At 46.8% G+C, this 72089-nt stretch overlaps 1 protein-coding gene across 1 annotated transcript; it reads left to right on the forward strand.

Annotated features, from left to right (window-relative positions):
• Window positions 1-10582: 10582 nt before the first annotated feature.
• On the forward strand, window positions 10583-15289 carry LOC146859574 (uncharacterized). The gene has a single exon (XM_085646503.1). It carries the CDS (start codon window positions 10691-10693, stop codon window positions 11960-11962), a length of 1272 nt encoding a protein of 423 aa, XP_085502629.1. The 5' UTR covers window positions 10583-10690; the 3' UTR covers window positions 11963-15289.
• The last annotated feature ends 56800 nt before the right edge of the window (window positions 15290-72089 follow it).

The following is a 72089-nucleotide window of genomic DNA, read 5'->3' on the forward strand; positions in this document are numbered from 1 at the left end:
TCCAATAATACAGATTTAACCTGCGCAGATCCTTCTGCGCCGGGAGATTGTCATTTAATGCTGAACTGGATTGCGATCACACATTCGTAGTCTTTGTTCTGCCTACCAGGAATATAGATTGACGAACTGACATGCTGCTCAGCCGACCGGATGATGAACTCTGAACAACTGACTGCGATCAGTGAACGAGGAACTGAAGACCTTCTCCGTATTCTTCAGAAGAATCTTCTGCCCTTCAGGAGGCAGCGCACGATGTGAAGTGAAAATGGAGCACTATTCCACTTACCAGGAAATACCGCTATCCCTGAGAAGACTGCCCACAGCGGAGGCGCAAACCCTGAATACCCCTAGTATGGAGATGCCTGTAAACAACAGACTGCGCCAATCAGGAACACTGCTCCGACCTCCTGACACAGAGAGAAGCAGAAATCAGATTATGCGCATGCAGGAGGTGACTTATGGGTTTAAGAGTAGTAACTTCACATATAAGAAAACTTATATATTGGTTGTAAGTGGTGCTAGCACCAGCTTACACAGGCTGCAATGACAGGCCTGTACTCACAATCTGAGTGGGCTCCCATGGGTGGCATAATACATACCTCAGCCCGTGGGAGACCCCTGGTGTACCTATGCCCTAGGTATCTTAGTACCATATACTAGGGACTTATAAGGGTACACCAGTAGCCAATTTGGGGGGGTACCTAAGTACTCACCATGGTCCACTTTAGGGAGGAAACATAGAGGCTGGGGTCCTGATTAGCAGGATCCCAGTCAGACTAGTCAGAAAACCGAATGACACCAGCAAAAAGTGGGGGTATCCATGAAAGCAGATCCTACTTACCTACACAACCACCCCCCCCCCCCCTCCAAAAGCAAGGAGATGAGACTAACCTTGCCCAGTTGAGTCTTGATTTTCTAAGTGGAAATATCTAGAGAGTACATTTGCGTTGGCATGGTTACGCCAAAGCCTATGTTCCTCTGAAAAGTCCATTCCCTGTAGGAAAATGGACCATCTCACAAGTTTGGGGTTTCACCCGTCATCTGTTTTAGCCATAAGAGGGGCTTATGGTCTGTCAGAGCAAGGAAGTGAGTAGCAAACAGGTATGACCTCAACTTCTTCAAGGCCCAAACCACCGCAAAAGCCTCCCTCTCAATAGCAGACCAACGTTTCTCTCTGGGGGTCAGCCTTCTGCTGATAAAAGCTACTGGTTGATCCTGACCCTCTTCATTCAGTTGTGATAACACAGCCCCTACCCCCAACTCAGGTGCATCAGTTTGAACAATGAATTGTTTGGAATAGTCAGGACTTTGCAGAATGGGAGCAGTGCACATAGCCTGCTTCAGGTAATCAAATGCCTTTTGACATGATCAAGGGGAGACACAGTGGACCCATACCCCTTAACAAACCTCGTGTAGTACCCAGTCAGGCCCAAGAAGGCTCCGACCTGGGGTAGTGGGAGCAACCCAGTCCATGATGGTCTCAATTTTGCTCTCTAATGGTTGAACTTGGCCTCCACCTACCAGGTGACCCAGGTACACACCCTTACTCTGCCCTAGCTGGCACTTGGTGGCCTTGATAGTGAGGCCTGCCTTTTGCAGGGCCTCCATACCATTTTGGAGGTGGACCAAGGGACCCTCCCAGTGGAGCTAAAGACAGCAATAGCACTGCAGGGTTCCATTCCTGTTGGCTTGAGCCCTGGGGACAGCAAATACACTGGCAGAGATGCCCATCATCTCTGCATGTGTCCTGAACTCCACTTCAGACCAGGCTGAAGTGTCTAAATCATTGCCCAACAGACAATCTACTGGTAGATATGGGGAAGAAAACACAACTGCCAAGGAGTGATCAGTCCTGACATTGCTAGCGTTGGTTACTTGGTACAACTGACCAAGTATGATCTGCTCAGGGGACACAAGTTTCTCTGTCCCCATTGTGACACTGGCCCCTGTGTCCCTGTAAGCCATAGCTTCCTTTCCATTAATTAAAGGCTGTTGCCTGTACTTGCCCAAGTTAGTGGGACTTACTATTAAGGGGCAAGATCTATGACACCATCACAGCCAAGGACAGCCGCAGTGGGAGTTCTGACTAGTCCATAACCCACTACAGAGCCCAAGGTTAACCATACTAACCCCCTGGTTGCTGTACTACCACTGGTGCTAGGGGGAGCAGTTGCCTTAGGGCAGCGGTAGTAGGTTCCTTGGCCTTGGGACAATCCGCATCTCTTGTCCATTGGGTTTTTCATTACATAAATAACACCAAGTTTTCTTTTCACCCTTCTTGAAAATTTGGGGACCTTGAAAAGACTCCTTTTTGTCTTTGCCTTTCTCCCCACCCTTCTCCTGGGGTTTAGACTAATCTTGCATCTTCTGGTCACCTCCACCACCATGGTTTTCCTGCTTAACCCTGATGCTGACACATTGGTCTGCCTTATTTCCCAATTCTTGGGGAGAGGTTAGCTCAGAGACCACCAGGTACTGGTGCAGTAGTTGATTCTGAAAATTATTAGGAATTCGCTCCCTCTTCTACAATCCCTCATAGTTCTGTGAAGCCAGCCTTCCAGAGCCTTAATAGCACTGTCAATTAAATCTACCCAGTCCTGGGTGTGTGCCTACTGGGTGTCTCTGAACTTAATCCTATATTGTTTAATGGTTAAGCCAAACCAATCTATGAGAGCTCTCTTCAAGACTGAGTAATTACCAGCATCCTCCTCTCTAACAGTGAGCAGCTTAGTTAGAAAAGGCTAGCCACAGGATAGCTGCCCACTACTCTTGAGGTACCTTCTTAAATATGCAGGCCCTCTCTAAGGCAGACATCCATTTCTGGATATCACCTCTTCCTGGTAGGGAGGTACTAACCTGCTCAGGTTCCTATTGTCAAAGGATGGTTCCCTGATTCTAGGTACACTGTTGCTGCCACCATGGGACTCTAGTGTGAGAAAATTCAAGTTACGGGTAAAGTATGTCCTCGTTACTTTTGTAATCCAGGGCTGGGCTCCTAGGCTCAGGGCTGGAACATCCATCTAACACAGGTAAGCAATTACGTTTTCACAGTTGGTATGATTTTTAAAGAATATTTGTAGTTTGCAAAAATCGACACTTAGAAGCCAATGTTACCCTATGGAAGAAAAGTGAGTAATCAGCTTTTGGGTAAGTACTCGGCTGGCAGAGTTAAGGTCCTGGGCATAGACTTAGGAGTCTCCCAGGGTCAGGTAGGTACAGTTGGTACACCCTCAGCGGCACTGAGGCAGCCAGGTGCAGAGGTAGTTAGGCCCAATGTTATCCAATGAGAGGCAGGGGGCCTTTGGTTGTGGGTGCTGGGCTCCTGGTCAGTTGCTCAGGGCAAATGGGGAAGTAGATTAGGACAAAGGTTGCACTGCCAGGGGCACTCGGGTGGCTGGGTACAGGGTGCTTTTGAGCCGTCGGGCGCTCAATGTTATTCAATGGAGAACTTGGAAAGTGAACAAAGGCTGCAGGCTCAGGGACAGAGGATCTTCAGGAGTGATCAACACTTCGAGGGGTAAGTTGGGATCTTGGAGGATAGGTAGGCACCCCGGAGTTGGGCACAGGGGGCCGGAGGGCGCTGGGTGCAGGGGTATCTTTTGACGTCGGGAAATCTTACCCTCTGCTGGTCGCGGTTGGACGGGTCCCTGGATCCGAGGCAGCAGGCGTCGTCCGGGTCGTCGAGGAGGGTCCTTGGGCACTGGATTCCAGGTCAGAATCACCGGGGGGACGTCCTCAGGGTCTTTGTTCACTCAGGCACAGGCCGGTCTCGGCGGGTGCAGAGGGTGCAGGGTTCGCAGTTCCTGGCTGGCACCAGAGGTATTGTTGTTCGAGCAAAGCCTCTGCTCATGGTAGTCTCAGTCTCTAAGAGGTCAAGGCAGGCAGGTCCTCCGGGGTTCTTGAGGTTGCTGTCCGCAGGAGATGCTGGGATTTAGCAGGAGCAGGTTCAAGGATCAACGGGCCTTTAGGGCTGGGGCCAAGTCAGTTGGTATCGTCCTTTTGTTAGCAGCTGCATGGCAGATCTTCTTCTTTCTTGTTTTGAAATCAGGATCTAAGAAAGGAAGGTTCAGGGGGTGCCTAAATACTAGATTTAGGGGTGTTACAGGTAGGTAAAGGGCAGGGATCAATGGGTCCCTGCCCTGAGGTGGGTACACCCCCTATTCTGCGACTCTCCTGTGGGAGGGGGCAGTAGCCTTGTCCTGATTGGGCAGGGTTTCCCATCTTCAAGATGGCGAGAGCCCGGAGATGTGCTTCACCTCGCCTCCCCCACCTGTGGGGTGGGGTTGGCAGAGGCTGGCACACCCCCTTTCCTTTCTTGGGGTTTCCGGTCAGTCTTCCCACCAGAGTGGGGGTCAGAACTGGTAGGGGCCAGTTGCTGAGTACAGCAAGTGGCCTGGAGAAGCTCACAAAGGCGAAATGCCTTTGAAACTTCCCCTGCCCATCCTGGGGGAGGAGGCCTAGCACCTCACCCAGGATGTGCATTGTTGCAGACCCAGGAGAGCGGATAACTCTCTACCCATGGGTCCAGCAACATATCTGCAGTGTGGCAGCCTAGGCGGCCCCTCAGACCAGACGTGAATTGTAGGTTAGGTTCAGGGGGCATCTCCAAGATACCCTCTGTTGTGCATTGTACATTAAATCTCACACTGGCATCAGTGCGGGTGTAATGTGCTGAGAAGTTTGATACCAAACTTTCCAGTCTTCAGTGCAGCCATCATGGTGCTGTGGAGTTCGTGATGACGATCTCCCAGCACCATATACTCTTAAATGGCAGCACTGCACTTACAGTGCCCATGAATGGACCTGGGTACTGTAGAGGCACAGGGCTCATGCACTTGTGCCCACACCACTGGCATAGGGCACCCAGCTAGAGGGGTGGCTGATGTATGCCAGGGCAGTGTGTGTTGTGAGCAGGGCACACAGGGATGTGTTCCCTGTCGACTCTCTGTTTAGTTCTGCACCCAGACACACAGCCTGCAAAGGCAGTGTATGTGTGTGTGTAAGGGTACAGGGCCTCTAAGGGTGGCACAATAAGTGCTTCAGCCCTTAGGGGCCTTCTCTGGTCACAGTGCCCTGGGTACCTATAGTACCATTTACCAGGGGCTGACCTGTGGCCAGAGATGCCAATTGGGTTTGGGCTGGCATGCAGTTTTAGGGAAGGAACATAGGCCCTGGGCACCTGATTGGCAGGAGTCCAGGGCACACTCAGTCAAAGTACATCAGCAATTCAGCAAAACGTGGGGGCAACCATGCAAGAAAGATGGCACTTTCTCACATCTAGTCCCAGTTTCTTCCTACCTTTCAGTACTTCAGGGTCTCGTTATCAAGGGCCAACTGATTTTGCCTGAGTCTAACTCTCCCAAGTTTGATCATGTGGTATTCCCTCTCCAAGGAGTCCACGCGCTTGCTAGAGATGGCGTTCCCTATGGAATGATTGGACCATTGGACTTGGCAGAGGAAGGCCTGGACCTCCTCTGCCCACTCTGAACCCTCTCTGGAAGAATGAAGGGGCACCCTCTGTGCCATCTGCACCATTTCGTGGGAGAACAGAATGTGCCAGTGTTTAGTCCCCAGACTCCTCCTGGCCATACTCCGAATTAAGGTGACTAGGTGGACACCCCCTGACATCTCTTCTGGAGCCCCCCCCCCACCCACATGCACCTGTTCCTCTGACCTGTCAGGATTCTGGAGGTCATCCTGGATTAGTAGTTCTAAGAGGTACTTTGTGGTGGGGTTGTTACCTGCCTTTATTTTTCTAGAAGTACACAGGGCCCTTAGTTCCTGGAACGTTAGACCACTGTATCTAGAGGCTTGTGACCCACTGGGATCCAAAATTAAAGGCATGGTGACTAGGTGTAGTGTGCTGTTTCACCCACCTAACACCTACCCTAGTGGAAACTAAAATTCCTTAGGTTGGAGCAAGGGTTGTGTTAAACCCTTAGCAGCCAGTCTACTAGTTCCGTAGAAGTTACTTGTCTATAAAAATATTATATGTGCCTAATGCTAGTGATGGTTTTCCAATTACTCCACACCTAGATTAGCTGGTAAAACAAAGCAGGCTTGAATCCCAACCTCTGCACACCAATGTAGGAGGCTGGCTTTATATGGTGCTCACTTATGTTAGTGTTAACCCTGCATTGATCCAGACAACCTTTATGGTGATTTTAGTGGTCATAGACACCCATAAAACGCTCTCTAAGTGGTAGCTATGGAGAGCAGCCTTCAGGCTTAGTCCAGAAGGAGTGTAAAGCAGCTTGTTTTACCAGAACTAATCATGTAGTGAAACAGAGCCACACAGTGTAGTTATAAAAATATGTATTTATTATAAACACTCACTAACCCATTGCAATATCTCCTCCCTGGAGATATAATCACAATACACTCAATACTTCAGCAATAGAACATGTAAGTAGGATGTAGCCTTACGGCTAGAGCGGTAGACCTTGAAGCTTGGGAACCGGGTTCGAGTCTCGGTAATGACGCTCAACATCCTGTCATTCTGGGCAAATATCTTAATCTCCCTCTGCCTAACAAAAAATTAATGTGTTCTTCTGTAACGAAACTCATGCTCGTGTAAAGCGTTCTGATACCCGATGTCTCGGGTCTAGTTGCGCTATATAAAACTAACAAAAAGTAGCACAAATGCACAGTAGTCTCCAGGGGGAGACCAAAGCATATACTAATAAAGTGGAATGCGACCCATGACCTAAGTTGCGACTGGACCCAAAGACTTAGAAGTAAGTACCAAAGAACCCCGCTGAGGCCGTGTGTAGAGTAGAAACACGACCGTGTGCTCAATACAAGTCAATGGGGAAGTTGCGTTTGCAGTTTTCAAAATGGACCCTTCCCAGAGGACCCTGAAGAAACCCAGTGGAAGATGGAAGGTTGGAGTGGATATGTACACCAGGGAAGCCGGATACATAGGTGCGAAGTGACTTTGGAAACCGCCGTAGACCACATTGGAGGACTTCAGTAAAGATGCCGCTGGCGAAGAAGGTGAAAGAGTCTGGTGGAATCCAAGGGTGGATTCAGGATAAGAGGTACATGCAAGCAGAGGGGACAGTGTCTATGCCATTCAGGAGTGACCAGGAAGCACGGAGGACAAATGCCCACTGATGTCGGAAGATACTTGAGAGTTGGTGACCTTCGCGTTGGAGGTGTGTGGACCAGACAATGATGTGAAAGACCAGAAGCCATTCACGAGCTGTACCACGTCAGAGGTGATGAGTCAGGGGGTCGGTGTCCGGCGGGCACATCCCAAGCCATGACAGCGGCAACTAACGTGGCAGACGAAAAAGGTGCTGTGTCTGGACCAGCCAGGTGCAAAGGACTCACCAAGTGCAGGAAAGTCAAAGTAGGCCCGGAGCAAATAAGGGAGTCCACTGAAGACAAAGAAGACCCTCAAGAGGACCCACTGACAGAAGGCACAGGAGATGCAAGAGTACCTCGAGCAGCTCACCAATGATGCAGGCCCACGGTGCAGAGGATGCGGTGAGGACAAAGATCCTGGTAGCCAGAGATGCTGGAGGCTGGAGCTTCTTGAGCCAGAAGATCTCTGGAGAAGAAAGTCAACCAGCCTTGGCAACTGCAAATCGACGCAGTGCACAGGGGTACAGCTCCAGTGGTTCCGACGAGGGATATTGACTTCAAACTTGCTGAGAAGACAGTGGAGGCCTCGAGGGAGTTGCAGAACCTGTGTTGCTGAACCTTTTGGAGTCCATGGGAGCTCAGGAACAACAGACCTGTCAGCTTCATTGCGATGCCTGCAAATGCAGGTGAGTGACTCCTTCACTTCAAGGGAGATTCTTTGGGGTGTCTTGGATGCCCACAGGCCTGGAGAAGAACCTGTAAGGAGCACAGGCACAGAAGATGCAGAAACAGGCAGGACCAGGAGAAGCAGGAGTCTTCCCGGTGCAGTCTCGGTTTCCAAAGCGAAGTCCAACTAAGTGCAAAGAATCCAGATGTTTGAAGATGAAATGGTTTCGGATCTGAATCTTGTCCCACAGCGAATCTAAAGAACAACCCACAAGTACCCTAAGGAAAGGGTTGGGACGTTTCAGGGATCCCTCCTAGAGGAGGGGCTGGACATAGGGGAGGATACTCCCATGTCCTTTGTCCAGTTTCATGCCAGAGCCAGCTCCCAGAAATGGTTTAACTGGAGTATGCTAGGAGGGCAACAAATGTGCCCTTCAAGGCAGTCTAGTGGCGCTGGCAAGCACCCCCACCCTGGCCCAGTACACTAAGTCCTGTATGGGAGGTGGTCACACCTCCCTGTGACAGGAAACCTATTGTCCTACCTTCCCCTGCTTGAGCTTGGATCTGCAGCAGGAGGGCATAATCTTGTCTGTGGTCAGCAGCAGCCATAGTTTGCTCTCAGACTCTGGAAGACTGGTACCAGGAGCACGTAGGGCTTCTCAGAGGACGTAATCATACCTCCAACACTGTTTACGGTGTTGGGGGTATGATTTTAACATGTTTGATACCAAACATGCCAAGGTTCGCTATAGCCGGTTTAGAGTTAGCCATCACATAATGACACATGGGCACTCTATGTATCGTAATGGCTGATGCAATTACAACACATGGAGAAGGACTTCAGCATTTGTAGGGGTTTCCTGCTCATGCAGGGGCACCCTCACACTTATAACCAAGCAACCTGCCTTCAAGATTAAATGGCCTGTCTTAGGGTGACTTATAGTTTTTAAGTGCAGCGACCTCAGGTATAAGAAAACGTATATCTGTCGTAAGTGGTGCTAGCACCAGCTCACACTGACTGCAATGGCAGGCCTGGGGTCACAATCTGAGTGGTTTCCCATGGGTGGCATAAACATGCTCCAGCCCTCGAAGGACCCCTGGTGTACCTATGCCCTGGGGACCTTAGTGCCATATACTAGGGACTTACAAGGGTACACCAGTAGCCAATCTGTGGGGTATCTAAATACTCACCATGGTCTAATTTAGGGAGGAAGTACAGAGACTAGGGGACTTATTAGCAGAATCCCAGTCAGGCTAGTCCGAAAACAGAATGGCACCAGCAAAAAGTAGGGAAAACCATGATCCTACTTTCCTACAGCATAGTATGGGAACACTGCACATCAAATCGGAAACTGTTCTGCCCCAAATGAGGAGTAGGAGAAGTCTGTTCTTTTCTGACTCCAAACTCGATCTAGCGAGATAATGGTTGAGACATTAGTCTCCTCCAATGATTCAATTGAAGTGCGCGGAGTAGCTCACGTACCAGTAATGACGAGATTCTGAGAACGTTCCAAAACAAAATGTCTTGAACGCTGAATGCCAAAACGGCAGCCATCTTGAACTATTTATTCAACTACTGAACTAGATACTGTTTACCAATGATTGATTACTGTACATGTGAAACATACTTTCCTTTTCTGCTCAAAACCACCCCTTCTCATACCTAGACACAAAGAGGCAACCTGAGTCCTGATAATGTGCCTTTGGTTTTAATAATAATGGCAGTTTTGCTTGGTTTTGTAATTTATGCACCCAATACCTCACAGAGTGTAAATGTTTTACATCTTTTTTTTTAATCTCTTTATATTCAACAGAGAGTGGACCCATGAGAACATATAAAGGAGCCAAAGAAGAATGAAAACAAACAATTCTGAAATAATATCTACAAAAAAACTCCTGCAACACTCCTTCAGTGTTCAAAGACCAAAGTATCCAGTTAAGACACGGGATGGTGCATGCAAGCAGATCTGACTTCCAAGAATGATAACTCCAGTGGATGCGAGTGTCTAAGCTGAGTGTTCAGTGATTGCAGTGCACCGGATTGCCGCATCTAGTGTCAACGGTGGTGGAAATCCTGGTTACTTGCAGGAGCGAGGTGAAGTTATGATACATTTTCTGAAATACGCCGCTGCTTTGATGATGCAATGCCCTAACTCCTTTTTATGCTCAGTCCACAGCAATGAAAGAGAGTGCAAATGTATGGCCAACATTAATGGTGAACCAGACAACTGAACGCGTACAAACAATTAATCATAGCTGAATGTTCAAATACTGCCCAAGAACTAATCCACATATGTAATAAGTGTATCAATAATTTTTAATGGCATTAAGCACTACTGTTAAATTGACAAACACATGGGACAAATCTGGAAATATCTTTATAATTAAATTAAATAAAAATACACCTAACTTCAGACCACTCCCTGGAACACTCCCAACCTGGTCAACTAAAGACCACAAGAGCTCTGAAAACCTATCATCTGCTCTGCCTCAGGATGCTGATGGCTTCTGAATGTACTTTATGCTTGCTCATTCTTTAATCTGTTCCTAAATATTCAGGTGCTAAAAAATTCCAGAAAGAAACATATCAATTGGATATTCTAACACCGTAGTACTATCTGCTACATGCAGAGATCTCTTCAATTATTCATCACATCTAGGGGTGTATCAGACAAAACACATGAGCATATACATGTGCAAAGACTGCAGGATGAGTTTCAGTTCCAAGATCCCATCAAGGAATACATACAGGTGAGAATTCAGATTCAAGCAATGAATATGGAGCAATATTTAAATATTTATTAAACTCCAAAAACCATTGGTTAAAGCAGAGAAGAATAAAGCCACACACATGCTGTGTTTGTGGTAAGAGTTTCAGTCACTCATCCAACATTAGGACATATCAGCACATTCATTCTGGAGAAAAACCATACAAATGTGTGAATGTGGCATATCTTTTAATCAGTCTGTTCACCCACAGCATCATCAGCAAAAACACACTGGAGAAAAAACATACGCAATCAGTGATTGTAGAATGAGCTCTAATTTGCTATCGAGGCTTGGGACCCATCAGTGCACACACAATCAAGAAAAAACAATAAACTATAATGACTGTGGTAAGAGCTTTAATCAGTTAGCAAACCTAAAGGTCCATCAGAGAATGCATAAAGGAAAAAATAATTATACATGCAGTGAATATATTAAGGGTTTTAATCAGTTAGAACAGCTACAGTGTCATCAGCAAACACATAATGGAGAAAAGTCATACATGTGTGCTGAATGTGGGAAGGGTAACAGTCGCTCATCAAGTCTCGGGGCCCATCAACGGTCGCACACTGGAGAAAAAACACACACATGCAGTGAATGTGAGATGAGCTTTAATAACTCATCAGACCTTAAGCGCCATCAGCGAACACACACAGGAGAAAAACCATACACATGTAGTGAATGTGGGATGAGCTTTAATCAGACATCAGGCCTTCAGCGCCATCAGCGAACACACTCAGGAGAAAGCCCATATAAATGCAATGAGTGTGGATTGAGCTTTAAGCATTCATCTGTCTTAAAAGGGCATCAGCGAACACACACAGGTGAAAAACCATACACATGCAGTGAATGTGGGAAGAGCTTTTCTCTGTCATCACATCTAATACTTCATCAAAGAACACACACAGGTGAAAAACCATACCTGTGCAGTGAATGTGGGATGAGCTTTAATCACTCATCAGACCTTAAGCGCCATCAGCGAACACACACAGGAGAAAGTCCATACAAATGCCGTGAGTGTGGGATGAGCTTTAAGCAATCATCAGTCTTAAAAGAGCATCAGCGTGCACACACAGGTGAAAAACCATACACATGCAGTGAATGTGGTAAGAGCTTTTCCCGGTCATCACAACTAACCCGTCATCAGAGAACACATACAGGTGAAAAACTATACCTGTGCAGTGAATGTGGGAAGAGTTTTAGTCGCTCATCAAATCTTAAATTGCATCAGCACATACATACAGGAGATAAACCATACAAGTGCAGTGAATGCTGCAAGGCTTTTAATCGATCACTGTCCCTGCAGCACCATCTTCGAACGCACACTGGAGAAAAGCCATACACATGCAGTGAATGTGGCAAGAGCTTTAATTGGTTGCCAAACCTAAAGAGCCATCAACGAATACACATAAGAGAAAAGCTGTACAAGTGCAGTGTATGATGCGAGGACTTTAATCGGACATACAGGTCCATCAGAGAACACACTGGCGAAAACCCACACACATGCAGTGAAAGTGGGTCACTATTTTCTGCAATTACTGCTAATGTCCTGAATGTGGAATTACTTTCAGCGACTTAGCAAGCCAAAGTCAAGTGAGAACACACGTCTATATACCACACATGCAGTGAATATGGGATGAGAAAAACATCCATGTTGAGTGAATGTGAGAAGAATGTCATTCACTCACGGACCATAAAGATCCCTCTCAGAGAAGACACATCATAACATCACGTATTACATGTAAGAAGCATATGCAAAATTGAAGTTTTAACCCTGAAACAATATACATGTGCAGTAAATGTGGGACCAGCCCGAGGCAGTGATTGTAAAATCTGTCATTGCACTACAGAGAACCTACAAGGCAGCACACTGCATACTGAACCTGGTTCAAAGGAGCTGATGCTGTGACTGTTGCAGTGTACCACATTGTTCTTACAAACCCCTGAAACAGGAATGTGGTTCTGTCTCGTGATCACATTTATGTAAGTTTAAAGCCAACCTGACGGCACTACTTCGGGGAGCACCCTGATAAATTATATATGAGCTGGTGCTATGGCTTGCTGATAACTGCACAGCTTGAAAGCCTACATGGAGCCTGTATTCTTCCATTAGGTACTGATTACAAGTTAGGCAGTTAATTCCGTCCCGAGTATAACCCTTGTTTACACAGGGGCGGATTTACAAGTTTGGTTTTATTTAACGGATGTGTCAAATAACCCTACATTCTTTAAATTTTGGCTAGTCAAACCTGCTCAAATTTAATGGGAAAATATACAGTATTTACAGGCTATCCTGTTTAGGTTTAAAACTCTATTAACTGATAAAACCCACAAAAAGGGAAATAGCCCTCATCAGTGTAAACATATAAACACAGATAAGCACCTGCTCAACCACAAACAATGCCATTCAAAGAAAGTAAAAGGAGAGTGAAAGAGTTATTTTTATTTCTTCCTGAAGGGGCCAGTACAATGTAACTTTGTTATATAAGTAAGCAGCAAGAAAGACTAGGCTAACATTACTCTGCTTGAGTTTTGTTGTTTAGGGATGTCACAAAAATATTGTGTCTTCCTTTTGCTTTTTTTCAGTTTTGTGATCTTTGGTCTAAAGATGCAGGGTTTAGATGCATGTTTGAGGTCTTATTTATTTATTTTATAAACTGTAGAGAATCAGTAAATATCAAAATCATATTTGATATTTTTGCTATGTTTGATTCTTTCACTGATAGGTAAAATGTCTGGCTTCATACCGATTTTTTCCAAAATGGACCATCACATTTACTCACAAACTGAGAATGGGTGAACCCCTTTGATACATCAGCCCACTTTTCTAGAGAGTCAGTATGGATAGTAGGTGAATTGCCAAATACCCCAGGCTTTAAACATTCAATGCAAGGTATAGTGACAGGTATACGTGAAAAGAGTGCCGTCACCAAGAATCTGGGATACTGATGAAAACATGACAGCAGGTTCTTACCAAGTTCAACGAAGATTGGAGTGATATTGTTTGTATTTGTAGTGATTCAGCTACGTATATGAACAAGTTGTGCGATGACCTGTCAAAATGGATACCTGAGCTGAAGTGCTCCCTGTAAGAGGTCCTCGCCGCTTGCCAGCTGGTTTGCTGAAAGCATCTTCACAATCTCAGAGTTAAGGAAGAATGTTATTGACTTTGTAGTCCATTCTCGTGCACCGTTTTGTTATGAGCGGGAACTAAAATGCAATTTTTTCTCATTTTGTGCTTTGTGTGGCATCAAAGAGCCATCCAACTGTGTAATTGAGCCGGTAATTCTCTGTCCTAGAGGCCATGAATGCTATATTATCCATGTGGCGACCGTTTACAGAATTTGTGCTTAGTGATGATGCCAAAGGCAAGAAATGTGAGGATCTTCGGTCGCATATTGATTGTTAATGATGTGAAAAGAGTATACTCTACTGCATTCTTAGATTTTTACAGGAGAACATGACTGCTGTAGTGGACATAATCAAAAAACTAGAGTTGGAAATTATCCTTGTATACCCGGTGTTCAGCGTAATTGGTGTAGATGTGAAACATCTCTTTGAGGGTAGGCTGGGCAACACTTTTATTGAATTTAGCACTGCAACATGTTCCATGTTAGAATGCTTGGCACTTGGTGAGCAAAGAAATGTTGAGGAGCAATTCAGGAAATTGTATTTTACTCTCCATGAGTAATGGCTTGCAATGATGTATAGTAATGTCTCTTCGCTAACCATTGCATTAGAAGTCAATGAAGCCTCTCTGTGGTACTCTGCACAAGTTCTAGATCCCCTCCATAAAGGGGAATTTGTCTCCAAAATGTAAAAGGTACTGCTCCATTTTTGACCACTTCAATAACTCTGTGGGTATATTGCCTAGTTCAACGCATATGTTGCAGAACCTGTCCCAGAGAATCGCAATCTTCAGGTGTACCAGTTTTGGCATGGGAAGCTATGTCAGTGGCCAGAGTTAGCAAATTGTGTACTGGCTGTTTTGCTGTTGTCCGCCTCAAGTGCCAGTGTTGAGAGGGCCTTTTCACAGATAAAAGTTTACATGGGAAGGAAAGAGCAAACACGCATGACCAGAGACTCACTGAAGAAGTATTGTATGGTGTAGTGCAATAAGTTTGATTTGCAAAAATGTATTTGGACCTCATAGTACGTAATCTGTCTATATACCATGCACTATCAGTGTGAAAAACAAGCAATAATAAAAGCAAAACATTCCATAAACACCGGAAAAACACTAAAAAAGGAGGTTAGACATTTGGTTGTGATAGGTCTTCTACTTGCCAAACACAGAATAGCAATATGTTGGGCTAGAGGCTGAGTTCCGACTACTGAGGACTGGTCCAATGACATGTTATGCTGTAACACACAGTCAGAAATTGACAATGAGCTATTCCCCCTCAGAACTGACCTTAAGGGTTTTGGGGGCTATATCAGCAGTATCTGGTTGGGAAGGAAACTGGAGAACCGGAAGGTAACGCAGATAACCAAAGTGGCTGATCCGTAATTTGTATTGCAATCTACATTTTTCTGAGGTATCTGGGGGAAAGGTTCAAGGTGATCTTGGGTATTCAATAAGAAGTATTCTGAACGTATACATTCCTGTTTTATGTCATTGAGTGCCTATAATGTATCACTTCTCTAGTTGAGATACCAACAACTCGTCAGGTGCCCTATATGGGTCCGTTCAGCATCCAGCCATTATTATTGTATATTGCTATGTGTGCATGTAAGACTGTAAAATGTTTACATAAAATAATAAAAACAGCGGAAAAAAACTGTTTCAGTTGTTTTTAATGGCATGAAAATTTGTAACCACTGCTAAGCACTATTTAAAAAGGTTGTGAAATCACTGGAAGACACTGGAAAAAAAACGCCAGAATTTACCAAAAATCGAAACTGAAAACAGGAAAGCCTAAGTATTTACCATATCATTTGGATTTTGATGTGTTAAACACCAAAATCCACAAGTTAATCCCAATTAACTCCTAATAGATGCTGTTTATCACTCCTGATAAATAATATGCCCAGTGGTATCGTGATTAGGGGCGATAAGCAATGTCTCAACTTGTAATCCGGACATTTGGAGTGGTCATTTTTCTACATTCATGCTAAATCTGTTCACTTTGAAAATCTACCGAAGAAAGGAAGGCTGTATAGATGGTGACCATGTAAAGGAAGATAATTCCATAGAAAAGAGCCTTATATATGGATTGCTCCCCGTGGCCGCCCACAGCTCTCTCAGGCCCCTTTCAACCTCCCAGCCAGCTGCCCACAGAGACTTCTTACTCCACTTTAGAACTTGTGGTAATGGGCGCAGGTTTGTCCCTGGAAAGCTGTCTTCACAAGTACATTTGTATCATTCCGATCCACGTACTGTCCTCCATTACAGGGACAAAACTTGTACCCTTCTGACTTGGGTGCAGAGATGCTACGGGGAACAAGAATGCCGCAGCTCGGTCACCCCACACCTAAATCCGCCTAACTTGTAATTGTAGCTTTATTGGTATCAAAAGAAGGGTGGGAAGCTGCCACGAGGATACATGATGTGGTAACTTTGGTACTTGATTATTCATGATTATTTTTATTGATTTTAAGTGAATGTGTATTAAAACAGTTTGTGTGTTAGTGGGGAAGTGCACAGAGACCACTGAAAGTAGTAGAACTGGGGTCGCCCAAACAGCATAATAAGTACTGCAAATATAATAAAATGAACAGGAAGCAATCAATGTAACTGCGCCTGAAGAATGCCGATTGATTCTTTGAAGAAGAGTATTGAATAAATGAATTCAGTCTTATGATAAGTAGAGGTTAAAGAGAGACAGTTTATTTAAACACGGAAGGGCACATATGTGTGTTTGGGTCCTACAAGCCACAATTACCTCTTGTTCATTTATTGAATATTGTTCTTTGTCCGGGAACTTCGGATTGTGCACCACAAGTGATTACTGCTATTAAAGTGGGCATTCTTGCACTCACTACAGAAGGTGTCTGGAGGGATTTCCTGTATTCACACTTTTTGGGAGGATTCTATTTATAGACAGTGGTATGTACATATGTATCTCGTTAGACCTCAGTCTTTGAGTCAGTCCTGTCTATGTGGACACTTTTATTGTGTGCGGGAATTCTGCACCTACACAGAACTATGCACAGGAAAACAGGACCTCGGTGTATAGGGGTGTACCAACCTATCACCTTAGTACCCAAAATCCCAAAACCGACTAGCTATAGTGTCATTCGTTCTCTTCCAAAATCACGAAGCTACAAATGATTAGACAACCCAGAACACAACACTCCAGACTTTCTCAGGAATCACGGTAGCAAGACACTCGCTCACTCGTACTTGTCCACAATAAGAATGTGCAGAGTCACTGAAATAGTTCAAAATGTTTATTTTAACTATCGTGCTCTATAATGCAGTATACGAGCCACTACCAGCAGCAAAATGCATAAACTCAAAACAATTAGCATTGTTACAATTCCATAGAATACAAAAGAGGAAGTCATTTTATAAAGACAGTGGAAAAAGGACCATAAGGCCTCACCACCCTCCCCTTGACTGGAAGAAGTTTATTTATATAAAAGAAGATATCTGGGCTTTGACAGCAGACCCCATACCTTAAAGCCTAAATGTAAGGTTTACATCATAGGAACAGCATAGCTCTTCTCCATGGAAAGGCTCCCTCCAAGTGTGTGTTAAAACAACATGCATCCCCGTAATATCCAAGCACGAGCGGCCAGCATCAGCTGTGTTAGCGTGTTTTGTCTAGGTGCTCGGGACTGACCAGAACAGAATAACAAGGAGCATTGTTTATTGACTTTGTACAACGTGCTCAGACTAAACTCCGAGAACGCAGCAGAGAAGGTGAAAATCAGACGGTTCTCATATGAAAGGCATAAACGGAGTCTTTGCAAAAATAAAGTCATTTAGTAACATGCGCAAAAGCAACATCATGGCTGCAGAGCTCATGCTAACTTAGCAATGTCGGCAATGTCCCTAAGGGCCATATAACAATTGTATTGTAAATTGTCAGTAAATTCATAAATGTGTGTGATTTGAAAGATGTACTGTCCAAATGTGATGTGTTACGAGGCAGTTCCGAAGTTTCATCATAATGTAATTTTCATTAATATTTAGATGTTATGATGGCCTGAAAGCCGTGAGGTAGTTCTGGAATGATCGGTCTGCATAGTGGACGTCTGCTTGGGCATTTGTGTTGTTTCACAATATCCATATCTAAAGATTTGTTCCTATTAAGGGACACTGCCGAGATGCCCCGTTATATCTGCAGCATGGTCGGAGTCCTATAGTTGCACTGTATCGATATTCTTCCGACATATTGTTGTTCAAAAAATATTCGAGTAAACACCTGTTAATTCAGCGTCGTTACTCATCAGGGTAAACTTGCACTTACCATCGCATGTGATGGTATGGAGTGGACTCCCCTGCCCAGTATATTATAAGATACAGAAAGGTGCTTGGGGTCAGCCCTCCTAAGTTCTGGGCTTGTTAGGGTGAGCGCCCTTCAGGCATCGGCTACATGGGGTGTCCCCCACATTCTGTGTCAGTCCACCACATTTCTGGGGTGCTCACAAGGACTCACAGAGTTATGCATGTGAGCTGCTTTAGCACCTCCTTGATGGGGCTGCAAGTGGGTACCTGCAGCCGTGGGGTACCCCATCTTCTTCTCAAGCTTGTGCTTACGCCACACTGTGTCCACCTCAAGTCTTCGCCTGTTGTTGCAACAAAAAGAACGAAGCACAATGAGCGAGTTTCATTTCAGTGCCATCTCCAAACCCCAGGCGTCAGCAATACACAGTGGGACAAAGAGTCAGACAGTAATAGGCTTAATCAAAAATAAAGAGTGTGAGGGATTGTTTAATCTGTCTGGGCTAACTCTTATATTTAATAACAACAAAAATCACTGCCCAGTACAGGCCACCAGGGAACGGATTCTATTCTGCGGACAACGGACATCACACATGACATAGTATCGTCATTGGCATCCTTTTCCACCCCTCCAACATAATATACATTTCCCATGAATAAACATACAACACAAATTTTTTGTTTGGGTAAAATTGCTGCAGGTTTATAACATACACCGTTATGTAATAGGTGGGTTATCTTACGGGCGATCCAAGGGCAGGCAACCAACTGGGCCGCCTGCCCGCCTGATGAGCCAGGCAGCACTGGGGCGAACCCCGCCTGTGCTGCCCTTACTAGTGATCCTCTTCCCGGATCACGTGACCGTTGGTACCTTCTTACTCACGCCTCTTTTCAGGGAGGAGCGTCGCATAGCAAACCCCCCGGCTGTGCAGGGCCACGACCGCCCAAAGGACTAGCGGGGCGCCGACACGGTTTCAAGGACCCTCCCATGAGGCTCCTTGGATTTGGCACTGGCACCCCCTATGGTGCCGCGCAGAGGTACCCTTGGTACCGGCCTGCTTACAGATCACCCAGTAACACCGCCACAGCTCTGGAGGTGGCCCCCGTCACCGTCAGAGCCCTGATCTGTTTTGGACTTCCGAAGGCGGATGGACAGGGTGTCTGTGAGGGCTACATCTTGAATGCTTAAGGCATCCCCCGAACTGTCGGTCTTGGATCTTGCCACCAGTTCACTAATCCGAAAGGCGCAGAAGAACACCAAGCAGAAGGCTGCAGCAAAGAGAGTCGCCTCAAACTTCGAATAGGGGACCCCATCTAAGACGCCCAGCATGCCCTTGAGGATGTCAAAATCAATAGGGGCCCTGCTGTCGGGGGCCCTTGGCTCGTCCCTGGCCCACCCCTTGAGGGCCGTCCAAATGACAAAAGATTTAGTTGGGTCAAGCCCCCCCATCAGCTTGGCGTCGTGGCTCACGGCCGGCAGGTGGCCACACACCCAGGAGTGGCTCCTCCCCTGCTCCTTAGCCCAAACCACAAATGCCCGCACTCTGCCCTCCATTGGTAGAGAAGAAAGTCCCAGGGATTGTGACACTGTCATGAAGGTGGCCAGGTGTGCCCCATAAAGCTTCCTAGTACCTAGAGCCAGCGTGCGTTCCCCCTTTGCTCTCAATCGTTGGTCCACTGCAAGATCCACCAGTGGTGTGCCGGGAAGGGGATCATCTCTGCTCTTGCCCTCGGCCAGGCCTCCCTGAAGCGGAGCCACTGAAAACGAGAAAGAGCATCAGCTGCCACGTTCTTGACCCCCTCAATATGCCTTGCCCTGCATTCAACATCACAGCGCAGGCAAGCCCTGACAAACTCCCTGAGCAGGCAGCGGACCAACGGGCATTTGGCTGTCTGCCGATTGATGGCCTGTACTACCACCATGTTATCTGACCAGAATATGACCTTTCTGTCTGACAGTGTCTCAGGCCATAGATGTAGCGCAATGACGATAGGGAACAATTCAAGGACAGTGATGTTTGCAGTCATGTTTCACCTGCGCCAGGCATTGGGCAACTCCTGATTACACCAGTCAGCGCCCAAAATTTCCCCAAAGCCCTCTCTACCCAAAGCATCAGTGAAGAAGCAGAGCTCCTGACTGTCCACCCAGGGTGCCCGCCAGATCACCGTCCCATTGAACTGCGTGAGGAAATCGCACCACATGATGAGGTCTTTCTTCAAGCCTGTCCCCAACTGGACCCAGTGGTGCTTCTTCTTAACCCTGGTGGTGGCCCTCACTAGTCTCCTGGCAAACACCCTCCCCACGGGGATCACCTTCGCTGCAAAGTTAAGCTTGCCGAAGAGGCATTGGATGTCACCCAGTGTGGCTTTGTCTTTCCCCAGCAATGCCTGAATGTCCTGTCCTGACACAGCGCCTGTACCTTGTCTGTAGGGAGTCTGGACTCGCCCTTGATCGTGTCCAGCTCGATGCCTAAAACCGTCAGGACTTGCGCCGGACCCTCAATCTTGCCAGGTGCTAACGGAACCCCCAGGTGCCCAGCCATGTCCTGAAAGCACTGCAAGCCTCTACTGCACTCCTGCGTGTCTGCCCCCCCCCGATAAACAGGAAATCATCCAAGTAGTGGGTCACACCCTCAACCTTGAACCGACTCAACAGCACCCATTGCAGGAAAGAGCTGAACGCCTCGAAGTCGGCACAAGACACGGAGCAACCCATGGGCATACACTTATCAAAGAAGACTTTGCCCTGCCACTTGAAACCCAGGAGGCGTTGGCTGTCAGGGTGGACCGGCAGCAGGCGGAAAGCCGACTCAATGTCTGACTTAGCCAACCATGCTCCCTTCCCAGCCCTCCTGACCATGTCCACCGCCAGGTCCAGGGAGCAGTAGGACACAGAGCACATCCCCTCATCTAACCATGAGTTCACAGAATCCCCCTCCAGATAAGACAGGTGCTGGATCAACCTAAAGGCCCCCGGCTCTTTCTTGGATACCACCCCCAGCGGGGAGATAACAAAGTGCTTAAGTGGTGGCTGGTTGAAGGGGCCCGCCACCCTTCCCAGGGCAGCTTCCTTATTGATCTTTGCCAGCACGACCTCAGGTTGATCCCTCGCTGATTTGAGGTTTTCAGCGTCCCTGCTCACTAGTGGGCCCTGGTACGGAATTCTGAATACTTCCACAAACCCCTCAATGAGGAGCAATCTATCCTTGGTGTTAGGATACTCATGGATAAGGGGGAGGAGGTTGGCGATGATGATGGGGGACGGACCCTTAGCCAAGGGTAGAGCAGCAGACCCACCGCCAGAGAGCACGGGGGCCATAGCTGCTGTGTGGGAGCAGGAGGGAGGGAGGTGGTGTGGGGGGGCAGGAGGGAGAGACTGGTCTACTTATCCTGGCTTCCCAGAAGTGGCGCTGAACTGTCTCGCTTGGTGCAGGAAGAGGTTGGATGGGTGGCCCCACACTTGCTACAGTTGTGGGAGAACCTGCATGCTTTCCCCCAGGAGCACAACCCTGCGTTGTATAACCTGCAGGTCCCGTTGTACACTGTTCTTGCTCGCTGCTTCTTGCCCCGTCCGCGACCCCCCCGAAAGGACTTCTTGGAATGGCCCTTCGCTTCCTGCTTCTGATCCTTGGGCTTATCACCCCCACTGTTGGAAGTGCTTGGCTTGACTGTCCCTTGAACTGTGCGCTTTCCCATGTACTTGACCAAAAGCCTCACCTCCAATTGGTCCCACTCCATTTCTGGACACATGGCCATCTTTTTTTTTAGTTTGCAGTCATAGCGGTGCCATCCCACCTCCCCCCGCTAGTCTCAGCCACATTGGTAATCATGCTAGCGTATTGAAATAACCCCGGCCCTGGCTCCGGGTATTTTTCCATTATCACTGCCACCAGAATGGCGAAAGCTTGCCCCACGTGGCAATATTCTTCTCAGGCCAAAATTGAAAACACACTTTCTTGTCCTCCTCTTTACCCCCCATTTTTCTAGTATCGACCTCTTCGGCCCCGTGCATGACGAGAGTGAAAATGTCTATGAACTCTCTCCTCCAAAACCCCGCTTTGGCTGCCAAAGGAACCTCCCATTCCAGACAGCATCGTCCGGAAAGCAATGGCGCCATAGTGACCAGAGGCTTGGGCACCACTGCAGTGGGCAACTCTGCAGGACGCGTGATCGTAGAGACAACCTGTGGTGTGGTGGGCACGAACGCCACAGGGGGCGGTACCATGGGGTGGTGACAATGGCCAGCGACGGAGTGGCCACCACCGCTAGTTGCTGCCCACCCGCATCTGGGGGGCTGCCCACGACCTCCATGAAGCTCCGCAAAGTGTCTGTGAGCTTACCCAAGTCTTCAGTTGTTGCTTAGCCCACTGGGAGCGAGCTGCTGGCCGAGGGGGGTACTGGTCAAGGTCCCGGGGCTGGGGGTGCAGGAAGAAGGGGGGTAGTGCTACGAGGGGGGCCCTTGGTTTGCAGTGGTTCTGCTGGGAAGTCTTTGACCATGGGTCTGCGTATCCTCTTAGACCTAGTGGGGCCTGCCTCATCACTGGGCTCGTGTTCAGTAGACGGGACCTCACTGGCGTATCCTAAGTCCTCCGGATTATTGGCCTTCAACAGTTCTGTGGCCCAAGCCAATCCCTTGGTCTTGGCCAAGTCGAGGAAGGCAGCGATCTGCGCATCTTGGGAGGTGCCTGGCTGGGTCTCATCGACTTGGGACCTCTGCGAGAAAAGCGGTGGGGATCCCTGACTATCCATCCTGTCTCCTGCGATTGCCTCACAATCTGGAAGTGTGAGATGGACTAAGCCACGCCCTATTTACAACACTAAGTTATCTGGAAGAAAAGTGAAATGTTTAGCCAACAAAGCCTTGGCAGCAGTGCCCGGCTTGCCCTGCTCCTGTCCTGGGGAACCCCCGCTTTGGCTCGGTACTTACTTACGCCCAGAGCGATAAGAACGGATCGCTGGTGCCGGACGGAACGAGCTTTGGGGTCACTGTGTGTGGAGATGAAGGTGGATGTTAAGGAAATTCCCCCGTACCTCCCATGCACCCGCCCTCCAGGCCCAACACCCCAAAACGCCGGCCCATCCTGTGACTCTGTTCTGCCACCATGCGGGGCAGAACAGGGCATGCATATCTCCCTGCCATCAGAAACTTACGTACGCTGCTGCCTGTTCAACCAGATAGCCCCCCCGCGCCCACACCTGCTGCGTGCGTGTGTCCCCTGTGAAATCCGGCGTTATCTGCGCAGTAGAGACCTGCTTGTGGAAACAAAACCAAGAGTAAGGAGCAAAATGGCACAGTACTGTCCTCCAATACTGACCGCTGGACAGTGTCCACTCCCTTAACACAAAGGGTCGGTGGATGACAAAACCTATGCCCCACGCGGCTGTGCCTTCACATCCAGGAGGCCACCTAAAATTCTGGGCCCCCCGGTCTGGTTACCTTAACCTTGTCTCCAAGCGTTCGAGCCCGCACTTCTCCCCTAGAACCTTGCTAAGTGCCACAGCAGCTGCAAAACAAAGAACGTGCGGGGTGAGGTATGACAAGCAGGCAGTCCACAGCATAACTGCCAGGCATAGCATCTGCATGCTAACGCAGAAGCGGCGGAAACGGCCAAACTGCAAGCCCAGATGAATCACCCTGTGGTATAAGGAGTGGGCACATTGATAGGCGACCGGTTCGCCCAATGGCAGGTAAGTTTAATGCTGGAATTCTACCATCGTGACTTGGATTAAAAAGACTAACCGCATGCAGTGGCGAAAGATATTTCAGGGAAAGACTTGTTCTGGTAGAAACTTGCTAGAAAGGACCCTCCCTCAATTGGAGTACCAAAATATGGCACGCCCGGTGTCCGGCCCCCGCATGGCGTAATGAGACCCCACCCCCCATGCGCAGCAAAATCGAGGGACTCGAGACCGGACAACCGGTACCCAAATCCCACAGCACCCGGTGCTGGGCTTGGTGCAGATCAGGGCATACAAATTCTCCCTACTTCCACGGATAGAGTAATTTCACAGATACACGCACATGCACTCATCATACGCTTGGGCCCATCTCACTAACATACACTCGGATTACTCTATCAGTGCCAACCATGGAGAGAGAAACCTCTTAAACACCCTGCATCTACACTTAGGCCAATGCGACCAAATTGATTTTGTCCTGAGTCATGATATAAACAACAGTAATTACATTAGAGTATTCAATAAACGACAAGAAATAACCACCAACACTGTATTTAAAATAATGGTACTTTATCTAAAATTAGTTCAAATGAAAGTCAATCAAAGCAAAATCATTATTCTCATAATTACCTATTCTAGCTAAATGTCATAAACGAGTCAGGACAGGTCTCTCAGTAGAAGTCTCCCGAGTCGCCGTCCTCACAGCATCGATCCTCACCAATGCAGGTTAGGGAAGAAGTGGCCTCAAAAATCCCGAATGCAATGACACGGACCCTCTCTAGTCTAGTATATTTATAATAAAACTTACAAAATGATAGCAACAAATAAGTTCAAAATTTCCGTTGAGCCGCTGAGCAGAGCGAGCAGGAAAGGATGTAGCATCGCTACATTTGGAAAATCTCCGCTCAGAAAAATCACAAAAATAAAAAGACGGAAGAAGGAAACTCGAGTTTGCAAATGTTACTTTTGTAAATGCTCTTCCTTGGAACCATAGCGAAACCACCACTGTAATCACAAAGTTCATTGTGGCTCTCTTTCCCTTCAAGGTTATTTGGATGTTTGCCTGGAGTCGCTGTCATCACGGAAACTTTCTAAACTCCAGCAGAAGCCATGGTCAGGTGACTGTCAACCATGCTCAGCAAGGCCCTCTCATCAAAATTCGATCACTCGAGTGCAGGCTGTAAAAGGCAGCCATCTTTCTTAGGCCAAAACGAACCATCTTAATTGAAAGAAACACAAACAACGTTACTACAACATCGCAATGATCAAACAGTGTTAATTCCCACTAATACCCTTATGTGTATGTAATTAACTAGCCATCTGCAACATATTTAAGCATTAATACACGTTATTATTTAAAAACAAATAGCACACTTATTAAATAACCGCACATTATTATTAAGCAACATATATGCATTCCCATGTGTAGTTTCTCTTGTTAATCATGTTGGTTAGTCAAAGTTTTCACACAAAACCAATAATTATCGATTATAGATTAATAATTTTAGTCACGACTTATAGACAAAACTGGAGCTTAAAACCCAATTAATTTTCAACAGAAAACTCTGCTCCAGCAATCCCCCCTTTGGTGATATTATCACCAAATAAACAACCCAAAAAAAAAATGTAGTCCCATTTTAGGAGAAATTGAAAATGTATTTTTTCTCTTTTCACAACACTACACACCAGACTCCCTTTCATCATCCCTCTTCGTCTCCAAGTAAACACTCTCCCTCAATTCTTCTAATTCTATTTCTTGTGGATCTCTTTTTGACCTCTTTTGTTTGTTTTCAATATTTCTTTTAATTAATTTATTTTTCCCTCCCCTGTTTTTACAACATAAACACACCAATCTTAATATCAATAAAGCAACAATCACACAAGTCAAAGGAAACAATATCTTACCTATAATAGTACTACCTATCTTAGCAATAAAACTCTTAACAGCAACTATTTTATTAGCTATTTTGGACCAGATACTTTCAGCTTCCAGTGGTACTAATTCTTCATGCAAATCAGTAATATTTTTTATATAGACCTTCAGGTCTTTGCTTTCATCAGGAATGTAAGTGCAACAATGTTGAACTTTCAGCATTCCACAGACTCCACCCTCCTTGGCCAATAGAATATCAAGGGCAAGTCGATTCTGCATAGACATGGCACGTACGGCAATCATCTCCGTATTCACCAAAAGAAACCCTCCAGCGGTACTTGTCGATAAGCGATCCACCACTGTTGACAGTTTCTGAATTCCATATGCATTTAAAGAAATTCCCACTGCTGGAATTAAAGCCCCAAAAATATCACCTACAATTTCTGACCAAGTCTCTCTTTTAAAACGTGTTAGTAAATTAATATGTTCTACATCCTCTATTCTATCTATATGAAAGATCTTTGGAAAGACCAGTCCCACATAACATGTGCCATACCAATGGTCAGGCAACCTGTAATAAGCCTTGTTCCCACAAACATAATACACTCCTGGGAAAACTGGATTTCTCCTCCCTTGAAACCCCATCCTGTTGCAATGAAGTATGTATCATGACACTCACTAGTCCCAACAAAATATGTATCATATTGGGATCTCTTTCTTATAATGCATAGCTTACCCTTCTGTGGTGCATCTAGAGCTAAAGTTGGACTAGCCCCATTTCTCAACTCTTTCCCCATCTCAATGTCCCAAATTGTCTCACTCACTTTATATTTCCCTGCCTTTTCATGCATGCTCAATCTCCTTTCCTCCACCATGTTTAGGAAAGCTTCCTCCTCTTCTGTCAAACTGCAAGTTAAATTGTTCTTAAAAATGTAATCTAATGTTAATTCTTCTTTCTCTTATAAAAATCTCACCAAAAATATTAGCTTCTTTAGCTGGATTCAGCCTTTTGTTCATAGGCAATTGCCCAAAAATGTTATCTTTGTTAGACATCTCATAATCTATTTTCCCTAATAAATAAAAAATACTACTCAGCACACTACATGAAATTCCATACGTAGCTGGTAAATGGTGATAAGTAACACCCTCTGAAACGGATGCAGGTAACTGCATACATACGTAGCAATCCCTTACTTCCATTGTCTTCACGTATTCATACAACAATTTTGAAAAAACATTACTAGAAAAACCATTAATTGACCTATCTTTATGTATGTAAGTATTACTAATTCTAGTTGGAACTACTTTTTTCAAATTCTTCTCCACATTAGTCACATTCTCAGTGTGCATTTCAAATGTACCTATTGTAACTCTAAAAGTAACTAATAAAGCTAAAACTCCCCATAGTAGCATTAATAATCCAGTACAGCAGCAGCACATTCTACACCATCTTTTCAAAAATTCACATCTACTTTGATTATTTTCTATGTTAGCCATTTTACTACTTTGACCGTGTCTTTTGACTTAGCCTCTACTACTCCACTACTGTAATTTCTACAATTCCAGATTACTTCAGACAGCTACATTTCAGACTTTCTTCTTTTCACTTTTCTCCAAGTGATTGCTTCAGTTCACTCAATTTGGATATTCATCACTCTTTACTTCAACTTCTTCAACATCAAATTGTATCAGATCTTCAACAACATCCTGTGCATCTGACTCTTCTCCAATGTCAGTCAGGATAACTTTTAAGATTCCAACAGACTTTTCCTCTCCCTCAACCACTTTTCTCAAGATCCCCTCCGGATTGTCTTGATTCACTGCTTCTTCTTCTTCTCCTTCCGACAGTGCTACATAAGACCATTCCGGTGATCTGTACTTTTGGTTGGGTTGTCTATTTCTTTTGATTCTTCCTTGTTCCTTCGATTCTTCTTGTTTTCCACCTTTTGTTTTATTTTGACTCGACACTTCGTTCACCTGTTCAGCTTTTGACGAATCCACTCGTGTCAATCTGTGTCAAGAATTCCTGTCATGCGAGGGGAGGAAAACGGTAACCAGCGAAAATGGACTACATCTCCCAGGATGCTTACCGGTTGAGAGGTTATGTAAACAGGAGAGCTGTTACATAACTCAAGGAAAACACGCCCTTATGTAAACAGGAGAGCTGTTACATAACTCAAGGAAAACACGCCCTTATGTAAACAGGAGAGCTGTTACATAACTCAAGGAACACACGCCCTATAAAGGGAGGAACCGGGAGGTACAACGCTGTCGGATATTGTGTTTACACCGACGTACCTGCTTAGTGAAGAGCAGTGTTCCGGAGTGGTGCTCCAGTAAGGCAAGAACGGAGGTAGGTCGAGTCGTTACTCCCTGGGCCGTGTCTTGCCCCATCGTCACCTGTGAAGGACCCGGAAGCTCTACCGGATAACCATTGAGCTTCGCTTTTTGACTTGGCTGAGTCAAAGCGCAGTGGCGCTTTTGCTGGTTGGAGTCGTAACTCCCAGCCCGACCAGAGATACAGGGACTGCCAGCTGTAACGCACACCAGGAGGTGTTTGCCGCGTTACAGACTCGGAAGTCCACGGGATCGATCGAGCGGCTGCTCTCGGTTCAGTCTTCTTTGCTCGTGATTGGGGTATCGGTGACGCATCACCAGGAGGTGACTCCGCGTCCCGGTGCAGTCTGAGGAAGAGGTTGAGCGGCTGCTCCCTTCAGGTAGAGACCCCGGCTGGGTGTTTCCCTGACTCCTCGATTCTCCCCAACACTCTTCGTGCCCCTCACAGCCTACCGATTGGCATTGTCGGCCATTTCATTTCTGCCCTCTGTTGGCATACGCCGGGATCGGCGTATATGCAGAGGACGGTTAGGACCATCCGTGCTGTGGGCTGGTAACGTACTTAGCCTGGAGGATTCCAGTGACTATAACCTTTGTTTATTCCTTGTATTATTTTTGCCTTCATTAAAATAACTAAACCTTCACAAGTGGTTGCGTTCTCATTATCGTGTCTGTTAAACGATCCTGAGACGTTCAGGGCGTTACAATCTGTACCTCAGCCTCTTTATCTTGTTAGGCCAAATATCTCCTCGTACAATCTTTTTCGGTCTCACTTCTTTATTGTTTCTTTCTCCAATCCAAGTCCTTTTCCTCAGAACTCGGCCCTCATGTTTCTCATTCTCACTTTCATCCAATTCTGTTTCATCTGCCTTTTGTCTCTCAGCAATTCTTTTATTCTCCACAGACTTCTTTTCCACCACTCGAGATTTCCCTATTCCTGTCGCTCCTCGGGTCTCCAACACGCAATCTTCTTGCTGCCTACTTGTCCCTTCACCTAGCTTATCAGGAATGTTCCCTACACCTCCTCGGGGGTCTTCCGCAATCTGTCCCTCTCTATCTTCTTCTGACCCTACTTCTTCAGGTGTAATCTCAAGTTGATTTTCAACCTCCTCATCTGATTCAGGAGTAGTCTCTGTGGAACTGCTCTTTTCTCTTCTTTCTTCTCCACTGCTTGTTGGACCTTCAGGCTCTCTCACAGAATCTGTTACTCTCAATGTTTCTCTTGAAGCTTCTCCTGGAAAGAAAGAATCACCTGACTCTCTTTCTACTTCAGCTCTTTCAAAATTCCGATTCCTTCTCACTGGTTCTGTTACTTCATCATCACTAGAATCTGACTCTTCAAAGTACTCCTTACCAGTCCCGTCTTTTGGATTTGGAACTCTCAGAGTATGACTTGCATGTACCCAGTTTTTCACACCGGCACACTTCACTGCAGTTGTCGTAGTCAGAATAACTTGTCTTGGCCTTCCCCACCTTGGGACCAAGCAATTTCTTCTTCTGTGCACTTTAATCCTCACCCAGTCCCCTGGACTCAGATCATGAGCTTGCTTCTTCTCAAGTGTAGTAGCGTCTTCTCCAATCTGGTGAAACACAGAATGAACTGCGTCAGCCAGGCCTTTACAGTAATCCAAAATCATGTCATCTGTTATTGTTATCAACTTATTGACAGGCACAAATGCATGTCGCATTGCACGTCCCATCAAAATTTCGTGTGGACTCAAACCAGTAGTTCTATCTGGAGTAGATCTAATAGTCATTAGCACTAGAGGCAAGACATCAGGCCATTTCATTCCAGTGGCTAAACACATCTTACCAATCCTGTTCTTGATTGTGCCATTCATCTGCTCCACCACGCCAGAAGCCTCTGGTCTGTATGCACAATGTAGCTTCTGCTGTATGCTCAATGCTTCACAAATTAAACTCATGAGCTCATTATAGAAGTGTCCACCTCTATCAGACTCAATCGTTACTGGAAACCCATACCTAGGAATCAACTCTCTTAACAGTAACTTTGCCACTGTTATTCCATCATTTCTCCTGGTCGGATAGGCCTCCACCCACCTCGAGAACAAACACACTACCACTAGAACATACCTCAATCTGTTCACTTGGGGCATTTCAATGAAATCAATCTGCATTCTTGTGAAAGGACCACCTTCTCTACCTATCGTTCCCAGACTCACCACTGTCTTTTTCCCACTGCTGGCAAATCAAACATCTTTGACAGATGCTTTCTGCAATCATCCTGAACTTTGCATTGTACCAAGTCTGTTTAAAAGACCTGATCATCGCATCCCTTCCCAAATGTCCTTGGCCATGATACATCCTTGCCATTGTCGACAACATAGAGTTAGGCATGACTGGTCAACCATCTCTATAGACCCAAACATGGTCTGTCTCTCTTGGGGCACAACCTGCCTTGATCCAGTCTTTCTTTTCTTCCTTTCCTGCCTCATCCTGCAACTGTTTCACTTCATCCCATGTTTCTAGGACATTAGTAAACATCACAGAACAAAAAGACATTTCCCCTTCTCGTTCCCTATTAATCGAGTGATTATTTTTAGCACAATATTGTGCTATATCGTTTGCAAAACGATTTCCAAGAGTTACAAAATCATCTCCTTGTCCATGAGCAGCACATTTTACAACTGCTAATTCTTTAGGCAGCTGTATCGCCTCAAGTAATTTTCCAATCACTTCAGCATTCTTTATTGGAGTCCCACTCGACGTCAAGAAACCTCTCTGTAGCCAAAGCTGGCCAAAATCATGCCCAACTCCAAATCCATACTGACTATCAGTCATCACAGTCACTCTCAGATTCTTCCCAATTTTGCAAGCTTTTGTCAATGCCACCAATTCTGCAACTTGTGCAGATTTCACTCCTTTCAATGGTGATGCTTCCATAACCTCTGAAACCTTACACACTGCATATGCTGCACTCAGCACACCCTCATCATTCCTCAGACATGATCCATCCACAAACAGCACATGATCACTCTCAGGCAATGGAAGATCTCTTATGTCTGGTCTCAGTTTTGTACAGTAATCAAGCACATCCAAACAATTGTGATCATCTTCTGTCTTCACACCCACATTTTCAATATCCGGCAACAATGTCGCTGGATTCACATTCACACATCTCTCAAGAGTCACATTTGATGCTCCCAAAATGTCTTTCTCATATTTAGTCAGCCGACTATGTGACATGTACTGAGTCCTGCTTCTTATCAAAAGAATTGCCACATTATGAGGTACAAATACCCTTACAGGATATCCCATTATTATTCCCTCACTCTGTTCCAGACTTCTACATGTTGCGGCTACAGATTTCAGACAACCTGGTAAACCTACAGCTACAGGATCAAGTGTCGATGAGAAGTACGCAATAGGCCTTCTCAGTTGTCCATGCTTCTGAATTAATACTGAAAGTGCACATCCATTTCTCTCACTGCAGTACAACTCAAACTCTTTTTCATAGTCTGGCATACCCAAGGCAGGGGCTTCACACATTCTGCTCTTCAATTCCTCAAATGCTGCCATTTGTTCTCCATCTAGTTCCAATGGGTCTTTCATCTCACTTTTTGTCAGCTTAATCAGTGGCTTTGCTATCAGGGAGAAATTACTAATCCACTGACGACAATAACCCACCATCCCCAGAAACATCCTCACTTCTCTCTGGGTCCTTGGAGCTCTCATTCCTCTGATAATCTTGATTCTGTCATCAGTCACCTTTCTCAGACCCTTTTCAATGTTGTGTCCAAGATAATGCACCTCTTTCTTGCAAAATTGCAATTTGGCTGGAGATACCTTTAACCCTCCATCTGCCAGATGATTCAGTAAAGCTATGGTATCTACTTCACAAGCTTCACGTGTCTTTGATGCCACGAGTAGGTCATCAATATACTGCACTAGTACTGAGCTTTCAGGCATGATCAAACTCTCCAGTGACCTTTTCAATAACTGATTAAATATCGAAGGACTCTCCGTATACCCCTGTGGGATTCGACACCATGCTAAAATACGCTGGCCAAACCTAAATGCAAAAATCGGCTGGCTGTCATGATGCAATGGAATTGAAAAGAAAGCATGACACAAATCAATCACTGTGTACCACTCAGCATCATGTGGAATCTGATACAAAATCACTGACGGATTTGGCACAATGGGACAACATGCCACCACAATTTTATTAACTTTTCTCAAATCTTGTACAATCCTGAACTTCCCATTAGGTTTCTTTATCCCCATTATTGGTGAATTACACGGGCTACTCAGTAGTTCTCTCAAAACTCCCTGCTGAATCATTTTCTCAATTATAGGAGTTATTCCTTCAATTATCTCTGGTGTCATTTTGTACTGAGGAATGTTAGGATAAGTAATTCCCTCTTTCACTGAAATTTTCACAGGATCTACATTATTCATCAATCCCACATCCTCTCCAGTAAAATCCCAAACTGTCTTTTTCACTGTGTCTCTCAATTCTTGAGGCAAATCCTCTGGATTAAACACAGCATATGTACCAAGCTTCTCACTTTCTCTATTATCTAGAGTCATTCGGTACAAAACATCCTCATCTTGTGTTTCAAAAGCTATTCCATCCGGAGTACAAAAAATTGTACAATTCATCTTGCATAGCAGGTCCCTGCCTAACAAGTTCACTGGACTAGTGTCACAGACCACAAATCTGTGCATGTCTGAAAATTTCCCTATTCTTACCCTTACTGGTTCAGTAAGACGTGTCTTGATTTGTGTATTGGCTACACCAACTACTTGGATTGTTTCATCCGAGAGAGAAAGATTTCTAATATCTGCTGACCTGACAGTTGATCTTGTCGCACCTGTGTCTACTAAAAAAGTAACACTTTCTTCATTTATTTTCCCATCTACAAATGGTCCTGCCTGGTCTATTTCTAGAGTTGCACCAAGTATGCACTCTTCCTCCTCTCTTCGGCACCGTCAATAATCACCTTCAGACTCACTCCCTTCATTCTTTAACAAATACTGTTGTACCTGGTTAGAACGCCTTGGTTTGTTTACCTGCTCATCATTGTAGAATCCTGAATCCTGATTGTACTTTTGTGACCCTCTATTCTGCGGCAAGGGCGGTTTTGGCTCTTGGCTCTGCTGTCTCACAACCTTCTGTTGTTGCTGCTGTTGATTATTTCCCTCGTTCTGCACCTGTTGATTTCAGGGTTTACTCTCGTTATTCGCTAATGGTGGATTGGTACATTCAGATCTCCAATGTCCCAGTTGGCCACAGTTGTGACAAGGGAACTTTTTCTTAGCTTCCTCCAAATTCCCCTTTCCTTTCCCTGCATATCTGGGCCTATTCCCTGAATTATTTGCCTGTTCCACCAACTGTGCTTCTTGTCTCTCCGCAACCTTCACTTGTGCCCACATTGCCTTTTCCTTCAGCTTTCTCTGTTTTGCTTCAATTTCATCACTAAAAAAGTACTTTGCATGTGTCAGAATCTCATCTATTTTCTTACTCTGCCAGTCCACTGTATGCTCACGAATTCTCTCACTAATCTCAGGTCTCAGGCCATATACAAATCTGTATACAAAATGACTCAAATCCTTGTCACCCAGGTGCTCATCCCCACTGAATTGTTTAAAAGCCAGTATCAGCCTCTAATAAAAAGCATGAACTGATTCTTTTGCTTCCTGATGTGTTCGATCTATCTTAACCCAGTCTGTCTCTTTTGGAGGAACTTTACTTTTCAGGTATACAATCACCTGATCATACTTCCTCATTACCTCTGGATCTGGTGCTCCTGTTCTCTGATCCCTTGGATATTCTTCAGTAGGCCAACTTACAACTATTTTACATTCAGCCCACAAGTCTGCTGGAATAATTATATCAAACAGACTATTCAGGTCAATCCACAGCACTTTTGACAATTTCACAAACCTGTCTACCTGCCTCTACCACTCGACAGGCTTTTCTCTCAGTCGAGGGAAATCATTCGTAAATGATAAAATATCCTGTCTGGTCCATGGAACATGTACATATCCTCCTCCAGGTATTTCTCTCATAGGATAAGCATCCACTGTTTTCTCTTTTTCTCTCATTGGAAATGCTGAATAAGTCCTGTCCACTGAATCTTCCCTTTTCTTGTACCACCTATCCTTCCATTTTTCCACATCACCCCATTTTCGCAACAATGCAATCATTTCCTTAATCTGTCCTGTTCTACCAGCACCATTCAGATTTTCAATATCTTTGTCCGTGAAATCCATCCTGTAAGACTTCTGCAATGCTTTCACCTTATCAATGTCAATTCCTTGTTCATTCGCTATTACTCTTGACCTGTCATGTGTATTCTTAGCTCTCCAGGTAATGTTTTTGCACATGAACAATAATTCTCCATCATGATGATTTTTTAGAATGTCTGTAGGAATTGTCCCTGCAACAAGCTCCTCTAATTCTATGCGTAACCTGGCCACATCAATTGCCTGTGAATCTTTATCCCTCTTTTGAAGGACTCTCATCCAATCATTCAAATCTTCAGCTGTTATTTCAGTAGTTTTTTTCACTGGAACCACTTTTTCTGGCATCCTCTGTGGTTCTAAAATTGGCATCCCTGAACAACTAGTATCACTAGTATCCAATCTCGAATTAGACTGTACCTCTAATCCTCCACTGCATGTGTCACGTCTGGATTGTCTCAAATCACTACTTTCTGTCCTTTTTCCTGACTCTCCTGAGGGACCAGCCAAACTTGTTATCTTATTCCCCACATATGGAACCACCAAACCATTTTCACCCGTCCTCTGCTTCTCAAAAACAGGCATAACCGGACCTATGGTTACAGACACCGTAACAGCTTCTAGATTCTTTGTCAGTTCTCTAATCTTTTCAGTCAGTTCAGATGTAGTTCTGGCTAATTCTCTCGTATTCTCATCACCACATCTTTTCTCTCTCTCTTTTTCCCTGAAAGAACTACCACTTCTTAAATCAGGTGTCACAACTTCTGTCTCAATGATACGCAATGTATCTCTTATCGGAGAAGCAACTGGTGTGCTCTCTTCTGGTTCTGGTCTATATGGAGGTGGTCTCTTGTAAATCATGTCATCCAAGACCTCATCCTCATAATCATTAACTCTATATCTTTTCACTTCTGCCTCAGGAACCCTTTCCGTACCCTTCCTTTCTTCCTTCTCTTCAACTGTTCTCATAGGATATAATCCCTCTGACATACTAGCATCTCGCCATCTCCTCATTCGATCATGATGAGTTTCACGATCATATTTCTTCCCGAACATGTACCTATAGTTACCTCCAGACCTTTGTTTCTCTCGCTCATGTACTTCATCCTCCCATTCCACCAACGCCTCAAACTGTGTCGGCCTCGGTCTTGGGTCAAGACACAACATCTTTTCTCGTAAATTTCTCAACACAGCCATATTAAATGAACCATGTTCCGGGAATGCCAGGACACCATCTTCCTTAGTATACCTAACCCAATTCTCCAACCATATACAGGTATGATACCCATATCTCGCAACCATGAAGGATGCAGGCGTTTTCGTTGGAGGTAACAATTCACCTTCTCTTGTTTTAACATCTTTATCCTTGTCAAACCATCTTTTTATTTTTCCGAACAAGGATTTCTTCTTTTTCTCTTCTTGGTAATACATTTCTGCGTTTACCAAAACTTTCTAATCCCTTTCGTAACACAACTGTACAGTACGATATTTCATCCAATAACAGCGCGACTCACACCAACGCACCAATCCTGGAGCGCCTACGTCACCCTGTATTCCTTCCAATCCTTGTGCGACTCACACCAACGCACCAATCTCAGCGCGAGCACTGTTCTGATCCAATATCCAATCAGAGCGCGGTCTGTTTGACGTCAGTAGTCGCTGCAGTCGCTCCTGCTCCTGTCTCCTGACACTCGTCTACCCCTCCTTTACAAAATCTTCTCAGTAGACTTTGTGTCAAATTCTACAAAATCTATTAGTTACAACATATAAACATCTCCATTGTCTGTTTCGCTAACCACAGAATAGTAAAGAAAATCTGTTTTACAAGAATCCCGTTTTTTCCTGAAACAGCACTAACTTCTGCTTCACTACGGAATTAATACTTTCGTTGACACAGTAGCACATCCCTCTACTCTGCCCTTCTAACATGCATTCATTAACTGTTTCCTCTAGGACTGCTCCAAAGAGTCTTACAATCAATTAAATGCTCATACATTCACGCACTTTCATACAAGAAAATGTAGCACATACACACAGAATCCTGCCCTTCCCGAGAACAGCGAACAGTCTGTCCCACTACAGAATTATAACACACGTTAACCAAGCAGCGCTTACCTCTGCCCAGTCCTTCAAACAAGCTCAGAGAATACCTATTACTTCCCCAGCGATAAGCTTTAACGGCAAACCTTACGGATCCCTGGGACTTAAGACCAAAGTTTCACAGATAACCTTCACTATCATACACACTCCTTTTATACCGAAAATATATCTAATAGTAACACACGACGATGTCACTGATTCCGAACCCAGACAATGTGACGCGCAACTTCAATTGTCACACGTTTCTCCTGCATACGTACAGGACCAACAATCCCGTCTTTCCCGAGAGCAGTATATACTTCCCTCTGCCCTACTACGGAACTGTCACCAGCTCCCAAGTTCCAGAAGCACTACATAAAACTCAACACGACGATTCCAACATATAGTATTAGTACATATACCAACATCAATCAATAATCAATAAATCAAAAAGCCAATGTACAAGCAATTTAATCAGATCAAGACCATAATCAAAACCATCAAATTCTGCTACCAGGAAATTGGTGCAGATCAGGGCATACAAATTCTCCCTACTTCCACGGATAGAGTAATTTCACAGATACACGCACATGCACTCATCATACGCTTGGGCCCATCTCACTAACATACACTCGGATTACTCTATCAGTGCCAACCATGGAGAGAGAAACCTCTTAAACACTCTGCATCTACACTTAGGCCAATGCGACCAAATTGATTTTGTCCTGAGTCATGATATAAACAACAGTAATTACATTAGAGTATTCAATAAACGACAAGAAATAACCACCAACACTGTATTTAAAATAATGGTACTTTATCTAAAATTAGTTCAAATGAAAGTCAATCAAAGCAAAATCATTATTCTCATAATTACCTATTCTAGCTAAATGTCATAAACGAGTCAGGACAGGTCTCTCAGTAGAAGTCTCCCGAGTCGCCGTCCTCACAGCATCGATCCTCACCAATGCAGGTTAGGGAAGAAGTGGCCTCAAAAATCCCGAATGCAATGACACGGACCCTCTCTAGTCTAGTATATTTATAATAAAACTTACAAAATGATAGCAACAAATAAGTTCAAAATTTCCGTTGAGCCGCTGAGCAGAGCGAGCAGGAAAGGATGTAGCATCGCTACATTTGGAAAATCTCCGCTCAGAAAAATCACAAAAATAAAAAGACGGAAGAAGGAAACTCGAGTTTGCAAATGTTACTTTTGTAAATGCTCTTCCTTGGAACCATAGCGAAACCACCACTGTAATCACAAAGTTCATTGTGGCTCTCTTTCCCTTCAAGGTTAATTGGATGTTTGCCTGGAGTCGCTGTCATCACGGAAACTTTCTAAACTCCAGCAGAAGCCATGGTCAGGTGACTGTCAACCATGCTCAGCAAGGCCCTCTCATCAAAATTCGATCACTCGAGTGCAGGCTGTAAAAGGCAGCCATCTTTCTTAGGCCAAAACGAACCATCTTAATTGAAAGAAACACAAACAACGTTACTACATCATCGCAATGATCAAACAGTGTTAATTCCCACTAATACCCTTATGTGTATGTAATTAACTAGCCATCTGCAACATATTTAAGCATTAATACACGTTATTATTTAAAAACAAATAGCACACTTATTAAATAACCGCACATTATTATTAAGCAACATATATGCATTCCCACGTGTAGTTTCTCTTGTTAATCATGTTGGTTAGTCAAAGTTTTCACACAAAACCAATAATTATCGATTATAGATTAATAATTTTAGTCACGACTTATAGACAAAACTGGAGCTTAAAACCCAATTAATTTTCAACAGAAAACTCTGCTCCAGCAATCTACCCTAGCCCCACTAACGTACCGCCGGGTATATGGAATCCTGACCCCAAGTTCCCAAAACAAAGGGCCGGGAGAGAGAAGGTTGCCATTGGTTACTTCTAAAAATGTGGAAAAAGAAACCTAAGGGATTGCACACAAAACCTTGAGTGTAAGAGTCACAGCCCCTAAACATTAGGCCTCAGTGACTCTCAGCTGTCGTCCCTCCATACGGTGCCGTCCCAGCAGGAGGAGACGCCGAGGGGAGTTCTGGGCGAAGTGCGCCAAAAGAGACCTAACAGAACAATAACATTGGGAATTGAACACTGAACCTTGAAAGTAAGAGTCACAGACCCTAACCATTAGGCCACAGTGACTCTCACAAGCACTGGAAGGGAGCGGTGCAGTAACCTGGCAATGCGGGGCTCTCGCGCCCAGGACAGGACCCGGACATGTGACTTGACCCAGAAACACAGAGGATAGAACACTTAACCAGGAGAGTAAGGATGTCAGACCCTATGCGTCAGGACAGCCAAGCCCTGCGCACCGGGGGAGGAATCAGCACGAACCCCGAAGTTCCCCCCAGCTCCGTAAGCGCCAGACCCCTGGCCTGAAACCGGGAGAGCACTGCGCCACCAGCACTGCGGGCGGGACCCCCAGCAGTACTGAAAGGTGACCACCTGGGGCCACAACCCCGATCCCCGCAACACCCAAGACCCAACTGCATAATCAAGAACATGATGGGTAAGTGGGCGGAGGCCCGCTCGGCCAACAAACGAAGGACCTGGCGGCAAGCTCCGCCTGGCCCCCGCCCCCTCCCCCACAGGTTGCGCAGGAGGGGCGCACACGGGAGCCGCACCCGGACGAGATCGGGGCAAGATGATGCGCTGGCCTGGGGGACCGCGCCCCCACCGCCCCAACTGCCTCGCGGAGAAAGGCTGGGCAGAAGTAAGCAGGCGCACCCAGCAAGAGACCGCGGAGCCCGCCATGGCCCGTGGACAATCCGTGCAGGCTCCGGATGCGTTTGTAGCACAAGAGGGAGGGGGAGCGCTGGGGTCAACGCACGCCGCAGGCGGGAAGTCTGGCACCACCCCCACGCCACTGGAGGGAACACAGCAAAGCCCGCAACTGTGGAGCTGACAAAATAAAGGGACTCGCACCTTCCACATCTATTCCGAGGTCGGACACCTAACCAAAGACAGGAGTCACCTAAATACCAGTGCTGGCAAGAGGGGCACAAACTCGGACCCGAGTTGGCGTGTCGAGTCACAACCCTCAGGGCCTCACCCGCAAAGGCCTAGCTAGGTGCAACCAGCCGGCCGACACGTAATCCTGGCATGCGCTTGCCCCCCAGGCGCCTGCACATCCCTGGGGCGGAAAGCGGGAAAGCCTTCCGTGGGCTCGCGTCCCCCCCACCCATGGCAGGTGTGCCATTGGCCCCCGTGCAACCTGGTGCTGCCCAGGGACGGGCATGGGGCGGGGGGGTGGATGAGCTGCACTCACCATGGATTGATGCAGAGCGCACAAGGCACGACCAGGACCGAGGAGCGATGACAGGATGACGGGCAGCTCACGACCCTCCAAACAGCATGCACGGTGATCAAAGAGGTCACCAAAATGGTGGGGGAGGGATGTATACCCTCCCCCAAGTCCAGGACACCCAGGAAGTGTCACACCTTGAGCGTCACAACCAGGCAGGATAGGAGGAGGGGACTCCAACCAGAGTCCCTGCCCCCAAAGGGGGCGGAGGGTGTGGGGTGCCCAGGCGACACTAGAGTGCTGACCTCTCTAGTGGCTACCTGTGGGTGCCTCGGTCAGCAGCAAATGTGTACAGAACCGGTCACACGGATGTCATAGCCAAGGCCCGGCCACTGATAGGAAATATAAACCAAAGAACGAGATGCCAAAGCAGGACGATGAAGACTGAGGCTGCAGTGGAGGTAGAGAGGAGTGGACGCCTCACAAGAGCAGCACCAGACGGGTCACTCCAGCCGTGTATGCTGGCCACCAGTGCTTCTCATGACCAGTCTCCATCAGACAGGTGGCGAGAGACACAGGACATGTCTTACTGCACGAACTAGTCCACAGTGTTGCTGTGTTTGCCCTGGACACTGCCCCCTGACAAGGCCCTGCCTCACCAGTGCCCGGAGGGGGTGCCGCCTTACATTGTGAGACTGGACTATACTCACCCCTCACCGAGTGAGCTGACCTAACACTCCCCCTTTCGGAGAGAATATTCCCACCAATCAAAAGTCGCCAGACAAATCCACGCCCAGACTTTACTACCGGCGGGGCTTCACTTTAATCAAAAATTGATCCAATAAAAAGAAACGTAAACATGCATGGGTATGGTTCTCCGTTTAGCTATTGATGGATTCACCGGGACAGCAGCATTTCGGGAGTTGTTGAGATTCGAATCAGATACCGACAACTGCACAACCGGTCATTTTCGTTATAAGTACCGTGTCTATATACACAATGAAGATGCAAGAGTGTCATCGGGCCACCCCATCATCTCATAAGTTAGTGAAACATGAGGTTTCTTTCACCCAATGTGTGTATATCTTCAACCTAAGACATACGCAAACACATAAAGTACCTACTTGGGGGGGCAGGTATACAACTCGTATGCACTGTAAAAGAGGATTATATAAACAACAAACCAACTTCATTCATTCCCTATTCAAACATAAGGAGAAACAAAGCTGTGTCCAAAAATATAAACTTCTGCGGCCTTCCCTTATCAGTCGTGATAAACTGGTGCTGTGAATGAAGGTGAGAAGGAACCTGCTGGGACCACCGAGCACTCGCGGCGCACAGGGCGGCGCACGGGGCGGCGCAGCAGGGCGGCGCACGGGGCGGCGCACAGGGCGGCGCACGGGGCGGCGCACAGGGCGGCGCACGGGGCGGCGCACAGGGCGGCGCACGGGGCGGCCTATAAACCTGTCCCTCGCCATGGAGGTTCCCTTTCTGCAATCCATACCGTAGAGGGTGCAGCCTACAGAGTAGTGCTCAAAGAAATACTGGGGGTGGGAAATTTATGGAGATTGTAAGCAGTGTTTGCAGCAAAAAAAGACGCAAATGGGCGTAAAATCTTTTTTCCGATTTACCTTCCTGTGCTAAAATTGTTTAGTGCTGGAAATAACACAGAAGTTTCGCGAAGCCGCGCAAAGCACTGATTTTCATTACTTAGCGCCAAGGGAGCGTACCATGGGGGGTGCATGGGCGTTCTCATGCAACCCCCAAACTAGCATCAGATACTAAACCCTAGTTACTAAATAAAGTAAACTGGGATTAGCATCAGAAGACTCTGCCTTTTTAAAGTAGGCGCAACAAAGGAGAAATGTGTTCATTTCTCATTCCTTTTCGGACTTTGTATGTGATGGTGCACTTTACAGCACTCATACAAAGAGGGGAAAGGGTTAAAGTTAGTCTAACATGTACTTTGTACTGGAAGGCTATTCGTCCAGTGCAAAACCTATGCTAGAGTCACAGACACCCTTGCACTATGGTGCACGGCAGCTGGTTTCAGCGCTGGCACTACCCAAAGGGGAGGAGAATGCCATATTTCTGAAAATATGGCGCTCTCCTCCTCTCTCTTTTTCATGCAGCGCATTTGCAGCTGCTGCGCCGCTTTAGTAAGTCATAAATCTGGCCATATATGTAGCGTCCTCCCCAGCCCGGGAGCTTGCAAATAATCACTCCACACACGGAGCTCAGTATTACACGTCCTGGCCTTACATGTAGCGTCCTCCCCAGCCCGGGAGCTTGCAAATAATCACGCCACACTCAGAGCTGGGTATTACACGTCCTGGCCTTACATATAGCGTCCTCCCCAGCCTGGGAGCTTGCAAATGATCACGCCACACTCGGAGCTGGGTATTACACGTCCTGGCCTTACATGCAGCGTCCTCCCCAGCCTGGGAACTTGCAAATAATCATGCCACACATGGAGCTCTGTATTACATGTCCTGGCCTTACATGTAGCATCCTCCCCAGCCTTGGAGCTTGCAAATAATCATGCCACACTCAGAGCTCGATATTACACGTCCTTGCCTTACATGTAGCGTCCTACCCAGCCTGGGAGCTTGCAGATAATCACGCCACACACGAAGCTCGGTATTACACGTCCTGGCCTAACATGTAGCGTCCTCCCCAGCCTGTGAGCTTTCAAATAATCACGCCACACACGGGGCTCGGTATTACACGTCCTGGCCTTACATGTAGCGTCCTCCCCAGCCCGGGAGCTTGGAAATAATCACGCCACACACGGAGCTCGGTATTACACATCCTGGCCTTACATGTAGCCTCCTCCCCAGCCCGGGAGCTTGCAAATAATCATGCCACACACGGAGCTCGGTATTACACGTCCTGGCCTTACATGTAACCTCCTCCCCAGCCTGGGAGTTTGCAAATAATCACGCCACACTTGGAGCTCGGTATTACACGTCCTTGCCTTACATGTAACATCCTCCCCAGCCTGGGAGCTTGCAAATAATCACACCGCACACGGAGCTCGGTATTAAATGTCCTGGGCTTACATGTAGCGTCCTCCCCAGCCCGGGTGCTTGGAAATATTCATGCCACACATGGAGCTCGGTATTACAGATCCTGGCCTAATATGTAGCGTCCTACCCAGCCCGTGAGGTTTCAAATAATCACACCGCACACGGAGCTCGGTATTACACGTCCTTGCCTTACATGTAACATCCTTCCTAGCCCGGGCGCTTGCAAATAATCACACCGCACACGGAGCTCGGTATTAAATGTCCTGGGCTTACATGTAGCGTCCTCCCCAGCCCGGGTGCTTGGAAATATTCATGCCACACATGGAGCTCGGTATTACAGATCCTGGCCTAATATGTAGCGTCCTACCCAGCCCGTGAGGTTTCAAATAATCACACCACACACGGAGCTCAGTATTACACGTCCTAGCCTTACTTGTAACATCCTCCCCAGCCCGTGAGGTTTCAAATAATCACGCCACACTTGGAGCTCGGTATTACACATCCTTGCCTTACATGTAACATCCTTCCTAGCCCGGGCGCTTGCAAATAATCACACCGCACACGGAGCTCGGTATTACACGTCCTGGCCTTACATGTAACCTCCTCCCCAGCCTGGGAGTTTGCAAATAATCACGCCACACTTGGAGCTCTGTATTACATGTCCTGGCCTTACATGTAGCGTCCTCCCCAGCCTGGGTGCTTGCAGATAATCACGCCACACACGGAGCTCGGTATTACACTTCCTGGGCTTACATGTAACATCCTCCCTAGCCCGGGCGCTTGCAAATAATCACGCCACACTTGGAGTTCGGTATTACACGTCTTTATTCATCAGAGTGTAACCATTAACTTTGCTTACTACATCATGACTTTGCTTAACCACACCCAAACACTTACGTCAGTATTCTACGGAGTCCGTGAGGGACCAGTGACGTCCCTCTATCTCTAACACACATGACACTACACTATGCAAGACAAAGTCTGCACAAAGAGGTACGTAACATCGGTGCCATATTGGGCTTTATTTAACAACTTGAATGTCCCAACTGTACCCTGTTTTCACCAAAAATCAAATGTCTAGTTACATACAGTGGATGCCTTTTCAAATATTTAGATGCAAACAGAAATCAGAAGCAATTCTAGATAGTATCAGAATCTCGATGCGGGACTCCGTATAGCCATTTTCTGGTGATAGGATGGATATGACATCCATATGGGGTGGGGGGGGGGGGGTTATAATAGAATCCCAATCCAATAAAGAGGCTCCAAAAATATATTGAAATAATCGGCATCTCCCTGGCATATTTCAAATAATGTGGGAGGTTTTGCAGTGCAATGAAGTATGCAAATAACTCTTCTAAACACACGGTGCAGACAGAAGCACAACAAGCCTCCAGCTGTTAAAGTTCAATCAAACTGAAGATTGTTAGATTGTGCACCTCCCAGGATTTACAATCCGTTAACAGTGAATCACCAAACTATCCATTTCATGATTTCGGAGACTGGATCAGGGCATATTTCATGCCTCTAAAAGGTTGAATCACAGATAAATACGGGAACTTCCCCTTAGCGAAGTCATGGCTCGTTACTAAATCTATATTAACACAAAGAGATGCTGGGGGTACTCCCAGCATCCGAAGGGTTAGAGAGGGAATCTTACTTGGAGTATATCCTCCCTTCAAAATATTATTCACACAAAAAATACTCCAATAAACCAACAGAATGGTCAGGGATGATACTATGGCGTTCGTGTTGACGAACAGAGAACAAAAGGGGGAGAAAAGGGTGCGGCCTCTCTAGTGAGAGGTTGTGCTAAGCACAACCTTGTGTCAAGGAGAGAACGTTTCTTGTTTTAGTTACCCTCACACACCCTAGTGGTGTCATGCTTCATCATCGGGTCACCCCGACCCCTATAAGTCGGGGTGGGCTCCAACACAATGTTGGGAACTCTTTTGAAAGATGAAGACAGGGGGGGTTAAAGATAAAATACCGCAGGCAGACCCCCGTTTCCCTTTATTCTTGGGTCTGTCTGGGTCAGTAAAAAATCTAAAAAAAACGGGTCTTAATGGAGTATTATGGTCCTAAGACCCTAGTGCCGACATGTTTCAGTCCAGAGTGGCCAGTAAAGGTCCCGGACTTTCTTCAGGGCAGAAGGTCAACCCCTATGTGAGGGCTCTAACAGAAAGGGGATTCCCTATACTTTCTGTGAGGCGAGGGCAGAGTAGCTATCCTCGCTGTATGTTTGGTGTATCTGTAAAATGCCAGTCTCCATCAATTGTGGGAGGGCTGCGCGATTCACATAGGACCGGAGCGGTAATGTGGGCAGTCTTCACATGAAGATCACACCCAGCATTTCAACCTGTTGAGGTTCCGGTCCTCAGCTCGTTACTAAATCTTCCTTGGACGTCAGTTTAAAAAAAAAAAAGACCCTTCTTTGTCCTTTACACAGCAGCGCGCGCTCCTTCTCCTCAGAGCCAATCCCTCGCTCCAGGACAGTCGTTGAAACCCCTCAGTGTGGTGGTGGTATCATCTGAAGCGGGTAACCACCTTGGTCTTAAAGTGCTCACCTTCTCACTTCACGTTGCAGGTAAACATACCAATATATTGTTTTTTGCAGGGGCCAATCAAATGTCAGGAGCAGATCCCATTTATTGATCTTCAGACTCTGCTCATCCATCCTGTCTTCAGGTCCTTATCCGCCAGGTGCCCCATCAGACCATGACAACACAAGCAGGGATGCCACGGAGAACAGGGATGGGGCTGGAGGAAGCTGCCCTCAATGGAGTCTGGTACCCAGAAGGGAGATTCTGCCTTAACAGTGTCTCTTGGTGCATCACGAGCTCCTCGTGAAGGCAAGATGGCACCGAACACACCCTGGTGCTCGGAGCAAGGGAGCCCAGAGGCACGCGCCAGCGCGGTTTGATTATCCTGTCCCTAGAGTGGAACGTCACATCCGACTCACCAACATGGGCATAAAAGATAATGTTATGGTCTGTTCATCATAGTTATGGAGCACACACTCCCCTACAGGTTACAAGGCCCTGAAAGATGGGTTGAAAGGTCACACTGGGGCAGCTGACTGCAAAATGCATGGTGGAAAAGCGACATTTTCAAGGGTCATCATCAGGATAAAAGTTGGGGTTCTGTCCGGAGGCCTTTGGGGAGAAGATTCCAGAGCCTCGGGCACATTAGATATGTTGGGTAAAAACAGCTCCTTGCTTTCCTGGTTTGAGGACCAATCAACAAACATTCAATGAAGAACGCAGGCGCCCAGGCAAGCAGCAAGAGATGGACTGAGAGGCAACTCCATAGCGAGCGTTAATGCTAATGCAGAGGGACGCTGTGCATGATGGGGGCTAATGCAGCCCCCGAGGGGGCGGGCTGAAGACATCCTCGGCCCCGCGGATCACATCGGGCTACTTGGAGTCTTTTCACCACCCAGGGCTGGCTCAGGCAGAGCACAGCGGCGTCAACGGATTTACATCCAATTTTGGCATTACCGCTGCTTGTTTACCACACTCTGACAGAAAGGGAGGTATTGTCCTGAAAGTTCTAAGCTTTACGAAAAACATGCTGAGGTTTTGGCAGAGGCGCGAGGAAACAGGGTCAAAAGGCTGTCAATTGTGACCCCCAAGGCTTGTTACGGTGGTCGAAGTCGTGGGCTGAGGACCTGTTTCCTGTGGCCACTAGGAATCTAGCCACAGGGGACCTCTCCCATTAACTGCTAAACCTCACTTTTCTCTGCGTGCAGCTTTGAGAGATTGTTTCCCATCCAGAACCAAATGAAATGCATTTGGTGTTGAAAAGCTGCATGGAAATAGGTATTCTGTCAGGACGCTGCAATATACGTGTCATCGGCGCAAATATACTTTGAACGCCAAGTTAGAGAAGGCTTTTGCAAGAGGCGCTACATAGATATTAGGCAAGTGAGGGGAGAGGGCCAAGCCCTGTGGTACCCTGCGGCCAACTGGCATCTTATTGCCCATAAAAGTATCCCATTTTACTGCTTAAAAAGTTCCAACAGAAAAGGCTGGAATCAAACAAACATACTCCCTCCAGGCCTTCAGCGACTGAGCGGCTCAGAAGGGGGTGCTCCTGGTTCTCCTGGTCTTAGTTCTGGGACTGCTTTGTCTGGTCCTCATGTGTCGGGCTTTCTGGTGCTGGTCCCGCTGGCCTCGGTCTCCCTAGCCCTCCTAGTGCTCCGATTCTCCTGCCCCATCCTAGTCCTACAAGTCCTCCTGGTCGCCTGGTTTGCCTGTTCCACCCAGCTCTGGTCCCCTCCATCATAATCCTCCTAGTAAGGGCCCTCCTGGGGCTGCTCTTCCCCTTCCTGCTGGCCCTGGTTCTCCTAGTCCCCATGCTGCAGGTCAACCTGCTTTAGGATCCCGCTGACTCTGACCCCTCAAGATCTTCTGGTCCTGGTCCTGCTGCCCGGGTCATTTATATCCCCCCCGCAGTGATGGCTCCTCCCGGGAGGGGGGTGTCAAAGAAAAGATCACTTACCTGTCAGTTGGCCGGCTGGGATGCCGCGGCCTCTCCTCCATCCTCCGTCCTCTTCCTAGTTTCTTCGCTGAAAACAGGAAGCTCCCTGGCTCCTTTGAGCCAATCACAACACTGCAATGCAGAATTGTGATTGGTCTGAGCTGCGTGGATCGGCGCTCATCCAGGGAATGGGAGCATAGGCATGTCCTCCACCCAGGCTGCAATGCACTTACATAGTGCCCACCACTCCCCCCGCTCTGACAGCAGAGCAGATCCACCACGCCGCCCGCTCTGACAGCAGAGCAGATCCACCACGCCGCCCGCTCTGACAGCAGAGCAGATCCACCACGCCGCCCGCTCTGACAGCAGAGCAGATCCACCACGCCGCCCGCTCTGACAGCAGAGCAGATCCACCACTCCCCCCGCTCTGACAGCAGAGCAGATCCACCACGCCGCCCGCTCTGACAGCAGAGCAGATCCACCACTCCCCCCGCTCTGATAGCAGAGCAGATCCACCACTCCCCCCGCTCTGACAGCAGAGCAGATCCACAAACGCCCGCCAAGACGCCGCAGCGGGAACAAATAAAATGATAATCTTGAGTTATCATTTTATTTTTCCTTTTTTTTTTACTGCGAAAGGCAGTGGGGCAAGGCTCATCCGTCTTAGCGGAGGAGCCGCCACTGACTCCATGTAATTCTAAACTAGGCGCTTTGTTCTGCCTACCTCGGTCCTCCTACACCTCCTTCTCATTATGGTCCATGGCCTTCTGTTCCTTCTACCCCTAGAACTTCCATTCCTTCTACGACCCTTGACCTTGCCAGGTAGGTCGCTCCCCCCGCTGCAGCTCCACCTGCGTTCCTGCTGTCAGCGCCGAAGTCAAGGCCCTCTTCCACCCGCAGGCTACCACCTGCGCCTCATCCCTGGTGGCCAGTGGTGGCCTTAGGTTTGTATGTTTCTCTGAGTGCCCTTTGTTGCCCCATTGCCATTTTCTCCCGCTCTGTGTGCCCTTTTGTTCCTTCTGTGCCCCGCTGCCCAATATTGCCTTCTGTTCCCTGTGCTCTTGAGTGCCCTTTTGCCCCTTCTGTACACCGTGCCCCCTGTTGTGCCTGCTTGCCCCCCTCGCCGCCTCCGTTCCCGCCGCTGCATCCCTGCTGCATCCCTGCGGCCCCGCCCCCTCCATGCCCATTCGCTGCCCCCTGTCACCCGCCTCCTGCCTCCCAGCTGCTCCTCCCTCCCACCTCCTCTTAAATGGCAGCCGCTGTGCGGCTGCGCCAACAGCGCGCCTAAGGCAAGCCCGTCTGCGCCGGTCCGCGCCTGGACCGCACCCAGCGCCAGAACCCCTGGACCCCGCACCAGCCATGAGGACCGCCTCCGATACGACGCCAGCACCCTCATCGCTCTCAACACAGGACGGACCCTCACCTGCCGCAGGGCCGCCCCTAAGCGTACCCATGGTCCCTTCGCCTGCCGGAACTGCAGCTTCTCCTGCATCGAAGACGCCGAGACACCTGCCACAACAGAACACAACCAGCTCCGATGCATCCTGATCAACACCCGCTCCGCACGCAAACATGCCGTCGAGCTCTGGGACCTACTCGACACCGCATCACCAGATGTCGCCTTCCTGACCGAGACCTGGATGAGCGAAGCCTCCTCTCCAGACATCGCAATAGACATCCCCGAAGGATACAAGATTGCCCACAGAGACCGCATCAACGGAGTCGGAGGAGGATTCGCCATCGTCCACAAGAAGACCATCAGGGTCTCAACAAACACTGACGACACTCTCAGCACCGCTGAACACATGCACTTCCAGATCCACACGGACCCCAAGACCACCCTAAGAGGCACCCTCGTCTACAGATCACCCGGACCCCGACCACAATTCTGCGACGCCATCGCCGACTTCATCAGCACGCACGCACTTATCTCCACCGACTACATGTTATGTTATGTTATGTTAAACTTTTATTTCTATAGCGCACAGCTACTCCGTGGAGTGTCCCGGCGCTTTATCGATGCAGCTCAGTAAAACCAAAAACATAAAAACAGACTAAAGAAAAAAAGACAAAAAAAGACAAAGACACCCTACAGGTTAAAAAGCCACGTCTTGAGGCTCTTCCTAAACAGAAGGAGAGAAGAAGAGGACCGTAGGTCCAAAGGTAGAGAGTTCCACAACTGAGGGGCCCTCAAACTAAAAGAGCGACCCCCAGTGCGGGCCTTCCTCACCCGAGGAACCACCGCGAGAAACAAAGATTCCGACCGCAGAGATCTAACTGGGCGATAGAAAGACAATCTCTGCTGTAGATACCTCGCTCCGGTGCCAAATAGCGCTTTATGCGCCAGGGTCAGTGCTTTAAACATAATCCGCTTCCGGATAGGTAACCAATGAAGCGATCGCACCAGACCCGAAGCTCTCGCTCGTCTATGAAGGCCAAAGATGGCCCGGGCCGCGGAGTTCTGCACAACCTGCAGCCGCTGAACCAGATATTCCGGAAGACCTACATAAAGGACGTTCGCATAGTCCAATCTCGAGCCTATCAAGGCTTGCACAGTGATCTTTCTGTGCTCTTCTGAGAGTAAAGGCAGGAACTTCCGGAGCATCTTAAGCATACCAAAGCAGGTACCCACCAGGCCAGAAGTATGTGAGCTCAGTGACAAATTATTGTCAACCTTCACTCCCAGATTCTTAGCCACAAGCGATGCCTGGACAGGGCAATCCATACCTAATGGCCACCAGGCCTGCCAATCAGGGTCCAGAGAGCAGCCGAAGAACAGCACCTCCGATTTACTGGAGTTTGCCTTAAGGCCGTTTCGCTGGAACCAGCCAAAGACCAACTCCAAGCAACCCCGGATGTTCTCTCCATCAAAAGCCTGGCCTTTCCCACACGTGAAAAGCAGTTGAGTGTCATCAGCGTAGGATACGATCCGGGCCCCAGAGGACTCCACCAGTGCCGCCAAAGGTGTCATAAAGATGTTAAAGAGAGTCGGGCTCAACACAGAACCCTGTGGAACACCGACTCCCAATGGCGACATCTCGGCGGAGCTCGGAGAGGCCCAGACCGTTTGTCGGCGGCCTTCGAGAAAAGATGTAAACCAATTGAACACCGTCCCCCTCAGACCGATGTCATAAAGTCTGGAGAGGAGCACCTCATGGGGGACGGTGTCAAAGGCCGCCGACAAATCCAGCATGACGAGCATGACCCTTCCTCCAGAATCCAGTGTCTCCCTGATGATTTCCGACACTTCCAGCAGTGCCGTCTCCGTGCTTAAATTAGGACGGAAACCGGACTGCGATGGATGGAACAAATCATTGGATTCGAGAAAGCTGGAGAGAACACCATGTACATGCTTCTCTGTGATCTTAGCCAAGGCCGGCAAAAGGGAAATCGGCCTATAATTGGCCAAGACCTCCGAGTCCAACCCAGGCTTTTTGAGGAGGGGGATCACCATAGCTCTTTTCCATGGCACTGGAACCCTCCCCTCCCTCAGGGAAAGATTCACCAAAGGGTTGACTAGTGGGTTAACCACGGCCGCCATCTTGGCCAAAAATTTGGCAGGACAAGAATCCAATGGTGAGCCCGATTTAAGGTTGGCCAGTAGAGCAAGAGAAGCATCGGCCGAGACAGGAGGAAACTCAGCAAAAACCGCACCCTGCGCGGGCGGGAAGGACAATCCGGCCATCGGACTGGAACACACCTCCACAGACCTCACTGGGAAAGAGTCCTGGATAGATTTGATTTTATCCATGAAAAATTTGGCCAGATCGCAGACCCAGCGCTCCAATGGAACACTGTGGGCCACGTAGGATCTAGGCGCCGTAAACTCCCTTACCACAGTAAAGATCTCTTTACAAGAGTTGGAGGCAGTCTCAATCCTCCTGGCCAGATATTCCTTTTTCTCCCGGAGAATATCCTGATGATAGGATTTAATCATTATCCTATAAGCCGATCTAGCTTCCGGGTCATAGCGAAGGCGCCATGCCCTCTCGGCGACCTTACACTGCGCACGAGTAGCGCACAATGCCTTCGTGAACCATGGGGCTGAGACCCTCTTAGCCCTATCCCGAGGGGCCATTGCGGGGGCCAGATCGTTCAGCCTCTCCAACAGCCATCCCTGCAAGGACTCCACATCCTGCTCTAAATCCCCTGTAAGAGGGCAGGGATGGTCTATAGCAGCCTGAGCCAGCAGCTCGGGTGTGACTCTATGCAGAGCCCTTTGAACAGTGCCATGCTGTCTGGGGGCGCTGCTGAATAATTTTTCGCCACCCAATACACCAAATCTGGCCAATCTATGGTCGGTCCAGAGCACCGGAAGAAGCTCCACATCAACAAGAGGAACCGAGGAGAAAACCTGATCTAAAGTATGACCCTTGTCGTGTGTGGAACCAACCAAAAAAGGGACAAGACCGAGAGGAGCCGTAATATCGAGCAGTTTTTTAGCATCCGGATCATTGTCATCGTCCATATGAAAATTAAAATCTCCTGCCAGAAGACAATGCTCCGTACTTAATGCCTCTCCTCCTCGGAGACCTGAACTTCCATCTGGAGAACAACAACGACAGCAACTCCTCCACCCTGATAGACAACCTCGGACTGGAACAGCTTGTCACGATGCCGACCCACATCGCCGGACACACGCTCAACGCCATCTTCTCCTCAAGCCCCCATGTCTCCTTCAGCCACGTCTCTAAACTCACCCAGACCGACCACCACGGCATCCACTTCACCTTCTGGAAACCCATCGCACATCACCGCACCCTACAGATCCCCTATCGTTGCTGGGGCAAAATCACCGAAGTACAACTACAGACAAACCTCGCACTCAACCCACCGACCAACCCCTCCAACCCTGACGATGGTGCACGCACCCTCAGACGATGGATGGACGACTGCGCCAACACCTTAGCCTCGCTAAAAAAACAAACCCTCATAGACACCAGCAAGAGAGCCAACTGGGTAACCCCGGAACGCCTAGCGTCAAAGCGCACCTGCCGGATGTTGGAGAACATATGGCACAGCGAGAAGTCGCCGGGCAGCCTCGCAGCCCACAAAGACGCCATACGCAACCACCACCACCTCATCAGGACTGCCAAGAGGACCTCCTTCAAAGACCGCCTCGACAACAACGCACACAACAGCAAGGAGCTCTTCAACGTCGTGAAAGAACTCTCCAACCCCAGCTCCAACGCCAACAACATCCCGTCGTCGCAAGCCCTGTGCAACTCCCTCGTCACCTTCTTCCACCGCAAGATCGCCGACATCCACGACAGCTTCAACCCCTAGACGAACTTAACAGGCCCCAACACGCCGGACCCACCACACCCCACCGACCACGACCCCCTGACAACCTGGGCCAACGTGAGCATCGAAGACACAATCAAGACCATGGGCACAATCAACTCCGGCTCGCCGTCTGACCCTTTTCAACACCACATCTTCAACAAAGCCAGCAGTTCCATCGCACCCCACCTGCGCAACATCATCAACCTCTCCTTCGAGACCGCGACCTTCCCTGAGAGCTGGAAACACGCCGAGATCAACGCCCTACTGAAGAAACCCAAGGCGGACCCGAGCAAACTCAAAAACTTCCGGCCCATCTCCCTGATTCCGTACCCAGCTAAGGTCATCGAGAAGATAATCAACATCCAGCTCACCCGCTACCTCGAAGACAACAGCATCCTGGACCCCTCCCAGTCAGGATTCTGCAGCAACCACAGCACCGAGACCGCCCTCATCGCCGCCACAGACGACATCAGGATCCTACTGGACAACGGCGAGACGGAGGCCCTCATCCTTCTGGACCTCTCGGCCGCCTTCGACACCGTCTGCCACCGCACACTATGCACACGACTACACAACGCATGGATCCGAGACAAGGCCCTGGACTGGACCTCCTCCTTCCTCTCCGGCAGAACCCAGAGAGTCCGCCTCCCCCGTTCCGAGCCGAAGCCTCCGAGATCATCTGCGGCGTCCCGCAGGGATCCTCTCTCAGCCTGACGCTGTACAACGTCTATATGGTGCCTCTCGCATGCATCGCCCGACATCACGACCTCAACATAATCTCCTACGCCGACGACACGCAACTGACCGTCTCCCTCACCAAGGACCCCCTCACCACCAAATCCAACCTCCACCAGGGAATGAAGGCCGTTGCCGACTGGATGGAGGATAGCCGCCTTAAGCTGAACACAGACAAGATGGAGATCCTCATCCTCGGGCCCAACCCCTCAGCATGGGATAACTCCTGGTGGCCCGCATTGCTGGGGACACCCCCCACACCTACCAACCACCCATGCAACCTGGGAGTCATCCTCAACTCGAAACTAACCATGAACAAACAAGTCAACGCTGTCTCCTCCGCCTGCTTCAACATCCTCCGTATGCTCCGCAAGATCTACAGATGGATCCCGACAGACACAAGGAAAACAGTCACCCAGGCCTTAGTCAGCAGCAGACTCGACTACGGAAACGCCCTCTATGCCGGAGCCCCGACCAAGCTCATCAACAGACTGCAAAGAATCCAGAATGCCTCTGCACGTCTGATCCTCGACGTCCCGCGCCGCGACCACATCACCCCCCACCTGATGAACCTGCACTGGCTCCCCGTCAACAAAAGAATCTCCTTCAAGCTCCTGATCCACGCACACAAGACACTCCACAAGACCGGACCAGCCTATCTCAACAGTCGACTCTCCTTCTACGTACCTAACAGGAAACTCTGCTCTGCTGACCATGCCCTGGCCACGGTCCCGCGCATCCGTAGAACAACTTCCGGAGGCAGGTCTTTCTCCCACCGCGCCGCCAGGACCTGGACCACCCTCCCTCTCAACCTACGACAAACCGAAGACTTTCTAACCTTCAGGAGACGACTTAAGACCTGGCTGTTCGACCAGTAGCAACAGCACCCCCCCCTCACTCCCCACCCTCAGCGCCTTGAAACCCTTACGGGTAAGTAGTGCACTTACAGATTATTTGATTGATTGATTTATATAACACTTGTGTGGTTGTCCTTTCATTTGGTCATTCAAGAGATTATAGACTGGTAAAACAAGCTGCTTTACATTCCTTCAAGACTTAGCCTGAAGACTGCTCTCCATAGCTACCACTAGGATAGCTTTCAATAAAGGTTGTCTTTAACCTATCACCATAAGGGGTTGTTTGGACTGATACAAGGTGCACACTAGAACTAGTGGACAGCATATACCAGGCCACCTTCTCACAGGGGCGACTGTTAGGGTTTGTGCAATCAATATGGCTCAGCCCATACTGTCTATGAATCTGGTTTAAGATGACAAATATGACGAATTGTTGTGGATTTCTTTGGTATTTGGAATCACACTTGATGTAAGTTTCAAAAGAACTCTTGTTAGTTCTTGCAACTCATGGGTTGTTTAGCAAAGCACGGGCTTGCAAGAACATCCACGTTTGACATGTGCCTATTCCTTTACATTTACATAGGCTGCACGTGAACTCTGTTTCAGTTGAGCCATGTGCAGCACGTTTTCATTGCCCCACCCAAACTGGAACCCCACCCAACCTGCAACTATAAAAAGCCTTCATGTGTAACAAGACTCGCTGGCGCTCGTCTTTATAATCTTCCACGTACCTAATTTGCTTCGAGCTACAGCGCCACAGACAGCAATCCTCCTCATCGGCTCCCAGTCACGTCCTCGTTGGTTTCCGGGGCAACCCCACAATTTCCTCGACGCTTCAGGCCTTCATTCCGTCTGGGAAGTTTTTTCGGCCTGCGACACTAAAGAAACAAGCATTTGCAATGCAATAGGTCTCGCATTATAAAAGTGTGAGCAGTTGGCATTGCTAATAATAATGCAGCACTAGCTATTGGCATTGTAAATGATAATGCCATTTATTTATGTGTTTGTTTTATAAAATGGATAAAAAAGGCATTGTCATGAACAATGACAATAGCTGAAACGTTTGCAAATGCGAGACCTATTGCATTGCAAATGCTTGTTTCAGTACTGCAGGCTTTTTAAAAGTTTTAGTCACTACACAAAATGAAATACATTTTATCAGAGTTGCCAGTGCTCCTTTATGTTTAATGCCCTAAATGAAACACAATGTTCTAAGCAGATTGCTAAACAGCATCTCCAGCCCCGATTACAATGTCTCACTTCATGCTGGACAGTGGGCACCCTGTTTTTATGCAGTGCCAAGACGGGGTGAACTAATGCACAGACTGAGGTCTGTCAGCCTCCGAGGCTCAAAGCATTCCTTGCAACAGTCCACAGCACAGTGTGTACAGCACACACTCTGCAACAGCAAGTGGTTTCAAAGTTGGGGGTGACTTCCCAAACTTTCCCGAGGTGTTCATCGTGTTTGGTGACAGCGTATTTTGCTGACAGCCCAAAAAACTGTTTGTGGTTGTGTGTGTGTGTGTGGTTGTGTGGGTGTGGTTGTGTGTGGTTGTGGTTGTGTGTGTGTGTGGCTGTGTGTGTTTGTGTGGTTGTGTGTGTGTTTGTGTGTCGGTGTGGTTGTGTGTGTGTAGTTGTGTGTGGGTATGTGGTTGTATGTGTGGTTGTGTGTGTGGTTATGTGTGTGTGTGTGGTTGTATGTGTGGTTGTGTGTGTGTTTGTGTGTCGGTGTGGTTGTGTGTGTGTAGTTGTGTGTGGGTATGTGGTTGTGTGTGTGGTTGTGTGTGTGGTTGTGTGTGTGTGTGTGGTTGTGTGTGTGGTTGTGTGTGTGGTTGCGTGTGTGTGGTTGTGGTTGTGTGTGTGGTTGTGTGTGTGTGGGTGTGGTTGTGTGTGGGTGTGGTTGTGTGTGGGTGTGGTTATGTGTGTGGTTGTGTGTGTGTTTGTGTGTGTGTGGTTGTGTGTGTGGTTGTGTGGTTGTGTGTGTGTGGCTGTGTGTGTGTGTGTGTGGTTGTGGTTGTGTGTGTGGGGGGGTGTGTGGTTGTGTGTGTGTGTGGTTGTGTGTGTGTGGTTGTGTGTGTGTGGTTGTGTGTGTGTGTGTTTGTGTGTGTGGTTGTGTGTGTGTGTGGTTGTGGTTGTGTGTGTGGTTGTGTGTGTGTGGGGGTGTGTGGTTGTGTGTGTGTGGTTGTGTGTGTGTGTGTTTGTGTGTGTGGGTGTGGTTGTGTGTGGGTGTGGTTGTGTGTGGGTGTGGTTATGTGTGTGGTTGTGTGTGTGTTTGTGTGTGTGGGTATGTGGTTGTGTGTGTGGTTGTATGTGTGGTTGTGTGTGTGGTTGTGGTTGTGTGTGTGGTTGTGTGTGTGTGGGGGTGTGTGGTTGTGTGTGTGTGGTTGTGTGTGTGTGGTTGTGTGTGTGTGTGTTTGTGTGTGTGGGTGTGGTTGTGTGTTGGTGTGGTTGTGTGTGGGTGTGGTTGTGTGTGGGTGTGGTTATGTGTGTGGTTGTGTGTGTGTGGGTATGTGGTTGTGTGTGTGGTTGTGTGTGTGGTTGTGTGTGTGGTTGTGTGTGTGTGTGTGGTTGTGTGTGTGGTTGTGTGTGTGTGTTTGTGTTTGTGTGTGTGTGGTTGTGTGTGTGTGTGGTCGTGTGGTTGTGTGTGTGTGGCTGTGTGTGTGTGTGTGGTTGTGGTTGTGTGTGTGGTTGTGTGTGTGGTTGTGTGTGTGTGTGGTTGTGTGTGTGTGGTTATGTGTGTGTTTGTGTGTGTATGCAATAAAGAGCTCTTCAAAGACCTAAATCAGGTGGGGGAAAGTAAACCCATGATTGTCATTAATTGCATCCACCCCGTGCCCTTTGTGCCCTTAATAACTTGCGGACAAAAGCACTAATAGCCTGTAGACAATACTGGAATCTGTTCTGGCAAATTAAAAAGTCACTCCCTCTAATGCTAAAAGTCAAAGCAGGCACAAGTCAATTCCTTTAAATATCCACCCAAGTAATCCTGCTTAAAGTTTAACATTCCAGGAAAGTACAAACCCGTGAAAGGTCAGGCACCGGCTAATCTGAGACCTTGGCGAAGCTCCTCGGAGTGGAAAGCACTGGTGAGAAGCGCTGAAAAGTAGAGCCGCGTGCGCGCACACAGAGAAACAAATTAAAACTGGGAACGAGACAGAGATGGCTTTCTATCGGCAAATTACTTAAGAGATGGAGTAAAACCTGAAGCAGCCTGCATTATGTGGCCAAGGAGAAGCGGTGGCCAGCTGCAGCACTGAATGAGGCCTGCGATTCCATTCAGTTTTTTTTCTTCCCTCAGCAAAAATGGTTTATTGTAAGCACCCTAATGTACATGACATTTTTTTGCTTTGCCCACATGTGATTTCCTACTTACCCTACTTGTTCGAAATGCAACATTTCTACTATTTGGATGCTTCAGACAAGCTGCTCAGCTGTTTAAGGTGAGCTGCGCTGGTGACGTCACATCACTGGCTAGCCCTGCAATCTTGTAAAAAGGGCATCGTTTGATTATGTCTACTTCAGCAGCCCGACTCGGATTCACGTTTTTTTTTGCAAAGGCGCCTACCTGTACTTTTGTAACCAAGCCTATGGCGAAGAGCAAGCAAACATTACAAATAAAACAAGTATTAGTGGAGAGGCTATGGCGCTGCTGACTCGAGAGCGGGAGATCCCGGCTCAAGTCTTTACTCCGTAACATCTTGTGATTCTGGGAAAATCACGTAATTTCTCCCTGTGATAAGTTGTCAATATATATGTGCTGCAAGACAAAAAAAAGCGCGGAATGAGGCGCTTTTATGGACGCTCTACTAAATAAACATGAGAGGGTCAGTAGTGTGTTGACGAGGGAGAAGAGAAGTGGGGGCAGTGCGATGAGGAGGGCTAGCAGCAGTGCGAGGAGGAAGGGTTACGTTTTAAGTGAACTTTACGTTACCCTTCGGTGAAGTTACTGGCCATCTAAAAGATAAGAGAGCCAGACTGCAGAAAGAAATAAAACAAACGAAAAGGGCTACAAAGGGACAACGGAGGAACAAGGCAAGTATAAAATAACAAGCAGGGAGTGGGATAAGGGAGGGGGTGGCAAATGGTGAGCACTTTCGCGGCCGCTTTGATGTTCTCAGTGGCCGCGCGGCTCACTGAGAACATCAAAGCGGCCGTGAAAGTGATCACACAGGCTGACAAATGGTGCGCGCGCCCGGCGTACATGCACTGTAATTGGAGGCCTGAAAAGCACTAGTCTGCACTTCCAAATCCCCGCTTACTAAAGCTCTCGCCAGATCAGCGCTAAAGCGCTGGATAGGGCGAGACCTAAAAAGCAACGCTTATTCAAGTAAGGCATTTCCAGTTTCTATGCTTGTAGAAGAAGCGCTTTAAAATAGAAACAGGTACTTTTATGATCGCAATTTAAAAGGAAATAATTTCTGAATTTTGTGCTCGCTGAGGAAATGTTTCAAGGTTAATGCAACTACAATTTCATCGTGATTTGATTTCTGAGTGTTGCAAAGGCGACACAAATACAGTTTCTTCAGCAAGCTGCTGATGCAGACTTTTCAAATCAAGTAGAGATATACTCGTTTCGTAATTACTAAAGAAGGCGACATTAATTGCAGAGACTTTTTGTATGTTATTTTTTCTTTTATGATATTTTGTGAAGCAAAGGAAGTGTTCTTGCCAGTAAGTATTTCACGGGACAGTGGCTCTCAGTTATTGGTATGTTAAATTTATAAGTTGACAAAGTGTTTTCTTTTCCCACTGGAGAGAACAGCATCATACTCATTTTATTTATGAACATCATGCATCTGATTATATACCTCTGCTATATGTTGAACAGCATTTAAAGTAAAAGGTACAGGTTTATTCACAACGTAAAGACAGACTATTAATGAATGTATTGTAAACTAGTGAGTTATAGTGATTTTACTAATCTCTATTGTTTGTATATAGATATTTAAACACAGAAGACCTGCAGTGTTCATAGTGTGTTCAAGATATCGTAGCCAGCGCCCCAGTCGTGCCGAGATCCGAATACAGCAGAGTGTTTTCTTTCTGTTATTTTTTATTTTGCCCCATTTCCCCCTTCCCCTGGAGATCTGTTCTTGTTAAACTGTGTTTTGCCTATGGTTTGACAGGTATAGATTTTTGGGGGCATAGAGAACAAGCGTCTCATCTCTCAAGTCGAACATCCTGGATTTCAGGTGAGTGGAGACTTGACAGATGCGCAAGCCTTCACACAAAAAATCAAGTTCTTCTTGAGGGATATGGACCAAGATAACGACCATATTGATGGTCAAGCCATGGCTCAAGCTCTTAATGAGGACACAAGCCAAGAACAAGCAATAACAACATGTTACAAAAATTGCAGTTTGAAATAGAGAAGTTAAAAGAGGAAAATATAGAATTGCGTCATGAGTTAGTCCGATATAAACCAAGAGATTCTTTATGGGATAGTCCTTTTCCTAAAGCTTTCAAAACCCCTTTAGAAACCTGAACTAGGTCTAAGACATCGAACACTTTTATGGCATCAGATGCAGCGTCATCACCAGTGCATGTGTCAGTAGCAGTCCCTAATGTTGTGCCTTTAACTGCACCAGAACGATTCTGTAGAGATAGTGCCAAATTTAATGTTTTTATTAGTGAATGCCAATTACATTTCATTTGTAAGCCACGAGCATTTCCTACTGATGCAACTAAGGTGGCTTTTGTACTTTCCTATCTAGGGGGGCACCGCTGCAGATTGGTCCATTTCCATATATAGATAGGAATGACCCTGTTTTGCATAATTGGCCCTTATTTAAAACAACAATTAATAAATTATTTGCCAAACATACATATATTCAGGCGAGTGACAACGAGTTATTGAATTTAAAACAAGGAGGTAAGGATTTGTTAACAGAAATCAGTGGCCAGAGGAAAAACGCACGTCCTTATTTTATAGGAGTTTGCTAGATGATTTGAAGAATGCTCTGGCTCATATTGTAGAGTTACCTGATGATTACTAAGACTTTGTGTTTATTTGGTAGTGAAGTTAGATCATTGCCTAGGAGACCGTAAAGGGGATAGGTCAAGAGTACATGCCAAATTCATCATACTTAAAAATTAGAAGAAAGATATTGAAACTAAATTGCCTGAACCAGAACCGATGCACATAGCGGGAATCAAAGGGCCCTTATCTACAGAAGAAAAGGAGAGGAGGCGTAAACTAAATTTATGTCTTTACTGTGCTCGGTCAGGACATTTTGCAAAAGATTGCCCTATAAAGCCAAAAGAGCCCAAAAAGGCAAATGCAATAGTTTCCCTTAATACAGAGCAGGAAAACTAAAATGCTCGTCAAGAATGGAGGTCGCTTGTACGAGAGGCATAGTTCCACACATCTCCCAACACCTAGCAAATACTGTGGCCCGTGTACCACGACACTTTATCATTCAGGTCATCTTGACAATAAGCACTCAAATAAGACATTCAGTTTCTGTCTTGTTAGACTCTGGAGCAACAGGTAATTTTTGGGATATTCGGTTGGCTCAGAAACTACACATTCCTACAGTACTTAAAACACAAGCAGAACCAGTTTGCGCAGTAGACGGTTCTGCATTGTCATCTGGTTTAATAACCAAACATGTCCTAATACCATGGTATGTCAGAATGGTCACACTGAAGTATTAAGGGGCATATTTACAATGTCTGGCGCATCTCTGCAAAACTGATTCAGGTTTCATGTGGGGCAGTGCTTTACAACGTGACACATCTGCCTTGATGCGTCACGTTGAAAATAAGTCACAACGTGTCGCATGGTTTATGCCTCCGCTGCGTCACAAAAGTGACGCAACGGCGGAGCAAATGTGTCGCAAGGGGCTTGAAAATCTGCCCCAAAGTTTTGATGTTATTGATACACCCACGTTTCGTCTTATTTTAGCTGTACCATGCTTTTTTTTGTTTTTATTTGTTTTTATTGGCATTTCTAAAGACATCAATCACATGACAATACAATCATCAGGTATCGCTTAATGTCATCAGGGCAGTGGTGCTCTGTCCTCCAAGTTCTTATACAGCATATAACGGTTAGAGACAATAGCAGCATGGGACAGTATTGTTACACTGGCTATCTGAGGTGTTTCGTATGTCCGGCCTGTACAATAGTTAGGGGTGGTGAGACCGGGGCCCCTAGTGGCAGTAGATCATTATAAATATCGTCAGTGTTTACTGAAGTCAGCCAGTTCACAAACGGCTCCCAAATATCCAGAGGGCGGGATCGCGCTGGCATTAGTTCCCAAAGCTGTACCATGGTTAACAGCACACAACCCAAAAATCAACTGGAATTTAAGAACAGTGACATTAGATTCTTCTTATTGTCGATCACATTGTTGTCAGGAAGCACAGAACGATTCCTTGACAGTATTACATTGCACCAATACCACAACATCACCTTCTATTATACCTCATGAATACCAAGATTTTAAAGACATTTTTGACCCAGTAAAGGCAACTACTCTACCTCCGCACAGATCATACGATTGTCGTATTGATTTAATTCCAGGAGCTACACTCCCCAGTAGTAGGGTATAAGCTCTTTCTGAGGAAGAAACACAATACTTACGAAGGCAAAAAAGGCAAATGCAATAGTTTCCCTTAATACAGAGCAGGAAAACTAAAATGCTCGTCAAGAATGGAGGTCGCTTGTACGAGAGGCATAGTTCCACACATCTCCCAACACCTAGCAAATACTGTGGCCCGTGTACCACGACACTTTATCATTCAGGTCATCTTGACAATAAGCACTCAAATAAGACATTCAGTTTCTGTCTTGTTAGACTCTGGAGCAACAGGTAATTTTTGGGATATTCGGTTGGCTCAGAAACTACACATTCCTACAGTACTTAAAACACAAGCAGAACCAGTTTGCGCAGTAGACGGTTCTGCATTGTCATCTGGTTTAATAACCAAACATGTCCTAATACCATGGTATGTCAGAATGGTCACACTGAAGTATTAAGGGGCATATTTACAATGTCTGGCGCATCTCTGCAAAACTGATTCAGGTTTCATGTGGGGCAGTGCTTTACAACGTGACACATCTGCCTTGATGCGTCACGTTGAAAATAAGTCACAACGTGTCGCATGGTTTATGCCTCCGCTGCGTCACAAAAGTGACGCAACGGCGGAGCAAATGTGTCGCAAGGGGCTTGAAAATCTGCCCCAAAGTTTTGATCTTATTGATACACCCACGTTTCGTCTTATTTTAGCTGTACCATGCTTTTTTTTGTTTTTATTTGTTTTTATTGGCATTTCTAAAGACATCAATCACATGACAATACAATCATCAGGTATCGCTTAATGTCATCAGGGCAGTGGTGCTCTGTCCTCCAAGTTCTTATACAGCATATAACGGTTAGAGACAATAGCAGCATGGGACAGTATTGTTACACTGGCTATCTGAGGTGTTTCGTATGTCCGGCCTGTACAATAGTTAGGGGTGGTGAGACCGGGGCCCCTAGTGGCAGTAGATCATTATAAATATCGTCAGTGTTTACTGAAGTCAGCCAGTTCACAAACGGCTCCCAAATATCCAGAGGGCGGGATCGCGCTGGCATTAGTTCCCAAAGCTGTACCATGGTTAACAGCACACAACCCAAAAATCAACTGGAATTTAAGAACAGTGACATTAGATTCTTCTTATTGTCGATCACATTGTTGTCAGGAAGCACAGAACGATTCCTTGACAGTATTACATTGCACCAATACCACAACATCACCTTCTATTATACCTCATGAATACCAAGATTTTAAAGACATTTTTGACCCAGTAAAGGCAACTACTCTACCTCCGCACAGATCATACGATTGTCGTATTGATTTAATTCCAGGAGCTACACTCCCCAGTAGTAGGGTATAAGCTCTTTCTGAGGAAGAAACACAATACTTACGAAGTTATTTGGACGAACTGTTAGCCTTAGGCTTCATTCGACATTCAACATCTCCTGTCTCTTCGCCACTATTTTTCATCCCGAAACGGGATGGTGGCTTAAGAGCATGCATTGACTACCACGGATTAAACAAGGCCACTATTACAAATAAATATCCATTACCCTTGATCCCAGTTCTTCTTGATCAATTGAGTCACTCCACTATATACACAAAATTGGACCTGAGAGGGGCTTACCATCTTATTCGGGTCAAAGAGCATGATGAGTGGAAAACAGCCTTTCGAACCAAGTTTGGTTTGTTAGAGTAGAGTCATGCCCTTTGGCCTATGTAATGCCCCTGCGGCCCATCAATACTTTATAAATGAAGTCTTGAATGAGTTTCTTGATATCTGTGCAATAGTATACATAGATGACATTTTAATTTCTTCCAAAACTAAAGAAGAACATGTACATCAAGTAAGAGCAGTATTAGCCAAACTACAAGAAAATCAACTTTTTGCCAAGTTGGAAAAATGCATATTTAACACTGACACTGTAGAATTTCTAGGGTATTGCTTATCACCAGCTAGAATCATGATGGATCCTAAAAAAGTGAGTGCCATACTGGGTTGGGCTAAACCAACATTGGTGAAGGATGTACAGAAAGTATTAGGGTTCGCCAATTTCTATAGGCGCTTTATACCCCAGTTTGTTGCAAAAAGGACAGGTTTTTTTATGGAGAGACAAGGCCGCGCAAGCTTTCACCCAATTAAAAGACAAATTTACCTCAGCACCATTACGGAGACATCCTAATCCTGAACGCCCTTTTTTTGTAGAGGCAGATGCGTCACAGGTGGCAATAGAAGGAGTTTTCTCTCAAAGAAATACACAAGATGGGCAACTACATCCTGTGGCATTTTATTCTAAAAAACTACTTCCTGCAGAGCTAAACTATACGGTAGCAGAGAGAGAACTGTTAGCAATCAAATTAGTGTTCACTGAATGGCGACATCAATTAATCGGAACTAAATATCCTGTGACCATTTTTAGTGATCATAAGAATTTGCACTTTTTTAGTTCTGTTAAGGCACTTACACCTCGCCAAATGCAATGGTTACATTTTTTTAGTGCATTTGATTATGTTATTACCTACAGACCAGGGGGCAGATTTATGAGCCCCTTGCGCCACTTTTGCGTCACTTTTCCCATGTTAAAAGTGACGCAAAAGTGGCGCAAGGGGCTCATAAATCTGCCCCCAGGTGTGTAGGAGAATAGGATCTGCACTTATGTTGCCCCCAATTTTTTCTGATGTATACACTGGTTTCTGGCTATAGTCTGGCTGGGTCCCTGCTAGTCAGGGCCCCAGTCTCTCTGTTCTCTCTAAACGACTTGGTGTGCATATTAGATGCACTAGTGATTAGATACTGTGGTACCTTATGAGCCCCTAGTATATGGTACCATAGGTACCTAGGGCATAGTTACTTCACAGGCCTACCAGGGGCTGCAGCAAGTATTATGCCACCCCTGGGAAGTAGACTCAATCTGACACCACAGGCCTGCTACTGCAGCCTGGGTGAGGTAGTGTTAGCACTCCTCACTGAGGTATAGGTTTCTACATCTCACCATACACACACATATAAACCTATCAGCCACCTCATGGCAGGCCCTATCAATCCTGAGGGCAGGGTCCTTGGTAAATTATTACGAGTTTCAGAATTTCAAGATATCAATACAATTATACATGAAGCAAAAGGCTGAGTCCGTGGTATCAGGTTCAAAAGGGCTTTATTCAAATAACTCGAGTTATAGGGAGAATAGTTCCATCACCACAAGGGATCAGGACCAGGGTTCTCAAAAAGGTATTCTCAAACTTTATTCACAGAGTACAGTATATATATGTTTGTAATAATATACGTAAGCAAGAGCGCTTCAGGCGGAGCAAGAGAGAATGAGATAAGAGCATGTGGGCGTGTAAGTAGGCGTGAAGGTGGCCGTCCACTTGATGATAATAGGTAAGTGTCATAGGTGGGTGGATGCCTAGAGGGGGTTGCGTGATCAGCTGGAACTTTACTGGAACTTTGCCTTACTTGTGCTCAACTCGAGCATGACGTGTAAAGGGTTGCTATGCAACCGGGGAGTCTGTAGTCTAGAAGTGAGACCTTCAGTGTCAGGGTGACCAGCACATCTCGTATTGTCTGATATCTAAAGTTTGGAGCAGGGACTGATTTGTGACATAGGTTGCCCATCACCAAGGGCCAATGTGGCATTTATTTCTTCGTTTACTGCTGAAGTCTTGCACGGGGGCTATGGGCTCTTCACTGACGTGAGCTTTGTAATCACACAAAAAGAGACAGAAAGGCTAGGCTTCTCCTTTGCAGATGTCATGTTTATCCCTCCTTCTCCAGGTAGGAATGTGGTTTCGGTAGGAGTAAGCAGATAAACGTGCTCAATACTGTCTCGGACAGGGCCCCTTTGGCTGAGGCCCAAGTGTGCAAGGCCAAGGATACGCAGCTACAGCTTTCAGAGCGTTCTGAGGCCTGAAGCCTCTTTTCGGCTCTGGCTGGGCCACAATAATGGAAATGCAGGAAAACATGATGCAAAACGTGTAGGCCTCAGAGCAGATTTGTCGTTTCTCTCATGGGAGACTGGATTATGGCAGGCCACGTTATAGCATGAGCATCATGATAGACAGGCCATGGAGGGGAAATACGTAGGTGACATGTATGTGCACATGAGTGTGGGGGAACACACGGGGACACATAGGCCTCATGATATTTTATTTTCCTCATTCCCTCCTTGTCCCCTAGTGGACCCTTACGTCATATCTATTCTCATTAGGCAGTCAATCTGTTCTTGCAGCATTATTTTTCCATTTTCAATGCTTTTTAAATGGGGATGTGGGACACATGCAGTAGCACACAGGCCGCAAATGGCCGGGCCACACTGCAGACATAGGCAACAACTGAATATCATCAGTAGTATTAGTCCACAGACCGTCAACACTTTCCATCCCCATGCTGATATTATTTCCCAGAGCCAACTGGACCAAGTCCACGTGCCTGGGTCTTGGTGTATGCTTTGGGCAATCTTGTGGAGTCTTGTTATTGCTTTGTATACAGACGGTGCGTTATTAGGTATGAAAACGCAGCAGCTGGAACCGATGACCCTACAGGCCCCGCCCCTATCTGCTAGGATGACGTCAAGAACAAGACGATTCTGAAGAACGACCATTCTCATAGCAGACTGTTCCTGGGTCAAGTTCCCCAGGGCTGATGCAGTCGCATTAGCAACTGTTTCTAGAATCCTTGTTAGTCTGCGGATAAGTTTACTATTCTGGACGGGACCTATGAAGAAAAAGAATCCTTTGTTGAAATCTGTATATTGTTCCCAAGCTGTTTCAGTCTGGTCAATGCCAGAGGCATCGAGCCCTCGTCTGTGCCTGATAAGTGCTAGTTGAAGATTTTGATGATAGTTCGATGGGGCCAAGAAAACGGGTGGTAGGAGAAATGATATATAGCATGTCCCACCCCAGTCTAAGGGCAGTTGTACATAGGCTGTCTGGCCACAAATAAAGTAGGTGTGTCGTGATGCTCTGAAGTAAGACTTTCCTTTGTCTTTGAACACTAGTATAGTGTTACACTCGCTGTGCCCCAACTGTACAGAGCCTTCTTTTCTGACACACAAGTTCCCTTTTACTGGCAGGACTGTGATTGAGGATGGACCTAAATTGTGTATGGGCTTGACATTCAACACTATAAAGTCAAGGGTCGCATTTCCTTGCAGATACTCTTCATTTGCTAGATCGGTACCTTTCCTTTGGGGAAGACCTTCTTCATCTGGGAAACATGCTTTATTCATGACTTTGTTCAAGTTACCCCATACCCAGTCGCCCCTACATTCCTTGTCTTGACATTCTTTGGCATCACCATTGATGGATGTCATTAAGGCAAACCATGCTCCGCAAGAACCATTATGGGAGAATGGAAAAGGGAAAAGAGGCAACACTCCCTTCACCTTCTGATACGGGGGAAGTCGGCCACAGACCCAGCAGTCTGTAGCATTGCTAGTCTGATGTGAATGGTGCAGCATCTGGATAAAAGTATTGTTGCGTAAGGCAAGTCGATACGATAGCTCATGGGATGGCAGATCACTGAATGTGTGCTTTATGGTATCATTGGTAGAGTGTAAGAGTGAGGCAATAGGAGGAAAAATAGCATGTAGTATTAAGCTGATACATATCATCGTGATGCACAGAAGAAATAAAAATATCAGAGTCACTATACATCTACCACGTAATATTTTACAGTATTTTGTTTTCATCTTGCTCTTTTTCTCATCTCCGGTATCCAAGATCTTATGCGAGCCAGAATACATGTTCAACCGCTTCACCACCTAGTGGACTTAATTGATCAAACGGGTTCTGACTTGTTAGATCTAAGTTTGGTTTTGTACTCCTGCTGGGGAGTCTCCTCTAATAAAGGGGGCTCAAAGTCTGAAGTCTTTATGTCTTTTTTAAACGAATCGTTATTCCCAAAGTAGCGTTTGCAATGATGTAGATGGACCCATCCTTTCCGTCCTTCGACTTTAACAGCTGTCCTCGTGGTTAATAATACCAACTTTGGCGCCTTCCACCTCGGCTCAAGAGGACTCGTTCTATCAAAGTTCCTTATTAGGACATAATCCCCAGGAGCGAGGGAATGTTCCTTGACCTGGGTGTTGTCAGGGAAGGCGGCAGCAACCTGCGAACGACAAGAGAGTAGTGCAGACATCAAGGAAGCCAGGTAATCTGTCAGCATGTTACTATCAACATCAGTGATCTTTTTAGGCATTGGAGTGCCCCACATATTCGGTGGTCTACCAAAGACCACTTCATAGGGAGATAAGCCTGTTCTAGAATGGGCTACCATTCGCATGTAAAAGAGGGCAACCGGCAGGGCTACCATCCAATCCACACCTTTGTCTGCGCACATTTTTGCTAGTTTTATTTTTAAGGTCTGATTATGTATTTCTACAAGGCCTGCTGCCTCAGGATGTCGTACACAATGGAACTTCCAGGTATACCCTAACAGAAGGGACACTTGTTTCATGAGTTCAGAATGGAAAGGCTGACCGTTGTCGGAATATACGACACGCGGTAATCCATAACGTGAGAAAAACTCTCGCACCAGTTGTCTGGCGGTAGTCACAGCAGTATAATCAGGGACTGGATAGGCCTCTGTCCATCTTGATAGGGAACATACTACTACTAGGACATATTTGTAACCTCTACATCTGTCCATTTGGATATAATCCATTTGAAGGACTTCGAAAGGATGGTCAGGTGGATGGAAACCACCTTGTTCCATCGGAATGCCTTTACCTGGATTGAATTGGCAACAGATCATACATGTTCTGACTTTTTGTTTCGCTGCTGCACGCAGGTGCTTGTTGAACCATATGTTCTGTAAGCTGTCTAGCATTGCTCTCTCTCCTAAGTGTGCAGGGCTATGTGCGGTGTTTATAATCACTTGTACCATTGAATCAGGAAGAGACCATGTTTCTTTGCCCTTAGTCATCCAACCCTGATCAGTCAGTACCCCTCCTTGTTCCGACCATTTCTTTAATTCGTCTAGAGTAGCATGTGTCTGTATGTCTTGTACATCCTTGGAAGGATCCCTAACTGTCATGGCTTTGGACCTTAATGGTACCTGTGATTTCGTCATGTCTAGTGGGGTCTGAGCTGTCTGTTTAGCTGTTCGGTCTGCCAGATCATTGCCTTGAGAAATGGTATCTGTGGCTTTAGTATGTGCTTTGCATTTCAGGATAGCTATGGCTGTTGGTAAATGTATTGCTTCCAGAAGGGCATGAATAAGGGGGCCATGCTGTATCTTGGCCCCGTGAGAAGTCAAGAACCCTCTTTCCCTCCATAGGACGCCGAAGTCATGAACTACCCCATATGCGTATTGTGAATCAGTGTAAATATTTACTCTCAGGTGTTTAGCTCTTATGCACGCTTGAGTCAGAGCGATGAGCTCTGCTGCTTGTGCTGACAGTATGTCTATTCTTTTAGTCTCTATGATTTCAGTAGCAGTGGTCACTGCATATGCTGCCACTAATTCTCCCGCCCCCGTCCTCATGCATGAGCCGTCAACATAGAGTGTTAGGTCAGGGTCTGGGAGTGCAACATCTGTCAAGTCTTGTCTTGGTTTCGTCACGGTATGTATTACTTCAACACAGTCATGTGGGGAAACGTTTTCTGTACTGGAGGGCAAAAGAGTAGCAGGATTCAATATGTTGCATCGTCTGATCTCTATGTGTGGTTGAAATAGCGTCAACTCATAACCTGTCAGTCTCGCTACAGTCAGGTGTTGTGTTTGTGTTCGGTTCAAGAGAACCTCTACTGCGTGTGGTACTTGTACTGTCAGGGGGTGGCCCAGCACTATCGAGTCACGTTGTCTTATGGCTAGGGCTGTTGCCGCAACAGATTTTAGGCACGCAGGCAAAGCCTGTGCTACTGGGTCCAATGTACTAGAAAAATAAGCGCAGGGCTTGTGTTTTCCTGCATGATCTTGTGTGAGGACAGATAGTGCTGTTCCATCCCGCTCTGTCACAAAAAGCATAAAAGATTTGTTGTAATCAGGGATTGCTAAAACTGGTGCTTGACATAAAGCTCTTTTTAATTCTTCAAATGCCACAGTGTGTTCTTGTGTCCAAGGGAGGACTTTAGTAGAAGCTACCTCCTGTGTCGTCAATTGTATTAGGGGCTTGGCTATGTGAGCATACTGGGGAATCCACTGCCTGCAATATGAAGTGAGGCCAATGAATGCACGTACCTCCTTTTGTGTCTTGGGCTGTGAAAGACCAGAAATCAATTGAATACGTTCTGGTGTTAGTCGCCTACCCTCCTTGGATAGCAAGTGCCCAAGGTACGCCACTTGCTGTTCACAGAATTGTAACTTCGAAGGGGACACTTTGTGCCCCTTGTCAGCCAGGAAATGTAAAACAGTGAGTGATGCACTTTCACAGTCAGTTTCCGATCGTGCGGTAATGAGAATGTCATCTACATACTGTATCAGTGCTGTAGTGGTAGGCATATGAATACTGTCTAGTTGTCTTTTGAGCGCCTGACTGTAGATGCTAGGGCTTTCTGTGAAGCCCTGTGGTGCTCTTGTGAATCTGAAGCTGCGGCCTTTTAAACTGAAACCGAAAAGATATTGGCTGTCCGGATGTATTGGGATACTGAAAAAGGCGTTCTTTAGATCAATAACTGTAAAGAACGTAGCCTTCGCATCAATGGCAGTCAATAATGAAGAAATGTCCGGGACCACAGGGTACTGTGGCACCACACATTTGTTTAATTCTCGCAGGTCCACAACTAATCTATAGACAGGTGGTGCATTGGGATCAGTTCTTTTAAGAATAGGAAGAACAGGTGAATTACATATGTTTGACTCTGTCTCTATCACCACCCCTTGTGCAATGAGTTCATCGATAATTTTCAGCAACCCTACTTCAGCTTCAGGTGGAATTTTATATCGTCTAATCCGTGGCAGCACCACTCCTTCCTTGAGGGTGACCTGGTATGGTGTAATGTTCATGAAACCTACGTCAGTCGGGCCTTGTGCCCATAGGTGCTGCGGTACATTTTGAAGCCTGATGTCAACGTCTTTCATAACAAAATGTCCCTTGAAATCACGTAAATACAGTCGCACTCCTTCTGGCGAGCAACAGATAACTGCTCCCAGTTCCTTTAATGTTTTTATGCCAAGTAAGTTTTCTGGACATGATTTAGTAAGCAGTAAGTCTGTTGTATGTATTAGTGGACCGACTCCTAAAGAGACTGGTTCTGAAACCCCATTGATAATAGGCCTTCCTGAAAAGCCCAGGGATATACTTTTTGAGCCCGAGAGGGGTGCCCCTGGAACCTCAGAATGACTGATGGTAGTTCTACTTGCCCCGGTGTCAATCAAAAACTTTTTATTCTGTCCTAGTAAACGTGCATGCACATAGGGACCCGCTTGGTCCACAGGAACTGGAATAAGGGGCAAGTCGAATTCCCTCTCTGGGCTTTTTCACGAATATGCTTGGTATTCTGGATAGTTAGTCTGAGCGTGCTCATACATTTGTGCTGTGGCGTGGGCTGGTGCAGGTGCATGGACAGGCGGCGGCGGTGGTGGAAAGGTGTCTGATGTCTGCTGTGTGTTATTTTCTTTGGGAGGGTAGGATCGTGGCTTAGTTTTACCTATCGCTATATTGTGTTTCAGGACCGCACATTCATTTACGAAGTGACCTGGCTTCTTGCAATAATTACAGGTCCCAGTACTTTGTTTCGTGCTATTCTTGTTCGTGTTTGTGTTTGCCGGTGTTGATTGGGCCACCAGCATCTTCATCTTTGTGTCTCTCATGCGTCTCTTATCCTGTTCGTGTTCCTCTCTAATTCTGTTCTGGTGGTATTGTAACATCTGTAACATTTGTGAAGGGCTGTTTGCTTGCCAAGTACTCTCAACCTTTAGTACCCTATACTTCACTTCTGGTAGGGAATTTTCTACTAGTTTGCTCACGAAAAGATGGGGATATGAATCACTACCGGGCTTAAGACCACTATTGATAGTGAAACATTTCTCGAACCTAGAGTAAAAATCGCTAGTGTCTTCGTCTGGTTTCTGTTTACAGGCCGAAATAGCATCCCAGTCTTCCTTCTTTGTGATTAGTAATCTGGGCAAAACTTGTACAAGGAGTTCAGGTAGGTCTTTAGCTCGAGGACCCAGACCAACCCCCGGGCCTCTTCCTGCCTCCTCTCTTTCCAGTATATCCCAACTGAGTCTTTTGTCTCCTACCTCCCAGTCCTGTCCTTTCAATTTCTCGTAAATACCAGCGGGCAATAGTACTTTTAATAACTTTAGAATGTCAGCATATGTATATTCTCCTAAGCGAAGAATGTCCTTTAGTTCTCGGTGAAAACCCCCCGGGTCTTTATCATGGGATGGTAACATTTTCTTCATTTCCAGTATCTCTAATTTTGACAAGGGGTTGTAGACATACACCCGTTGCAGGTCATTGTTTGCATCCTTTACAGGATGAACCTCTCGTAGGGGGTTCAGCTTGTCGTACGACTGTTCCTTAACCTGAGGTGGAGTGGGAAGCAGGGATCTAGTCACGTATACTATATACTTGTGTCGCTGATCCAGAATGACATTAATCAGTTCAGTACCCATGTTCATCCACCTGTCTAGTATTATGTCGTCCAGCAATTTATACAACAGTCCAGGACCAGAATATTGACTCTCATATAGCGTGATCAAATGTTGGACCATGTAAACACCAGCTATGCGCTGTTCGTTTGGTGGGAGGGTCAGGAACGTTTGGGCTACGATATCATTATTATATATATCATATTGGGATATCCACAGGGTAGCTGATCGTGCTAATTCATTTTCGGTCGGGGTGAGGGGCT

The sequence above is a fragment of the Triturus cristatus genome, chromosome 3_1 (assembly GCF_964204655.1).
Source record: "Triturus cristatus chromosome 3_1, aTriCri1.1, whole genome shotgun sequence".
Lineage (NCBI taxonomy): Eukaryota > Metazoa > Chordata > Amphibia > Caudata > Salamandridae > Triturus > Triturus cristatus.

Coding starts and splice junctions, on each gene's coding strand:
- LOC146859574 (XM_085646503.1), top strand. CDS start 10,691: ATGTGTGAATGTGGCATATCTTTTAATCAGTCTGTTCACCCACAGCAT.